The sequence below is a fragment of the Thermobia domestica genome, chromosome 9, assembly GCF_964235325.1.
Source record: "Thermobia domestica chromosome 9, izTheDome1.hap1.1, whole genome shotgun sequence".
Taxonomy (NCBI): domain Eukaryota; kingdom Metazoa; phylum Arthropoda; class Insecta; order Zygentoma; family Lepismatidae; genus Thermobia; species Thermobia domestica.
Window position 1 is genome coordinate 220,425,456 of NC_137462.1, and position 72,089 is coordinate 220,497,544.

General features: G+C 34.7%; 1 protein-coding gene across 1 annotated transcript; it reads right to left on the reverse strand.

Moving 5' to 3' along the window:
* Nucleotides 1–32,126: 32,126 nt before the first annotated feature.
* Nucleotides 32,127–39,345, reverse strand: LOC145660609 (uncharacterized). The gene is made up of 2 exons (XM_081725870.1): nucleotides 36,427–39,345; nucleotides 32,127–33,633 (listed from the first exon to the last, which is right to left on the reverse strand). Exons 1-2 carry the CDS (start codon nucleotides 38,241–38,243, stop codon nucleotides 33,591–33,593), a joined length of 1,860 nt encoding a protein of 619 aa, XP_081581996.1. The 5' UTR covers nucleotides 38,244–39,345; the 3' UTR covers nucleotides 32,127–33,590.
* Nucleotides 39,346–72,089: the final 32,744 nt, after the last annotated feature.

Consider the following 72,089-nt stretch of genomic DNA (forward strand, 5'->3'; position numbering starts at 1 on the left):
TATTTTCTGCTTTTAACAGTTTTGTTATTATTATTATTATCTACTTTTTAGCGCTTTTATAGAAAGTTATTACTTAAGTAATTAAGAATTCACACTTTGCTACAAATTGTTATTTTTTTGCGCAAGATTCATCTACTTATTTCAAATATTTGTTTACGTATTGGCCGTAAGAGAGTTATATACTACATGAAACAGGTGAATGTTTACAGTTAAAGTAGATATGTTTTAACATTAAAAATTTCTACGAATGCCTCATCAATAATAAATCATTTGTTACTCTGACTACAAAGGCAATTTAATGCTCACATGACAATTTGACAATGCTACATGTCCTGTGACCTTACTGTCATCCGGGAAAATAATCACATAGAACCCTTTGGCAGGTGGATGTGAGTGTGTGGGAATTGGGAATAGGAAACAAGGATTTGCCCAAGCGGAAGATATGCAAATCCATCTGCATACGGTCATGTTTATTTTCTGCCGGTTCTCTCATTGCAATTCGTTTGCCAGGCAATTTGTTTTGTGTAAACCAAATCACTTTCTCATAAATATCAATGAATCAGAGAACCGTTAACGCAATCAATGATTCGTTCCAACATTTTTTTCAAGTAAAGATGGATATGTATCGAAACAGAAAATATTTCTATCTACTACTCCATTGCTTATTTATCACTTACAAAATTTGCTATATAAATCTTCTGACATGTTGCTCATACTTATATAATTTTATCCTTTAGTTTTATAAAGAGTTTGATATTTTTTGTTTATTTATATTTTATATTTATACTAAAAGTAATTAAAAACCTAAACAAACTTTTCTCTTAGTGTTCTGAAGGAACATCTAATAAAAAAAATATTAATACCTTTTATATGAAGGCCACACTACATACTTTTGTTATAACACTTTTAATAATTTGTGTATTCTGTAAGTTAAAATCATATGGAGAGGACTTCTACGACTTGTTATAAGAAGCGCCTCTTGATTCGAACTTTTGATCATTATCTTGCTAATGCACTTTCTCAAAATAAAGCGTTAATTACTTTTGTTGTTTCAGTTGTTGTTACTTGTACAAAAGTAAGAAAATAATATCACATTTTCCTCTTTCACCGTATCCTTCACTTTGTTGTTACTTGTTAACTCCTACATGACAGAATAATTGGAACACTCTAATTGAATTTCACAGATTGAAAAACACTGAGAGAAAGATACAATACGATTTTTATGTCAATAAAAGTACATTCTTAGAATGTGAAATAGAATTTTAAAAGTTCATTTTAACATTTAAATCATAGTATTGAAAATTGAATAAACTCCAAATTTTGCGAAAATAATTCGTACCAATTGTTCACTTTCTACACTGTAAGAAATCGTTGTGTTATTTCAACGACATGCCTGTGTGTTAACACAATTATGTTAAAATATAACACCAACAGATGGTTAGAACAACTCACTCTCCATTTGGAGTCGTGTGTCAAATGCCTGTAGTTGAAATGACATACAGCCTGTGTGTTAAATTAACACAAGTCTAGAATCTTCGGTGTTGTTTTCTGCGTGATTGCCAAATATGCTGGCCATCTAGGCTTATGTCTGAAGCTACAGTCAAACACAGTAGAAAGCAATACTTAAACAAATCCATGTACCAAATTTCACAAAATTAAATCCCCACGTTAAGCGGGTTTGCATATCCAGCCTCCTAACTATGAAAACATTTACGCTCACTCCACCTCAATCATTTCACGAATTCAACCTGTTTTACGTATGTTATTAGGACATAATATCGATTGTGATTTATTCTAAAAACACTTTTATACATTGCAGGAGCTGTAAAGTCCAAATATTTACTGAGAACTCATAGTCGTATCGGAATAAACAAAAGCGAGTATGGAACAGTAAACTGCTATAACAAAAGGCAAAAGAAGATGTGCGAAGGCATACAAAACGGTCGAGTGGTTTGGGGCGATACACTATCAATCACATGTTTGTATGTTCAAACCCGGTAGCAAGTTGTTTCATTTTTAAGTGTCTTCCTATTTTCATCAGGAGGCTGAAAATATTTCTTTGAGTAACTCATTGAAAACTTCTTTTGTTTCAAATTCGATTAGAACGGAACATTATATGAATTGCGAATCTTAAATCCATAGCTTAAAAAAAAATGAAGTATACTCACTACTCTATTATCCTCTGATTTGTAACGAAAAACTATTTATAAACAGTGGTGACTTCAGAAAATTATCCTCGGGGGGAATTTCAATATGCGGGTGGAGGGCAAACATTGGTAGTCCACATTGAGCACGATCGGATATATGGTCCTGAAGGCGGAAATTTCTTAGCTCGAGAGGGGTCTCAAATTCTCCCTCAGATCACGTCCTGAAAGCATCATTGCTTAAAAGCTTTTCGTAGCAAATATAATATTACAATTGTTTCTCGTTCTACATTTAGAATTGGTAAAATCATAACTTATAGAGAATTATAATAAAAGCATAAAAATTACAATACCAATCATGTATAAATTATCCTGTAAGTTACCAACTTTGGGTCAGATTAAAACTCAAATATTTGTTTTCGGATTGCACTTAGAAGTAAGTTCTCTCTATATAATCCTGATTGGAAAGCCATGTATAACTCTAATTAATTAATCAATATTTATACAAATAATTTTTTATTTTACTATTTTGACTATTCAATATTATATACACTTCATTTCCAAAATCAAAATCTCGAAAATATATATTGTACGAGTGCAGATTCGCAAATAAATGATTATTTATCATATATATTGGTCTCTATTCGAAATTCTATTTAATCGAATCCGACAAGAACACAGACAGAAACATCGAGAACAGGTGAAAAAAAGAGAGAAAAAGGTGCTTTACCCAGCGGAGACTCGAACTTAGTTTGAGTGGTGCTTTATAAGCCGAACACCTTAGACCACACCACTTTTTTTTTTTTTTTTTTACTTTTTTATTTTACATTTCAAAAGAGGCCTCATAGAATAAGAAAAAAAAACTATGGACCAGTACATCATGGTGTTAATTGTTCATTTAAAACAACAAGAAAATTGCCAAAGTTCTTTTGCCGTACACTGGGAGAAAATTTCCATTTTTCTTTGAAAACATGATATTTGTAACTGTCCACTGTATATTCCTGATTTGTCAAAAGATATTGTATCGTAATTCCACAAAGCCAAATCACTGCATTGTGTTTTTGTGATGGAAAGTATTTAAAATCTGGAAATAACATAAAGTCTGGCGAAAACGTATCAATACTGCAACGACATATAATTCGTAAAATAGTTCCGAGAAGGAGCCAGATGGGACTAATTAGACTGCAAGTTCTTAGTCTATGTTGAAGGTTATCAAGTTGAGAGCAAGACACACAATTTGGGGATTGAGTGAGATTAATCTTGTGTAGTCTGCTTTTTGTTGGTACCAAATCATGCACTACTTTATACCAAAGAGATCGTTGTTTGGCGTTAAGAATTGTATTATTTATATTTTCCCAAATCTGATTCCAATTGTGATGTGGATGAAACTTGAGACTTCTGTATATCACTGTCTGTGTGAGTTGTAAGGATTGATACATATTTTTGACACTAAATCTTACTGGTACACTTGGATCGAGAACATTATAACCACTTTCAAAAATATTGTCCTGAATGTATCTGACACAGGAGGGAATCACCGTGAGGTTAAGAGGTGCTACAGTCCCTGTTTTCTCGATCCAGTATAAACTCCATACTTTCACAAATAACGTTTTGTCTGAATGAAGAATGTAGAACCATTTAAGGAAATACAAAACTTTACACTTAATGTGAACATCAACTAAATTCAATCCTCCATTAGATTTGGATTGTGTTACTACATACATAGGAGTTTTAAAGATGGACCCTTTCCACACAAACCAATAAAGTGCAGTCTGAATTTGCCTACTACAACGTAATGGGAAGGGCAAAAGTTGGCCAACGAACCAAATTTTCGCAGCTATATATGTATTAGAAATCCAAACTCTTTCCTCTAAACAGAAATTACGATCTTTCCAGTTGTGGCACGTAACTTTGATGTTTTGAATAATCACATTCCAGTTGTAAGTAATCATTTCATGTACAGACCTACAAACCCAGATTCCTAAGATCTTGAGATTGTCAACTTGGGAGATCGATATATTATGTTCATTATTCCAGTTTCCAAATTTAAGTAATTTTGTTTTCTCCATATTAAGTTGTGCACCACTATATTTTGCAAAGGCATGAATAGTAGCAATGACACTATCCAACTCAGTTGTATCTTTAACAAGGACAGTTAAATCGTCTGCATAGGAAAAAAGTTTAAATTGTAAATCAGCGAATTGTATACCAGATATGTTTACTTCAAGTGTATAAAGCAAAGGCATCATATATATATTAAAAAGGATCATGGATAATGGACATCCTTGTCTCACTGATCGTTTAACAGCAAAGGATGGAGTAAAATATCCATTAACCTGCACTTTGGATCTCGCCATAGTATATAATGCTTTGACTTGTTGTATGACTTCCATTCGAAACCCAATATTACTCATCACGTGATATAAATAGTCACGATTTACTAAATCAAAAGCACCTTGAAAATCTACTGATAATATTCCATGTGGTTTTCTGCTGTAATCCAAATATGACACTGTGTCTCTTAAATCCATCAGCAAATCAATCATGTTCCGATCATTAAATCCAGCTTGCATTGGATGTAATATAGAGGGTATAACCTTCATTAGCCTATTGGCTAAGCATTTAGCAATGTTTTTGTAATCCACACAAAGCATAGATAATGGACGATAATCTTTAATTTTACGTGAATATCTAGTTTTTGGAATTAGAATAATGACACCTTGGGAGAAATTCGGATGACTAACGTTACCGAAAAGAATTTCATTCACCATATGAGTGAATTCTGCTCCAATGGTGCCAAAAAATTTCTGGTAAAATTCTGCTATTAAACCATCTAACCCTGGCGTCTTGTTTCTTTTAAGATTTTTAATAACTTCCCATATTTCTTTCTCTGTATACAATTCCATTAACATATCATTAGCTGCAGGTGTAACTTGAGTCGCGTCAGAAATGTCTACAAGATGAGTTAGATCTGTTGTAAATTCTTTGTCAAATAAATTTTTGAAATGTTCATATATGCATAAGGAAATTGCAGACTGTGATGATAGTACATTGCCGGAATCAGTTTCCAGTTTTGTAATCAATTGTTTCTGTCTTCTTGCACGGTGTTTAATCAACTGGTATAATGTTAACTTTTCGTCAGGTAAAATATCAGTATTTCGACATGAAGTTCGAAGTTTTTCAATTTTCTTACATTGTAGCTGTAATATTTTACGTTTGAAATATTTCCCATCCCTGTAGGAAATCTCAGTATTACCGTGAGAAAGTTTGGTTGTTTCAGCTAAACATTTCATATAATAATCCATAGTATATTTATCTGTATTTTGTATTTCCCGAGCATATTGTATACAAAACCATTTTATATTTTTCTTAACATACGTTTGCCACCACTGGGTTGTTGTGGAATATCGCTGCTTGTATTGAACCCATAATTGCCATTCTTCAGAAAACAACTCATTGAATTCTTGGCGTTGTAAGAGCTGGGCATTCATTTTCCAATAACATTTCCCATAAGAGACAAAAGGCTTTCCAATGGCAAGCTCTAGTTTAATTGCAGAATGATCTGTGAAGGGCACAGCGTAGACATTATAATCAACTAATTGTGAAATGATAGTACGATTAACATAGCACCTATCTATTCTAGAACCAGCATTATTCCTGAGATATGTAAATAGCTGATCTCGTTTACACTGAATAGCACAATCAACTAAATGGAATTGATCGATGAGGAGTTGTAATGCTGCACTATACGAAGGCACACCCTGACAGTCTTGTGGTCGAAGGTGACAATTAGTATCACCTATTAAAATCATGTTATTGAAAGTGCCTGTAAAGAGATATAAAATGTCGGCAATATAAAACATTTCTCGAGCTTCCCTGTTTTGATGCCCACTCGGAGCATATATATTTACAATAACAGTTTGATCCCAATATAAAGCAATACCACGACCATCAACTAACATTTTAATATCGGAAATATGAATGCCATCTTTAACTAAGATCGCAGTACCAAAGTTCTTCTCCCCAAGATTTACATAACTAGTATAGCCAAAAATATATGAAAAATCATCAGTCGTAACCTCCTGAAGACACAGGAAGTCGACATCATGTTCATACACAAACTGTTTGAATAGGGACTGTTTTATTTCAGATTGTAGTTTGTTAATATTTAGTGAAATGCACCTAGTAACATATGGCATTCAAGTGAACATAAATAACTATTAAACTGCACAAATTGCTTAAAATGTATGTTATGACGTCAAAAACTATGTCTGTACACTTTGCTTGTCTGTTCTTTCAATTTGACTAATTTTTCGTCTTTTCTTCTTGTTTCTACTCTCATTCAAAATCTCAGGTGATGTGCTCTCCGTGTTTAAGTCATCGTTTATTCCTTCTGTCTCTGGTAAGCTCATTCCTTCGTCTGGGTCCGCAATATCATGGTTCTTGTCAGCTAAAACAGTACCATCTTCGTCTGCTGTCACAACAGAAGGTATAGTATCGTCTGATGGTTTGTCAACAGATACAGTCATACATACTTGCATTTGATTGTCATTTGTAAAAACTGGGCCAAGACTAACGTCATCAGGCTGTAAAGCACCTATGGGTTCCGCAATTTGAAGGGTAGCAGCACTCTTTTTAGTCACAGCTTGAACTAATGGAGGGAAACTGTGCTCGGAGAGAGTGAAGTCATCATTCTTGTTAATATGGGGATCGAGAGTCTTGTACCGCGCTGCTGATCTGGCAGTTGAAATATGTTCTCTTTCCTCTATTCGTTCAGCTATCTTTTGTTCTGTAGTTGGTGATTGAGTTTGTCCATCATCCTGTAATAATTCTGTTGGAAGGAAGTTTACTACCTGCCGTTGCAAAACACTTGAAGATGTGGATGGCAAATTTTGTTGCTGTGTCACTGTAGTTCTTCTTCTGTTTAAAGAACACCTATTAGCTACGTGTTCAACGGATCCACAAATAAAACACGTGGGGGGTTGTCCATAATAGATAATCGAGGCACGATAGCCACTTATGACAAGACGAGATGGGATATGTTGTTTTATTTCCATTTGTACTATACGATTGCCATTATTAACTTTATATTCAAATTTGTCTGACCACTGTTCATTTGATACTGTTTTGATTACACCATACTTGCCTAAGATCGCGACAATTTTTTGATTTTCCATCTCCAATGGAAGATTGACTACCTTCACTTTCGTTATTTGTTCAGTAGCATTTGACACTAGAACTTCACTGATCAGACCATCTTCATGTTGAAAATTGACAGACTGAGGCAGTGAGGACATAATCTGTTCAAAAGAACACTTAGAAATTAACTTTAAATATACACAATATTCTTCGCTATTTAATTGTATACCTTGCACCTGATCAGCATTGAGTTTGATCGTATCAGACAGCCATTTATGTATTGCATAAGGGCTAGGCCTATTTCGACTCGTCGACTTATCAAATGCAAATTTGATTGTATTTTCTCTTAAATTCTTTTCCATTTTCACAAAAACTCAGAAGAAAAAAAAAGTTCGTCAAGTATCGTATATAATATATATATATCTATATAAATGTGTAGCAGTCTCAGGAAGAACATGCAAAATAACAGGCCACACTTTACCTACCACTCCGCAGTTCCATTTGATAGGCACTACACAAGTAAACACGTTAACTTCGCAGAGCACGCAGACACGTCCACACACTTCCACGGTCAACGAGAAAATCCCCTCGGCTATGGTAACAACTAGTGATTGTAGCAAAGGCTTCGAGTAGTAGTTCTTATTACAGAATAACATTTTCTATTGCCTAAAATTTAAACCTAATTTACTTTGATATAATATATCTATTAATTTCTTTCATGAACACGTTTTCGTTACTTTGATGAATGATGTATGTTGTTGTATAGATTCTATTACACGTTCTTTCGTAAATATTATAGAAAGTATCAGGGTTATTTATGATCTTTCATGGAAATTGACTGGCGCATGTGCAGTACACAGACAGTTCAATTGGAAGGCGAGGAAGGAAACGTTAACACACTGTTAGAATGTTTCATCGCTGTGAAGTATAAAGAACAGCTAAAATGTATTTTACGCTTGTCATTGCGTAAAGAATCACCAGGTTAATGTTTGTCCAAGTTCTCACTGATCAACTGGACTCATGAAAAATAATTAATATTGTCATTACTGCACAATATGAAGAATAAAGAACGTAAATTACACCACATTGTTCTCGAATTCGAACCTAGCTAAGGAAGGGACAATAAACAAAATGTGATTTATTCATTCGAATTGAGATAATTCAATGAAACTAGAAATTACACAATCAGAAGGAAAAACATCGTTAAAAAGACAATAATACTTTTATCCGAGATGTGAAATAAAGTTAATAATTAACTGAAATGAAAGTAATATTGGGCATGATATAGAGTAAGAAAAAAAGTAAATGTATTCTTAGACAGGTTCAAAGTAAATTCACAAGTACTTTTTGAAGATATACTACTCTTCCTTAACGTTTTAACGAACTAATAAGTAAACAAGCAAAGGAAAAGAATGAAGAACGAAAGTATTGCTCTTGAAAAAATATAATAAATAAATGAAACTTAAATAAATGTTTACACAAAAAATAACACACTAGTACTTCGTGTAATCACCTCCAGAGTCAATAACTTCTTGAAGTCTGGAGGGGATACTAGATACATTTCTCGAGCAATACGACGGTGTGTCACGAAAATGTTGCCACAGTTCCATAACATGATTTTGAAGGAACGTTTGGTCTCTGTCTTCACGTCTCTCTTCCCATTCTTGCACCATGTAGGCCCAGAGATGTTCAATTGGGTTCAAATCTGGGGATAGAGGAGGCCACTCAATACAAATTAACTCTGGATGTTCACTTAGTCACTCTCGTGTTTGCCGGGAAGTGTGAACAACACTGTTGTCATGCATAAATATATATTCTTCCTGTTCGGGGAAGTTTCTTTCTAAGGACGGTAACAACGTATTTTCGAGGATATTAATGTAAACACTGTTGTTCATTCTCTCAGGCACCGCAACCAAATCTCCAGGACCAGCAGCCGTCATGTATCCCCAAAAGTGTGCTGATATTCATTCTGAACAAGAAGTTCTGATAATATTTTGTTCAGCATACCTGGTTCCGCGCGGTCTATACAATATAACTCTGCCTTATTGGTTAGACTTGAAAACCTTCTCGTCGGTCCAGATGACTAAGTCCCAATATGACTGAGGTTGGGTTATGTTATTCTGTGCCCATTCCATTCGTCTGGCCTTGTGAGTTTCAGTCAGGAGAGTCTTCCTAGCGGGTCTTGAACAGTGTAGACCAGCCCCAATAATCTTCTTCTTATTGTTTCGTGAGAACAATTATATTCTCTGGCTTTGTCCAAGAGGATTGACGTGTGGCGTAGAGGTCTGTTGATTACTTCTGTAACTAAAGCTTGATCTTGAGCTGCAGTTGTCACTTTTGGCCTTCAACTTCTTGACCGAGACCTGAACCATTCACCACCTTCTTCATGTCGCTGAACCCATTTCTTGACCGTTTTCTTGTCACATCCCAGATCTCTAGCAATCTGAGGCACAGTTTGTCCCAGTTTTGCTCGGCCTATGATTTCTCCTCTCAGAGCAACAGACAGTTCTTCACAACTTTTAGAGCGAGGCATTTTCAGAACCTGTTAGAAATTTGCGTTCTGGCGTGTATGACAAATGTCGGTAAAGTGCATCTTTCTGTTTCTACTGCGCATGCACCAGTCAGTTTTCATGAAAGATCATAAATAATCCTGACAATTGTTGTAATATTTATGAACGAATACGTAATAGAACCTATATTAACAACATCATTCGTCAAAGTAAAGAATACCGTAATTATAAAACAATTTCAACAGACTATTACATCAGGCCAAAATAGGCTTAAACTTCAGACAATACAAAATAAATTTCATACTGTAACAAAAGATTGAACACGAAACACGCTTACTATATTTTCAACTTGTCACATTAGCCGAGTGGACTAAGGCATTCGGCTAGAGATTCTGAGGCACCATTCAAGAGTAGTTCGAATCCCACCACAGTTCAATTTGGTTTTACCTCTTCTTGACGTTTCTATTTATGATCCTGCCGGATTCTATTAAATATAATTTCGTAATATACGTAATATTTGAAATTCTTAACCTCCCATTTTTACATTTTTCAAGCTCAGTTGAGAAGAAAGAGGGAAAATGAAAGTACAAAGATTTACAATAATTACTTAGCATTTACTGTCATTGTAATTGTGGATATTTTATTTATGAAAATGTATAATGAACTAAAAATATATTTAGTAGGTCACATTTCTCCATTTTTTGATTCTAACTTGAAAGTTACAGTTTAGGCGGTGACATATCAAAGACCCAGGGGGTTGAGGGGGTTGTAACCCCTCCCATTGAAACTTTTATATTCTATTGAAATAAAAAGTGTTCCAGTTTATAATATTGGAAAAGCAACAATCACTGGGTGTGGAGGACGATTTATTTATACTACGATTTATCACTTCCAAATGTGTAGAAGATGTGACTGGATATTGTGCATAATCATTCAAGAAATATAACACAACGAAGGGACTTCGTAAACCTTCACGCCACCCCAGGAGGAGGAAGTGCGTCCCGCCGTCCCTCGGTTGGGAACATCTGCTTGGGAGGGAAACATTCTAACAGTGTGTTAGCGTTTCCTTCCTCGCCTTCCAATGGAACTGTCTGTGTACTGCACATGCGCCAGTCAATTTCCATGAAAGATCATAAATAACCCTGATACTTTCTATAATATTTACGAAAGAACGTGTAATAGAATCTATATAACAACATACATCATTCATGAAAGTAACGAAAACGTGTTCATGAAACAAATTAATAGATATATTATATCAAAGTAAATTAGGTTTAAATTTTGAAATTGAAATTCCCCCCGAGGATAATTTTCTGAAGTCACCACTGTTTATAAATAGTTTTTCGTTACAAATCAGAGGATAATAGAGTAGTGAGTATACTTCATTTTTTTTAAGCTATGGATTTAAGATTCGCAATTCATATAATGTTCCGTTCTAATCGAATTTGAAACAAAAGAAGTTTTCAATGAGTTACTCAAAGAAATATTTTGAGCCTCCTGATGAAAATAGGAAGACACTTAAAAATGAAACAACTTGTTACCGGGTTTGAAGATACAAACATGTGATTGATAGTGTATCGCCCCAAACCACTCGACCGTTTTGTATGCCTTAGCACATCTTCTTTTGCCTTTTGTTATAGCAGTTTACTGTTCCATACTCGCTTTTGTTTATTCCGATACGACTATGAGTTCTCAGTAAATATTTGGACGTTACAGCTCCTGCAATGTATAAAAGTGTTTTTAGAATAAATCACAATCGATATTATGTCCTAATAACATACGTAAAACAGGTTGAATTCGTGAAATGATTGAGGTTGAGTGAGCGTAAATGTTTTCATAGTTAGGAGCCTGGATATGCAAACCCGCTTAACGTGGGGATTTAATTTTGTGAAATTTGGTACCAAATTTCACATAAGTAAATCCCCACGCTAAGCGGGTTTGCATATCCAGGCTCCTAACTATGAAAATATTTACGATCACTCCAACCCCAATCATTTCACAGATTCAACCTGTTGTATATAAGTTATTAGGACATAAAATTGAATGTAATTTATACGAAAAACCCTTTTATGCATTGCAAGACCTGTAACGTCCAAATATTCACCACAAACTTATAGTTGTATCGACATAAACAAACAAACAAAATAAAAAAAAAGTGTGGAGCAGGAAACCACTTTACACAAAAGTCAAAAGAGGTTATTGAAGGCATACGAACTGGTCGAGCGGTTTGGGTGACTAGTCTATCAATCAGAAGTTTATGTGTTCAAACCCTGTAGAAAATATTCGTTTTGTTTTTTTCTTAAAAGTGTGTTCCTATTTTCATCAGAGGACTGAGAACATTTCTTTGAATAAATCTTTGGAAACTACTTTTCTCTCAAATTCGATTAGAAGCGAACATTATATGAATTGCAAATCTAACATCCACAGCTGAGAACAAAATATTAAGTATGTTCAATATGTCATTATTATCCTTTGATTTGTAGTGAAAAACTAATTATAAGCATTGACAATTTCAGAAGATTCTCCCCCGGTAATGGTCAAGATATGAATGAGAAAAAACTGATAAAACATTATTAGTCCATTTGAGCATGATCGAAGATAACTTATGGCCACGAAGGGGAAATTTATGTCGACAGGATCTCAAATTCTCCGACAGGTCATGCCCTGAAATCTTCACTGTTTGAAAGGTATCCTTAACAAATAGAATATTATATTTATTTCTCCTTCTACGTTTTGAAATGGAAAAATCATAATTTTAAATAGAATTATAATACGATAAGCATAAAGATTTATACAACTAATGAAGTAAATATCCTTGTGTAAGTTATCGATTTCTATTCGGATTAAAACTCGAATATTCGTTTGCATCACATTTTAAAGTAAATCCTCTCTATATATAGTTCCTACTGGAAAGCATGTTTAACTCCAATTACTTAATCAATATTTTTAATAATATATTTTTATTGTAATACTCTTACTATTCAATGTTGTATGCACTTAATTTCCCAAAGCAAAACCTCACAAATGTATAATTGACTAGTAAATATTATCAAATAAATTATCATTTAGTTTACGTAAACATTGCATCGCCTGATTTGAAACTTCGTATTTTAAATAATAATAATAATAATAATAATAATAATAATAATAATAATAATAATAATAATAATAATAATAATAATAATAATAATAATAATAGTAGTAGTAGTAGTAGTAGTAAAATCATAGCCATATCTTTATCAGAATTTCAGGCTTAGTCAATAAATGAATTCAACATAGTCTCTATTCGAAGCTCTATTTAATCGAATCAGATAGAAATACGAAGAGGAACTTCGAGAACAGGTAAAAAAAATGTTACTTTGGTGGGTTTGAAAGTAACTTTTACGAGTTTTTTTTTTTTTTTTTTTTTTTTTTTTTTTTTTTTTTTTTTTTTTTTTACAATTACAGACAAATGCCTTGGACACTATTTTCTTTTCTTTAAGTTAACTGATTCACCGAACGTATCTGACATATGAGTAACTTGTCTCTATTTTCTACTCGGTTATACACGTTTTACAATCTTTTCCATTAACCTTGAACGACAAGAACACGAACACAAAAACATCCACGTAGGTATGACAGTTAAAATTCCTAACTTCCCCCACGGGGAATCGAACCCGGAACCACATACACCTGAGGCACACGTGCTAGCCACTAGACCAGCGGGAAGAACAAAAAAAATGTATTTTGTAGTGTCTGAAGTTTATAGCTATTTCACCCTGTTGTAGTATGTCTATTGATTTTTTAATGTTTACCGTATTCGTTACTTTGAGGAATGATATATATTATTGATATAGGTTTTATTACATATTCGGCCATAAATATTATATAAATTATCAGAATTATTCATGATCTTCCATGGAAATTCACTGGTGCATGCGCAGTAGAAACAGAAGAACACAATTTTCTGATGTTGGTCAGAACGCAAATTTCTAACAGGCTGTCTGAATTCCTTGGTGGAAAGCTGTAGTTCCCAACCTAGGGACCTGCAGCTTCCTCCTGAGTAAGCATGAAGAGCGAGTAAGGTGGCGAAAGCTACTGGCATAAAAGAATTGTGCAATAAGTAAATAAAGCACTACTTATTATGACTTTCAAATTCAGCTTGACAATTTTATAATTGCCGTTTTACAAAAACATCATATTGCACTAGGAGGGTATGCAAAAGTTTTGCTGGAAATAAATATAAATTCCTGGGATGATGATGATGATGATGATGATTATTATTATTATTATTATTATTATTATTATTATTATTATTATTATTATTATTATTATTATTATTATTATTATTATTATTATTATTATTATTATTATTATTATTGGTCTCCTACTTCTTGGCCAAGATGTGAAATATTCACTACCTTCTTCATACCGCTAAATCAATTTCTTAACTGTTTTCTCGTCACAGCTCATACCCCTAGCTATCTGAATGGCAATTTGTCTAATTGTTGCTCGACCTATGATTTTCCCTCGCATAGTAACAGATAGTTTTCTACAGCTTTTAGAGCGAGGTATTTTGACAACCTGTAGAAATTTGCATTGTGATTCGTATTAGCAATGACAGTAAAGTGGATATTTCTGTTCCTACTGTGCATCATCAGTATCATTATATCAGAAGTATTCCGCCATTACCAGCGGGTCACTTACCGCAGCTGAGAAGCTGCCATGCTCCACGATCTTCTGTTAACCTCTCCATCTTCACATACGATTTTTCTGTTTTGATATCGCCAATAGCCTAATTCTGTTTCTATATAGTCTAATTCGTCCTCTCCCTCTCTTCCCTGCCACCATACCCCTCAAAATACTATTTCCTCCATCCTAAAGGCTCTTTTCGCCATTTCTATCCTTGCTTTTATTTCACGTTCGCATGTCAAATCATCACTAGTAATAGTACTCAGATATCGAAAACTAATCACTTGTTGTTTTTTCCCGCTCCTACTTCTATATTTCACACCGATCGCTTCGTTTCAATCACCATGGATTTTGTCTTTCTAACATTTATTTTCATCCCATATTCTTCACAAGCCTTTCTCAAGTTTTCTACATCTTATTAATTTTCTTTTTAGATTCTACAACAACAACCATATCAACCCCAAACCGTATACACCTCACCATTCTATCTTCTACGGAAATTCCATCTTCATTATGTAGACTCGTTTTCGTTATCTCTTCTAAATAGTTATTAAATAAAATATAATCGGCGGAATATAGCCCTATAATCTCTGTTGAACTCATCTTCCAATTACACTGTCTGTCTACTGCGCATGCACCAGTGAATTTCCATGGAAGATCATGAATAATTCTGATAATTTATATAATATTTATGGCCGAATATGTAATAAAACCTATATCAATAATATATATCATTCCTCAAAGTAACGAATACGGTAAACATTAAAAAATCAATAAACATACTACAACAGGGTGAAATAGCTATAAACTTCAGACACTACAAAATGCATTTTATTTGCTCTTCCCGCTGGTCTAGTGGCTAGCACGTGTGCCTCAGGTGTATGTGGTCCCGGGTTCGATTCCCCGTGGGGGAGGTTAGGAGTTTTAACTGTCATACCTATGTGGATGTTTTTGTGTTCGTGTTCTTGTCGTTCAAGGTTAATGGAAAAGATTGTAAAACGTGTATAACCGAGTAGAAAATAGAGACAAGTTACTCATATGTCAGATACGTTAGGTGAATCAGTTAACTTAAAGAAAAGAAAAAAGTGTCCAAGGCATTTGTCTGCAATTTGCAAAAAAAAAAAAAAAAAAAAAACTAACTCTTAAAAGTTACATCCAAACCCACCAAAGTAACATTTTTCTTTTATCTGTTCTCGAAGTTCCTCTTCGTATTTCTATCTGATTCGATTAAATAGAGCTTCGAATAGAGACTATGTTGAATTCATTTATTGACTAAGCCTGAAATTCTGATAAAGATATGGCTATGATTTTATTACTACTACTACTACTACTATTATTATTATTATTATTATTATTATTATTATTATTATTATTATTATTATTATTATTATTATTATTATTATTATTATTACTATTATTATTATTATTATTATTATTATTATTATTATTATTATTATTATTATTATTATTATTATTATTATTATTATTATTATTTAAAATACGAAGTTTCAAATCAGGCGATGCAATGTTTACGTAAACTAAATGATAATTTATTTGATAATATTTACTAGTCAATTATACATTTGTGAGGTTTTGCTTTGGGAAATTAAGTGCATACAACATTGAATAGTAAGAGTATTACAATAAAAATATATTATTAAAAATATTGATTAAGTAATTGGAGTTAAACATGCTTTCCAGTAGGAACTATATATAGAGAGGATTTACTTTAAAGTGTGATGCAAACGAATATTCGAGTTTTAATCCGAATAGAAATCGATAACTTACACAAGGATATTTACTTCATTAGTTGTATAAATCTTTATGCTTATCGTATTATAATTCTATTTAAAATTATAATTTTTCCATTTCAAAACGTAGAAGGAGAAATAAATATAATATTCTATTTGTTAAAGAAACCTTTCAAACAATGATAATTTCAGGTCATGACCCGTCGGAGAATTTGAGACCCTGTCGACATAAATTTCCCCTTCGTGGCCATAAGTTATTTTCGATCATGCTCAAAGTAGACTAATAATGTTTTATCAGTTTTTTCTCATTCATATCTTGACCATTACCGGGGAGAATCTTCTGAAATCGTCAATGCTTATAATTACTTTTTAATTACAAATCAAATGATAATAATGACATATTGAACATACTTAATATTTTGTTCTCAGCTGTGGATTTTAGATTAGCAATTCATATAATGTTCGCTTCTAATCGAATTTGAGAGAAAAGTAATTTCCAAAGATTTATTCAAAGAAATGTTCTCAGTCCTCTGATGAAAATAGGAACACACTTTTAAGAAAAAAACAAAACGAATATTTTCTACAGGGTTTGAACACATAAACTTCTGATTGACAGACTAGTCACCCAAACCGCTCGACCAGTTCGTATGTCTTCAGTGACCTCTTTTGACTTTTGTGTTGTAAAGTGGTTTCCTGCTCCACACTTTTTTGTTTTGTTTATGTCGATACAACTATAAGTTTGTGGTGAATATTTGGACGTTACAGATCTTGCAATGCATAAAAGGGTTTTTCGTATAAATTACATTCAATTTTATGTCCTAATAACTTTTATACAACAGGTTGAATCTGTGAAATGATTGGGGTTGGAGTGATCGTAAATATTTTCATAGTTAGGAGCCTGGATATGCAAACCCGCTCAGCGTGGGGATTTACTTCTGTGAAATTTGGTACCTGTATACGCAAAATTTCAACATGCAAACTGCACGATGTGTTCTCAATCGTTTTACATAATTTTTCTGAAGAAATATGTCAACAGCGAGAAACAACACTTACTGTGTCACTTCTACACTGTACTAGAGCTCATCAGTCAACACCAGGGAATCGTTTAAAAATGGCGGAAAACCAGTAGAAACACGATTAAGAGGCAAACATACTATAAGGATATAGGTAAGAGCTTCCTATCATTTTTGAACAAGTTGTTGGTGAAGGTTGTGTTTCAAACCATCAAGAAATACTTCACAAGAAGATTTTCTAAATGAAGTGTTCTGTAGTTTACTATTCTTATTTTAAATGTAGAATCTTCGGTAATCGTATGCATGCACACTACAAGCTTTTCTAACACAGAATAATGGTTCCAACAACACCGCACATGGAGTTATTTCAGTACCGAAATAGGTGTCGTAGTAACACAGAACTGGAGTCGAACTAACACCAAAAACGGTGTTAACGTGGTGGTCTGACCTTGAATTTTAAGACAGAGACTGTTGATTTAACACCAAAACGGTGTTACTTATACGGCTTTGACCTTGAATTATGACACAGATTGTGTGTTGAAATAACAAGAAAAATGACGTTGAAATAACTCAGGGACTGTGTTGTATTAATACCTGACATGGTGTAATATTAACACAAAATATTTAACACACCGTATTACTTTCTTCATGTTGGTGCAACACCGTCACAAGTAACACTCAACACTTTTCCCCTCACTACCGACCCTGACATGGTGTCGAATCAACACAGATCTGAATTTAACACGCTCAACACCGGTTGTGTGTTAAAAACGTAACACACTGCCTGTATTAAGCGTTAACACCGCGGGTCTGTGTTGAATTAACACCGCATAGTGGTAGTCAAGCTGCAACCACTGTTCTGTGTTAAATTTGAGTTGAATTAACACAATCATTTTTTATTGTGTATAAACTCGCCATGTTATGTAAAAAGAAAGAACGTTCGGGCTTTCATGCAGGATGGACAAAGTTTCTGCTGAATAAAAAGGGAATAATTTCCGGAGTTTTTAGAATACATGATTCCCCTCGCTCCTTGTGACAAAGCGGTTATCGCATTTGGCATAGGAGATGCAGGTTTGATTCTCAGCGATAGATGAAATGATTCAGATCCCATGTTAATCTGTAGGTACATGTCTCATTTAGCCTCGCTGCTGGAAGGGATACTAAACTCAAAATCAACTCAACTCAAATCGAATACATGGACGATGAAGATTCTTCCCTTTTCGACTTAGCGATTCATTTGATATTCTGCCGTTTCGAACTCAACTAGCATAGCGACTTCAGAGTTCCTTACCATACGTTGCTTTAATAAAGAACGCTTTCTTACTAAAAGATCCATATTATAAATGGAATTAGTTTTAGACACCAGTTAAGAAACGTATAAGGGTCACTTTCATTTTTGTTTGAAATGGTCTTAACGAAATTCATTGAAGATAGTGTTCACACTGTTTCAGCCATTTCGGAATTACTTGAGTGAAAATGTCATTTTGTGCACCCTGACTATAATTTGCCATTGTCAAAAGCACCGAGTGACTGTAAACATGTGAAAAGTACATTATTTCTTTTCATAAAACTTTTCAAATGGTATACCCCTCGACACCTTTGCAATTTAAAATGTTTCGGTTGTCTTCTGAACACCTCTGTACCGACGCCACTGGTGAAATCTACTTTGTTAAAATATCAACCTCTTAATATAACGCAACACGAGCCTCGTCATTGTTCGCAAATCTCAAGTTTCGTGATTACAAATATGTAACGGATTTTATGAATACTCTATATATATACACAGGGTGTTAATGAACTATACCGACAAACTTTAAGAGGTGATTCCTGACATCAAAATAAGAAAAAAATCCTATAGACCTATGGCGAAAACTGCATAGTTTCAGAGCTATTGATGTCCAAAACCGTGAAAAAGCCAAATTTCAAGAGGCCCTATTTCGAAATCGACAGACTGTGGATGATGGTCCTAATCAGCGCAAAGGAAGTCATGCATACGTAATCCGAAAATGTATATTTCATTAATTTTCAGTGGATGTACAGAATGTTCCATATAGGATGAAATTCCCAGACATGCCATCAACCGAATTTTGGAATATGACTTGACTTTATGATTGGTCCAAAGTAGGCAAACGATAAACCTTGATAGCAGTAAACACAGAATCCTTTGGCGTGATGTCGGAAGTGTTTAAGGATCGTCAGCAGCACGGTTTCTCGTACTCGGGAAAACGCATGCTGTGATATTTTCTTCCACACTTATAAGTGAAGAAAACATGAAATATACCATGACGAAATATATCGCACCACACATTATTCCGAAGACAAAAAAAAAAAAAAAAAAAAAAAAAAAAAGGTAGCTGCCGGTTCCTAACATTTCCGACATCCCTCCGAGTCACTGGATGTCCATTGTTGTCAAGACTTACCTTCTGCCTACTTTGGACCGTCTATTGAGAGCATATCTAAGAAATACACCCTGTATACCTATTGAAAATTGACAAAATACGCACTTCTGAATTGCATATGCGTGGCTTCCTTTACGCTGATAAGGACCACCATCCACAGTTTCTGGGATTCGAAATAGGTCCTGTTGAAATTTGGCTTTTTCGCGATTTTTGGACAGCCTTGGCTCTGAAACTATACACTTTTAACCATAGGTCCATATCAACTTTTTATATAACTCTAGGGCCTATGAAACCCGGAGGTTCAATGCCGCGTTCACAAAAGCTCTCCGCTAACTCCATCCAGTTTCTACTTTGTATTCCAATCTCTGCGAGATCCATCTCAATATTGTCCTCCCATCTGCGCCTAGGTCTTCCTAATGGTCGTTTTACCATATATACGAGGACCATTCATCTCGAAACACACTTGGAACATTTAGAGTAATAGATAAAATGCACTATCATTTTGTGTTTTTTATTGACAATGTTGCAAATCAAACATAAAATTTTGTTTTCAAATGAAAGTGATGATACGTCCTATCATTACATATTGCAAAGGAAAGGAAAACTTAGAAACCACATTTTTATTTAGTGTTTCACACTAAGACAGTACATATACAAACATTCAAATTTTCAAAGCCATCTCAGCAATAAAAGCATAAGTTCCGGACGGGGAATCCAAAGCACCTTATATGGTATGATCTGTCAGGAAAGTAAATGTACACCTATTTTTCGAGTCTGGCATTCCTGCGCTCCATCCGTGGAGAGTATGAGAATTAAATCAATCAAATGTTTTCTGAGGGGCAAAAAGAAAAGCTTAATCTGAATAAGACATTGCAGAGGGGCACAAGCTGTGAATACGAATAGTGCATTGTGTAAATAAAGGACGACACCGAAAGAGAAAGCCAGAAACAGCTGTTAAACTTACAAAAAAAGAGTAAAAATTGTCGAAGTGGGAACATAAAACACAAATACAACAAATACGCCGACAACTAAACGATCACCATGCTATGATCTTGGTGTAGTGGTTAAGGTACTGGCTTACAAATGCAAAGGTCGCCAGTTCGAATCTTAAGCGAGGACATTTTAAAAATTTTTTGTTAATAATACATACAACTCATGAGAGATGGTAAAAGAAGTCGTATTTAGTTTTTCGTAGCAATTATTATTGGTAATGTTTAGTACTGATAATACTTTTTGTCTTTGCGTATTGCTTTTATTCTTTTCTTCATTTCCAAAGAGAAGAATATCCGAACAAATGCCACCAAAATTCCTCATATTTTGAATGTAAACGCCATTTGCAATTAGTGAAGAATAAAAATTGAAGGTTCCAATGTAGCTGCAAAAAGTAAAAAGAAAAACATGGAAGTGGACCATACTCATGGTTATTAAAAATACAATTTCTACATGCCTTACACCTCCCGACCACGTTTCTACGTTAGCAAGTAAGAGGTTTGTGTCTAGGTTAGGCTGGTCAATACGTTTTGCAAAGGGGCCCGGTTTAGCTCTGACGCACCACAGGTGCGAGAAGGGAGAAAAACACTTTTTCTCTCTCCCTCTGTGTGTCTATTTATCTATCTATTTGTATATATATAACGCTATTTGTGAATGCCATAACCACCCTAATTTTCAGCGGATTGAGACGAAACTTGGCACAAACATTAATTGTTGAAATATCTTGATGAGTTCGTTAACCAGAATAATCAGATGAAAATGTTCAAAATGGTGGCCCTTCAAACTCTTAAAAAGTTCCAAGGGAACCAAATTTCGCCCATAAATAGGTATTCAGAAAGTTTGAATAAATTTTCCTCTTTTACTGAAATATTTGTGTGCAGAAACTTATTGAAATATTGGACCCGATTAATCGCCTAAAGAAGGTTCACGCCCTTTCGCTAAGGTCAGTTTTTTTTTCAGGAGGGGGTTATTTTCCTATTGGAACAAGATGATTGTTAGTGATGATATGAAATTACACATTGAAAGTGAAGTAACTTGTGAAACGTGTTATTTGAAAGAATAATATAATAAATGTGCATTCCTCTACACAGAGAACTGTAAGTCATGTATTTCGAGTTCGGGAGCCTGAATGGCGAGCAGTGTTATTTGATTTGCTTTTTAGTAACACATTGCATTGCAAATAAAGGTAGGCAACATTAGTGGTAAGTAAAATAATAATAATAATAATAATAATAATAATAATAATAATAATAATAATAATAATAATAATAATAATAATAATAATAATAATAATAATAATAATAGGTGTTGGTTGTGGCTAATATCTTAATCAATTCTTCTTCAAACGTAATGATTGTAACGCCATATCTCCCTTACAAACAAAATATTAGCAATTTATCTCGAGAGAACGAGAAACTGTAGAGCGATGGGAGCAACGTTGGACAGTATGCACTCATAGTACTCAGAAAAGTAAGCGATTTCAATGCAAAATGAACGAAGAGTCATTGTCATGGGTACTCATGGGGCCACGGCAGAGCCTTCTTTAGGCAAAATGTCGATAGCTTATATCGAGAAAACAGGAGGTGATACTGGGATGGGACCAACGTTGGACACCGTGGACCCATAAGGCGCATCGAAAAAAATAGGGGGGGCGCCAGCCAGCCTTACTTATTTCCACATAATAATATAAAATTATGTTGTCGAAATACACACACGAGTTAGCTACTAATATTTCATATTATTATTATTATTATTATCTACAGCGTCTTTTCATTACGTGTGCGTGTTTGACATGAAGCCAAAGAGAAGATCCATCATTCGTAGAAAGAATAATAGTCAGTTACTTTAACTGTGAACGACAACGAAAAACACGAAAAGAGTGGGCCACCTGTAGCGTAAAGAAGCAATATTTTCTCTCAAATGGATAAAAAATCAAGCCGAGATTGATTCGAACTCGCATGGACAGCGAGAAAAGCCAGTGCTTTGTCCACTTTTTTTTTAACTGACTCACTGAACGTGTTTCAGTAACTTACTTATTGCTAATTTTACTTGCTTCACTCGTTTAACTTGCTTTTTCTAATAACTTATAACTACAGGGACACGAACACAGAAACATCGAGAACAGTTAAAAAATCATAGATGCTCTCCCGCCGGGAATCGAACCCGGAACTCCATACACCAGAGGCGCACGTGCTAGCGACTAGACCAGCGGGAAGGGCACCACTTTCTCCCTGTGTCGTTAGGGATTACGACCACTGTCTTGCCAGCTATCACTTCTGTGGGTTGTATACTATGATCACATGTTTCTTCTCTGCTGGAAGAGTAAAACCTACATTATATGTAATACATGAGGTATTTAGACCTACATGCTCTTCATATAATGTAATAAAAGGGTCATGCTGGGAATAAGAAAAAGAACATTCCTTGGACAATATCATTACATGAACATGTTTGGAACGAACCAATAATCTTATTGTAATGATATTTCCACCAAAGTGCATGCCGTAGTTAATTTATTCGTTGATCTGGAGACAATTTAGTGCCCATTAATAAACTAAATAACATACAATGGAGTAAAATTACAGAAATGATATCGTATTATACAGTAATTTCGCCGTGCAAGTTCAATAGTATAATAATAATAATAATAATAATAATAATAATAATAATAATAATAATAATAATAATAATAAAACATTTTCATCGGTCGTGCGCGGAAAGTGAGAATTAAATCAATCACATGTGAAGTCAATGTAAGAAGAAAAGCCTAAACTGAATAAGACATTGAAGCGGGTCACAAGCTGGGAATAAGAATAGTGCACGGTGTAAATAAAGGACGACACCGAAAGAGAAATCCAGAAACAGCAGGTAAAAGGAGAAAAGAGAGTAGACATTGTTGAAGTGGAAACATAAAATACAAACACGAATAGGGATGAGCACAAGTCGAGCCAAAATTCAATTCGACTCGAGTACAATTTGAGTCGAGTGAAAGGTAATTTTCTTGAATTGAGTTCCGAGCCAAGTCGCTGTTTTCGAGGTCGAGTTTCGAGTTGAGTTGAGTTTGATAATGGCTCTCTCGCTCGTTCAGCTCGTTTTAACTCGTTTTGAAATATTGGCCTGATCAGACTGGAAAGCAAAGCCATGAGAAATGTAAGCAGTAATGTGGAATACTTTTAGTGTTGCTCACGACAGAGGTGCGTCTCATCTCGTAATTTTAGTGCATCTCGTGGGGCAATTTTAGTGTATCTCGTCTCGTCTAGATAACGAGAAGACAAGAGTTTATTATTATTATTACGAGACAGCCTCAAATGTCGTAATCACCAATATAAGTATATACTGTAGTTCTTAAATTCAAGGCTGAGATCTGCACGGTCGAATTCTTGAGCCCAAGCAGAATACCAACTCGGGTAGTGATATCAACCGGCTCGGCTCGTATCAACTGAGCGAACAGCTCGAGTCGGCTCGGTTGGGATGAGCCGATGACCCGAGCCGGCTTAGTTGGAACAAGCCATCGACTCAGCTTAATTGAGCCGATGGCTCGAGCTTTCTCGGTTGGGATGGTTCACCTACTCGGCTTATGTGAACCGGTTCGAGCCAGCTAAGTTGAAACTAGTTCATCAGCACGTTTCGACTCAGCTCAACTAAGCCGATGGCTCTAATCGGCTCGGTGTGGTGAGCTGTTGGCTCGGCTCACTTCTCGATTCAGTTCGATATTGAATGAGCTGTAAGCCGAGCCGCTCGAGCCGTTGAGAAGCCCAAACCCGGTCCCAGCTGTTTTGAATATGTTTGGATGAAGCCTATAACTTTTAACAATTTTTTGCTCGAGCCCGAATACTTGCCCCTTCGGAACTCAAACCCAGAACGTGACCGATGTCCTTGCCTCCTGAAGACTTCCAGACGACCGAGATCGACAGTCAATTAGCTTTTACTATTCAGATACAAACCGTATATCTTTTAAAGATTATACATGGAGTTGATATAATAATAATAATAATAATAATAATAATAATAATAATAATAATAATAATAATAATAATAATAATAATAATAGTTTTAAACTTGCCCTGAAATTTGGCAAAACTTACTTAAAAGTAGAGATTTCGGGGAAAGGGTTCCGTACCTTCAAGACACACCTCTGCAACTACTAACATTTTAAACTAGAACCTTTTATTAAGTTTCATGTAGAAAGTATGTTTTGAGGAAAATAACTGTAATAAATATAACTGAATATCACGCGACAATAAGATATAATATAAACTAATTTTTAGAATATGCAGAGGTAAATATAAAAGCTTTGCTACAAAAATACCTACACAGAGCATAATTCAATGAGCTCTGAAATACAATGTAACGAAATAGCCTATGAGATTCAGTCTACAGAGCAATTGTTACTTAAAGAATGGACATACACTATTTCGAGAATCGAGACAAGACGGGAAATGTTTACGATACTTTTCGTCTCGTCTCGATTCTCATCTCCAAAGAGAGACGAAAATTTTGATTTAGCCCTGACCCGTCTCGAATGTAAAATGTTAATTCTCATGTTATTTTATTTGTTTTAGAAACGAAATGAGAAACTCCTCTTCTCGTGAGCAACATTAAACCAAACCGAAATATTATTTCCAATTGTCACGTTTCTCCTTGTAATGGTATGACCTGAGCGATAATTTAGCTTCTAGCTTTTAATCTTCTACGAGATAATAATAATAATTATTATTACTATTATTATTCCTGAAGATTTGATAGTTCAAGTATTGAAACATCCGAGTATTCAAATATCTGAATATAATAAAACGTATGTTATCGCTGATCAATCGCCATCAAAAATTCTAAAGTAAGAAAAAAAAAATTGCAACGTGCATTCGCAGAAGCACCTTGACCACTGAACCGCGATCGCTACGCGGTAAACGATCCGTCTTTAGTCTGGTTACGTTAGGTTTCTTTGTATCCGCTTGCAAACTTGTATGTTATATTTTTCGATTCAAAATGTCTTTCGTATTTCTTTTATGAAGTCGGCAAAGTTTATATTAATAACTTGAGTTTTTCTTAAACCACTGGTTCACAAGTTCGTTCTTTCTCCACACGAAACTACAAATATGACAGATTGAATTCTCATACTCCCCATTTCTTTCAAAGCAGTCGCCATTACCTGGTCAAAGACTTATTTCCGCCACGATTCATATTAACCAAAATAAATTCATTTTTCGGAAGCGTAACTTTCACTTTCCGGATTTCGCAAAATTATGGAATTCAGTTATACTCCGGAATTCAGAAGAATTTCGGAACTCGGAAAGAATCCGGAATTTAGAAAATTCCGGAATTGAGAAAAACTCCGACTTTCGAAAAAATCCGGATTTTACGAATTCCGGAATGTTAACGAAATCAGAAATTTCTAAATTCCGGATTTTTCCGAATTCCGAAATTATTACAAAATTGGAATTTTCCGAATTCCGGAATTTGTCCGGCTTTACTTTCGGGAGTCCGAAAACTAATAATTCCGGAACGGGCTATCCCTAGTTTATACACAACCTTTCAGAACACTAAGCTAGTAGCTGTCTACAAACAAACAAGTAATGCAAAGCATGTTGTATACTGCAATACGTCATGTATTAAAATCCGACACCATGACCCTTTTATTACATTATATGAAGAGCATGTAGGTCTAAATACCTCATGTATTACATATAATGTAGGTTTTACTCTTCCAGCAAAGAAGAAACATGTGATCATAGTATACAACCCACAGAAGTGATAGCTGGCAAGACAGTGGTCGTAATCTCTAACGACACAGGAAGTGAGCGTTGCCATCGCCGCTGTTCTAGAGGCTAGCACGTGAGCCTTGGGTGTATGGAGTCTCGGGTTCGATTCTCGGCGGGAGAGCATCTATGATTTTTTACTGTTCTCGATGTTTCTGTGTTCGTGTCCCTGTCGTTATAAGTTATTAGAAAAAGCAAGTTAAACGAGTGAAGCAAGTAAAATTAGCAATAAGTAAGTTACTGAAACGCGTTCGGTGAGTCAGTTAAAAAAATAGTGGACAAAGCACTGGCTTTTCGCGCCGTCCATGCGAGTTCGAATCAATCTCGGCTTGATTTTTTATCCATTTGAGAGAAAGTATTGTTTCTTTTCGCTACAGGATGGATTTTCTCTTTGGTTTCATGTCAAACATGCTCACGTAATGAAAAGACGCTGTAGATAATAATAATAATAATAATAATAATAATAATAATAATAATAATAATAATAATAATAATAATAATAATAATAATAATAATAATAATAATAATAATATGAAATATTAGTAGCTAACTCGTGTGTGTATTTCGACAATATAATGTTATATTATTATGTGGAAATAAGTAAGGCTGGCTGGCGCCCGCCTCCCTAATTTTTTCGATGCGCCTTATGGGTCCACGGTGTCCAACGTTGGTCCCATACCAGTATCACCTCCTGTTTTCTCGATATAAGCTATCGACATTTTGCCTAAAGAGGGCTCTGCCGTGGCCCCATGAGTACCCATGACAATGACTCTTCGTTCATTTTGCATTGAAATCGCTTACTTTTCTGAGTACTATGAGTGCATACTGTCCAACGTTGGTCCCATCGCTCTACAGTTTCCCGTTCTCTCGATATAAATTGCTAATATTTTGTTTGTAAGGGAGATATGGCGTTACAATCATTACGTTTGAAGAAGAACTGAGGAAGATATTGTCTTGCCACAAACAACACCTATTATTATTATTATTATTATTATTATTATTATTATTATTATTATTATTATTATTATTATTATTATTATACTTACCACTAATGTTGTCTACCTTTATTTGCAATGCAATGTGTTACTAAAAAGCAAATCAAATAACATTCCTCGCCCCCGAACTCGAAATACATGATTTACAGTTCTCTGTGTTAGGGAAAAGCACATTTATTATATTATTCTTTCGAATAACACGTTTCACAAGTTACTTCACTTTCAATGTGTAATTTCATATCATCACTAACAATCATCTTGTTCCAATAGGAAAATAATTCCCTCCTGAAAAAAAAACTGACCTTAGCGAAAGGGCGTGAACCTTCTTTAGGCGATTAATCGGGTCCAATATTTCAATAAGTTTCTGCACACAAATATTTCAGTAAAAGAGGAAAATTTATTCAAACTTTCTGAATACCTATTTATGGGCGAAATTTGGTTCCCTTGGAACTTTTTAAGAGTTTGAAGGGCCACCATTTTGAACATTTTCATCTGATTATTCTGGTTAACGAACTCATCAAGATATTTCAACAATTAATGTTTGTGCCAAGTTTCGTCTCAATCCGCTGAAAATTAGGGTGGTTATGGCATTCACAAATAGCGTTATATATATACAAATAGATAGATAAATAGACACACAGAGGGAGAGAGAAAAAGTGTTTTTCTCCCTTCTCGCACCTGTGGTGCGTCAGAGCTAAACCGGGCCCCTTTGCAAAACGTATTGACCAGCCTAACCTAGACACAAACCTCTTACTTGCTAACGTAGAAACGTGGTCGGGAGGTGTAAGGCATGTAGAAATTGTATTTTTAATAACCATGAGTATGGTCCACTTCCATGTTATTCTTTTTACTTTTTGCAGCTACATTGGAACCTTCAATTTTTATTCTTCACTAATTGCAAATGGCGTTTACATTCAAAATATGAGGAATTTTGGTGGCATTTGTTCGGATATTCTTCTCTTTGGAAATGAAGAAAAGAATAAAAGCAATACGCAAAGACAAAAAGTATTATCAGTACTAAACATTACCAATAATAATTGCTACGAAAAACTAAATACGACTTCTTTTACCATCTCTCATGAGTTGTATGTATTATTAACAAAAATTTTTAAAATGTCCTCGCTTAAGATTCGAACTGGCGACCTTTGCATTTGTAAGCCAGCACCTTAACCACTACACCAAGATCATGGCATGGTGATCGTTTAGTTGTCGGCGTATTTGTTGTATTTGTGTTTTATGTTCCCACTTCGACAATTTTTACTCTTTTTTTGTAAGTTTAACAGCTGTTTCTGGCTTTCTCTTTCGGTGTCGTCCTTTATTTACACAATGCACTATTCGTATTCACAGCTTGTGCCCCTCTGCAATGTCTTATTCAGATTAAGCTTTTCTTTTTGCCCCTCAGAAAACATTTGATTGATTTAATTCTCATACTCTCCACGGATGGAGCGCAGGAATGCCAGACTCGAAAAATAGGTGTACATTTACTTTCCTGACAGATCATACCTATTATCATAATACAATGCATTTTGACTAAATAGCAACAAAGTCACAGAGATTGAATATTTAACTTTTTCGATAGATCTACTTCTAAAGTTTGATTTTCTATTTCGAAAAAAGTATTTAGATACAGTCATGTAAATGTTTTCAGAAGATACAAAGATCATAATGTTATTTACAGCAATATGATAAGATTGTTTAAAAAGCTCGGGACGGTAGAATATCTGAAAAATACACTTGTAATTCTGCCACGGTATTACTTGATAAATTTGCGCAACGTACGACACATGCGGCGAGTCGAAAACTTTAAGACGCTTTTTTCTGCTATATTAGGCCATTGCGCTCACCCAGTTTGTAATATGAACACTTTAAATGTGAACTATCACCTTGCAAAAAATGGTTCCGAAGTTTATTTACCAAAGTGTGCTTTCTCCTTGTAAGAGCAGAGTAGGGGCAACTTTAAAATTTCAAATGGAAACCCCTTATTTTTGCTGCAGATTCGGATTCTACCACCGAAAGTACACTTTTACTTGAAGAATTTTTTCGTTATCCTCCTAGATGGCACTGTAATAAAAAATAATATCATGCGACACCGGAGATTAATAATGAACTAAAATATGTCGAGAAATACACTTGAGATTAAAAAATAACGAAAGACATGTCCAATACTTTAAAAAGATCTATTCAACTATCATAAAATTACCCATCACCTTCCTAAGGGAGAGGAGGGAGCAAATTTAAAATTTCAAAATTAACGTGGCCTGAGTTTAACTTTACTTTTGATGAACGATAAATTATTTCCAATTACAGCCACTATCTTGTACTGAGTGGTTTCACCTTTAGGGTGACAAGCACAAAACTAGTATAAATTACTCTTATAGTAACTCTCAGAGAGTTCAATTTTTATTTACTTCTAAGTTGTTCTAAAGAAGTAACCCATTTTTGCACACTGCTGGCACGAGCATTTCATTTCCTATCGGGAGCTGGAGCTCATCAGATGTACCCATGAAAAAAGGCAGAGAAAATATGGTTGTAGTGGAGAACAGGAAGTTTTTGGAAGAAGGAAACGTGCTTCATTCACTGAAAATGCATTTAATATGAGAGGAATATAATACAAAAAGGTTGTTAGTTGAAAGACAAAGAGAAAGCATGGAAGAAAAAAATAACCCTAAAATGCAAGTTATGAATAAGTTCAAGAACGAAATGGAGCAAACTTAGGTTCCGGTTCTTCAGGCAATGTACTCGAGAAATTTGTTTTTTGTAAATGAATATGTTCTATACTATAAATCATATTTTATTTGCTTGATATTTTTACAACGGTTAATATGTTCTTGTTTTACACATGGCATAATATTTGTGTTTATTATTTCAACATCATTACATTTAATTTTGGAAATAAAATGAAAATGTTAATAATCTAATTGAAAAAAAAGGAGAAAACATAACTATAAAATTATACATAAATAAAATGGATCATATTTCACTGCAGTAGTGAGCATCCAGTGCCTTATTTATTCATTTAAGAAGAAAAAGTCTTTACTTCTTACTTCTCTTACAAATTAGGCATATTTTCAATTGAAATACTTAAGTATTTATTTATTTATTGAACAAATTCCCAGATACAGCATAGCTTTGCCATTTTACACAGGGAAATAACAAAAGAAAGAAAAAACAAGACAACAATAACAACATAAAACAGTGTCAAAAAGAGTATAAAAGTAATATTATTCCGTCAAGACCCGTTTAATTGCTCTATCAAACACCGGGTAACTCGAAAAAAATGTCCACATCAGTTTTTACTTGATTACAACAGTTTGGCATTCTGTAAAAAAGAGACCTCTGTATAGTTGCCAACCTAGGACGAGGAAGATGGAATAAGTGGGTATTCCGGGTTATGCCAGAAGGGACACGCAAGAATAGTTCCTGAAGTAATATTTCCGATCTTAAGTTTCCATTAACTATTTTATGAAGATATTTCAGGTTGGAGATAATTCTGCGTACTTCCGGAGTCTGGATATTAAGATGTCGCAAGAGTTCCTTCTTAGATAATATCTGTTCGAAGTGCGGGAACACGAAAACGGACTATAGCAATAAAGAAATTGAGAATAGACTCAAGTCTGAAGAGATGTGTAGGTGCTGCCTTGGCCCATACGGGAGAGCAGTATTCAATCTTGGGAACTATTAAGGTTTTATAAAAAGTGCTAGTGATAAAACAGTGCGTAGTTCAGTGAATCGATACAGAGGTCCCAACATGCGCATTGAAAAATGAAATGAAATCTTTGTTTTACGTCCCACGTTTATGCCGGTTAGGCTAAAGGAGACGGTGATGATGAGAAATGAGTGAAATTGTGGAATGAAGAAAGCGGGAGTACCCCGAGAAAACCTATGAGCACTGTGTTTGTCCACCACAAAGTCCACACGGCGCGAGCTGGGATCGAACCACGGACCCTAAGCACCGGAGGCGAACACTCTACCACTGAGCCACCGCGACCCCTACATGCGCATTGAATTCTTAAGTATTGAGGAGATGTGGTCAGAGAATGTAAGTTTTGAATCAAAGATGACATAAAGATCATTATGACTAGCAGAATGTGTGATAGGGGAATCATTGATATGGTATGTGGAGGAAACAGGAAACTTTTTCAAAGTAATAGTAATATCTTTTGTATTTTTTAAAGTATTTTAGACCTTTCAACAGCTTGCCTTGTAGCATCTGCTTCTGGCTGAAATGCGTATTGGGTGATGTCATTCACATCCACAGCATCAGGGTGAAACAAATATCCAATTTCTACTCCAAAGTTGTGCAGAATTGCAGCAGTCACAACAACATTCCCACACTTGTTTGTTTTATTGAGAAAAAAAATCCCATTATTTTAATGAGAATTTGGAAACGTTTCTTCGGAACACCGAATGTACGTTCTATTACTGGTACTCGTAGCAATATGGGCTCTATTGTAGCGTCCTTCAATTCCTGTGTGGGGTCGAAACTAGGGATGGGTAAAACAGTTTCTGATAAAAACCGGAAATCTCCAAAAAATGGTTCGTTTTTTACCGAAACCGGATTCGGTTTTCACCGAAACTGATTTTGGTGAAAAGTTTTGGAAAAAACACATTAAACTATTTCTGTGGAAACAGAATCGGTTTCCGGAGAACAACGAAACACTATTCTGGTCTGAAATATGTAACGTATATCCTGTTTCTAAATATAAATTTATATTAGTACTACAATTATTTTGGAAGGATATTAACACGTTACACGCGCACCTGCCTCCGCAAAGACAACTTAAACGTGCACGCTGGAAGGAAGGAGAATTTAATTCCCCCACTAAAAAATAAATTATGATTATGTCGGTATAGTTCAAGTAACTGAACAAAAGTGGGAACTTATTAAATCCAATAGCTACTAGTAAAAATACTCTCATAGCACGCCAGGTAAACTAAGCTCTACATTAGTCAAATAATAGAGTTAAATCGGATATTATCAACTTTATATCTGTAAACTCGAACAATATAATTAATTGCCAAATTTTGAGAATACAAAAAATAACACAAAATGAATTTAATTTAGATCACAAAATTGAGAACTCAACTATAAAACTCATTATCATTCAAATATCGACCAGCGATAGCAGCATAGAAACAACCACAATGTTAAATGGCGTACTAACTTGCCAAGAGAAATTCTAGAAAATAATTTACTTACAGTAGGTATTCCAGTTATAAACCAAAGCTTTTTCAGCAATAAACTCACATATTCACAATTTATCAAATACACTATCAACACTTAATTTAATTTAGAAGCCGATTAGGTTGAAACATATTCAATTTTGACACCAAATATAATCGTTTTCCTTCCTATTTGATAGCTGCCTGTGATCTGATGATCCCAGGTAGCGCTGCACTTGAACAAAATTATCATTCCAAAAAGTACCACCAGAGGTCATTGAGAACCATAGCTTTTCTTGAAATGATTTAAATCTCAGTTAGGATACTATGATTATTACAAATCGGTGGAAAACTTGCTAACTTCGTTTTAATAACAGAAAAATCGAGGATAATTACAATTTACAATTATTATTTTAGAAAATTCAAAACCTTGACTATAAATGACATATTACACACATCCTGCCCTCCCGAATTAAAAAGTTAACCTTTTTAATATAAATGTTCCTAAATTATAATCCATTTAATAAGCAACTGCCATAAGGTAACTACTCATAATATCTCCGTTAGTTGATTTGAATCATCCACTCCATCATTCATACCTAACCCCCAAAAAGAAAAAGAAAAAAAAGAAAAAGAAACGAACTAAACAAAATCAAATACTAATAATAACGAGAATCATCCATCGCCATACAAAATACATTCACTCATGGACCTCTACTTCTAATCCATCACCCGTTAATAATTATGGCAATTAACTCATTAATAAATTATAATAATACAGCCTAAATTATTTTTATTCTTGTCTAATAAGTAATAGATTGATTTTAAATTTTATTCCACATAAGCTTTATCAACCTAATTATCAATACTCAAATTAACAAAATTTAGCTGACTCGGAAATGCAGAATTGATTTTTTTTTTTTTTTTTACAGATATTGGCTCTCCAAAACATCCATTTAGGCAATAAACAATAAAAACATACTACTTACATACAGCTGACAAATTCTGCAATAATTGACAATATCCGAAACCAAACTTATTCATGGACACATACATACATCAATGGTAGTCGCGACAATACACAAAACACGGCATTGCAGGCCTGCAATAGAAATAACAATTACTATTTGATCAAAACAAATAATACACAAACAAATACATAACCAAAATAAAACTGTGGTAAGCAGTAACACTCTGACTGAGATACTCTAAATTAGCCGGATTTTTTTTTTATGTTGCAGTTACATCTCTTCTCTCTCGATACTTTTTTGTAAGGGCTACATGTGACCTACGAACATCATTAGGGTTAGCATCAGATCTAATTTGAACACTGTTCTGACCCAGGAATTTGACCAATGTGTACGGGCCCTCCCAACGATAAGCCAAGCTCTTATTAAACTTGTCCACCAATGACGACTTAACTTGCGATTTTATTAATAATTTATCCCCCACCTTATAATCAACAGGAATTCTCTTTTTATCATATAACGCCTTCCTTCTCTTCCACGCTAACTCCATATTACGCATCGCCGATGCCCAAATTTCACCTTTATTCTTATCCACAAATATTTTATCCACATTCCACTTAGTGTCAAGAGGGTCACAGACATTATACCCGTATACTATATCCACTGGACTACACTTTAGTTCTGTGTGGATCGAATTATTGAGTGAAAATTCAATTTCGTGTATGCCCTTATCCCACTGTTGTTGTTTATCATGGAAAAATATCTTTAACCCATTTTTCACAGAACGTATGTATCTTTCACTCAAATTCGAAAACTCTGCGTAAGGGGAAATCCTGATATCTTTGATTCCTTGACTATATAAAAAGTCCGTGAACAATTTAGATACAAAAATTGAGTGACAATCATGGGCGAAAGCATGTATAAACCCATGCCTACACATTAACCTATACATCTTATTTATAATACTTTGGCTGGACAAAACTTTAATAGGTTCCAGATAAACGAAACGTGAACAGCCATCTACTATAATTAAACAATAACGTCCTGATTTTGATCTTGTTATTGGCCCAATTACATCTCCATACCAAAGACCGTTTACAGTCTTTTCATATTCTGATACTAGCAACCCCATCTTTTTCCTATTTTCGGCTTTTGCTAATTGACATTCTTTACAAGTGGTTACGTATTCCTTAATATCTTTCAAGATACCAGGCCATGTATAGCGTGAGGCTAATTTCCCAATCGTACGGCTCACCCCTCCGTGACCACCGGGCAAAATTTGTCCATGATAGAATTCCAACAATACTCTCCATAAATTTTTGGGAACACAAACCTTATAGGGATTCTTATATGCTTTTGTTTTCTTACAAAGTATTCCGTTTACCAATTTATAACCTTCTACCTGTTGTTTGCTTTCCAATTTTTTAATTATTTCTGACAAAAAAGGATCTTTATACTGATGCTCCTTAATAGATAAAGATGCATAGGGCATATCCCACATATTTACCATACATAGGTTTTGCATTTCCTCATCACTAGATTGTACATTCTCAATCAATTCGAAATCATGGGTGTTATATACTCTAGAAATAAAATCAGATGTTACATTTAAATTTGACGATATGTGCTTAACATCAAAATGAAAGGCAAACAACCTATGCAATAAGCTACCATATTTTTTTACACGTTTAATATTCTTGAGGGCATAAGACAAACTTTGATTATCTACTAATAATTCAAATTTATTATGTAAATAGATTTTAAATCGTTCTAGAGTCTCCACTACTGACATCAATTCAAGCAAATAAATGGGCTTACTATAATCATAAGGACGTAATTTTCGACTGAAATACGCTACAGGTCTCAAGTAGCCTTCTGAATCGTACTGTTGGATCACCCCTCCAAGACTTTTTAATGATGAATCGCAACACACTATAAACTTTTGGTTTAAATCGGGTAATTTAAGCACTATGTGGGATTCGAACATTGCCTTGATATCATCTAAGGCTTTTTCCTGGGCGGGTCCCCAATGAAATGCCACCTTAGGAGATCTCAATTCATTTATTGGATGCATTATTTCATGAAAACCAGGCACGAACCTTGAATAATATTGCAAGAATGAACATAAACGCAACACCCCCCGACGATTTTTTGGTGCTGGTAAGTTGCGTATAATATCTAGGCGAGCAGGATCCATTTCAAATTTATTATATTCAATAATATGACCTAAATAAGAAATTCTGGTTTGAAACATAACACTTTTATCAAGTGACAGCGTAATACCATTTTCACGAAAAATATTCAACACTTTTGTCAACAATTTCTTATGCGAAACAATATCTTTAGAAACCAGTACGACATCATCAAAAAACCACTCCAATCCTTCCTCTTTTAAGGGATACAACAAGTCTGTCATAAGTTTTGACAACAAGTAAGACCCCACAGATAATCCAAAAGGTAAATAACGAAATTGAAAAAGGCCTCTGTGCGTCAAAAACGCAGTATACTGGCGCGAATTCTCAGATATCTTCAGTTGTAGATAAGCTTTACGTAGATCGATCACACTAAAGATACGCCCTTGAGATAATTGTGCAATAACATCCTCAATAAGCGGAGTATATTGAGAATTAACCAACAGTCTGTCATTCAAACCTTTGTAATTGACTACTAATCTTCTTCCCCCACTCTTATTTTTAACTAAAAATGCAGGAAAAGCCCAACAACTATTACTTTTTTCAATAATGTTCTGTTCTAACCAATCATCAATAATTTTATCCATCTCCTTCTGTTCACTACGTGAAATCGGATATGCTTTATTTCGAATAGGGGTTTCATCAGTCACTTTTAATTCATACTCAAAGTTTTTAACTGTTCCAATACGATCACTGAAAACGTCAGAATAATTAGCAACCAATTCACTTACATACCTTGGTAAATCAGGATCTTCATTCACCAACTTGGGATCGACCAAAACCTTGGTAGCCGGCCTATTAGGAGTTCTCGTATCCTCTCGTACATTGGATCCATCCCCCTGTGTACCAGACTGTTGAAAATTATGTATCACCGCCCTGGATGTAGCTCTGCTGTTTGAACCTGTTTCTGCTTGCACACCATCGCGAGACGCCTGATGTTCCACAAACCATTTAGAAGTCGGAACCTTATGGGACCTGGAATGATTAGTTTCTGCGGCAGAATCATTTTTCAAAAGAGTAGGGGTATTATTTAACCTTATTGGAACTTTAACTTTTCCACCATCTATTATAAATTGTTTCTTGTTAATGTCTATTGCTCCTTTAAGAAAACTAATTCCGTCTATTCCTATAATAAACTTAGGTGACAAGTTTTTATGCAAAAAGAATTTAAGTTTGTAAGTTAAACCACCAATTTTTATCGGTAGAACAACACATTGATCTAAATAAAGCACTTCCTTTCCAATCCCCACTCCACGAAAAGTATCTTTAATATATTGCACTCTCCAGTTAGTGTTTTGTTCCCATTCTTTAAAAGAGTCTATATCACAAAGATTCACTGTACTGCAAGTATCTAAGGCTCCTTCTAACTTTCGTCCCAAAAAATACGCATCGATAAATGTAGCTATAGGTTTCCTAATATCCTCGGTTGACGTTCTATTCATCAAGGCCGCCTGTTGTTTTTGTTGTTGCTTTTTATACATACAATTTATAACCTTATGATCCCCGCCACAAAAATAACATTTTATTCTCTTTTTACACTCAATAGAAAAATTTGACCCGCACATTTCATCATAGACTAATTTTGATCTTTCATAATTCACATATTTAACAACTTCCTCATATAGTTCTTGATAAGTTGATGGAATATTATATTTAAAGATTGCGTATCTAATATCTGGTTTCATACCCTGTAAAACATTCACTTTAATACCCTCTTCATTTAGAGTGCCTTGAAACACCACATAAGCATCATAAATATTGCTGATATATTCTAATATATTTTCATTCTTGCTCTGAATACGTTCAACAAACAATCTATTTATTTCTCGTAAGCCTAATGGTGTCAACAGAGAAGTTCGTAAGGCACGACATACCTCCAACCAGTCATTAACATTGCCCAACAACTTAAGTAATTCTGTATTTAATAACCCAGTAGTTTTTCCAATAGCCAACATCATAATACATTCTAAGGGAAACAACCTCAGTTTATTAATTTTATAAACAGAAAGCAAAAACTGAAAGAGTTCTATATCTTTGCTTCCATCACAAAAGGGTATATTACGAGCAAAATCGTTTAAAGATTTTTGTGCTGAATGAGTTACAAGTTTACTTAAATCTGTTCTCAAAACAGAAGCATTAGTATTGCATGTGAAATTATTTACAACTGATTCTGAAGGAAATATCTGAGTTCCAGCCAAGTGCGAACGAATTGCTCGTATTTGTGCTGATAAGCTACCACCAGCTGTTGGAGGTGAACGGCCTTGACCGCCGACTGCTGTTTGCTCGTGGCCACCTGACACCCCCGGGCGACTAGGCGAAGTCTTAATACAAACGTTATCACTCTGATTTTTATTGCCACTTGCAATAACAAATGAATCATTTTCTACCGTATTATTCTTTCCAGCGTCACTCAAAACACCAGGATCACTAGCGTGATTTTCCACACTAGGATTTGTCAATTGAGTTGGGTTAATTACTAAAACTCCAGTATCACCATTTTCGAAATGATCAAGTTCAAGACGTAGGTCATGATTAACAGGTCCGGTCGCCATCTTACGAACCACTCGGTGACGCTCAATACAATTTTAATAACTTACTATTTAACTATAATGCAACCCTTTTACAGAATAATCCGGCTCTATCTATCACATAACAAAAAATAATAACATATTTTACATTCCCACTCACCAACTGAGATCACAGGCAGCTATTTAGATTTGTAACGTATATCCTGTTTCTAAATATAAATTTATATTAGTACTACAATTATTTTGGAAGGATATTAACACGTTACACGCGCACCTGCCTCCGCAAAGACAACTTAAACGTGCACGCTGGAAGGAAGGAGAATTTAATTCCCCCACTAAAAAATAAATTATGATTATGTCGGTATAGTTCAAGTAACTGAACAAAAGTGGGAACTTATTAAATCCAATAGCTACTAGTAAAAATACTCTCATAGCACGCCAGGTAAACTAAGCTCTACATTAGTCAAATAATAGAGTTAAATCGGATATTATCAACTTTATATCTGTAAACTCGAACAATATAATTAATTGCCAAATTTTGAGAATACAAAAAATAACACAAAATGAATTTAATTTAGATCACAAAATTGAGAACTCAACTATAAAACTCATTATCATTCAAATATCGACCAGCGATAGCAGCATAGAAACAACCACAATGTTAAATGGCGTACTAACTTGCCAAGAGAAATTCTAGAAAATAATTTACTTACAGTAGGTATTCCAGTTATAAACCAAAGCTTTTTCAGCAATAAACTCACATATTCACAATTTATCAAATACACTATCAACACTTAATTTAATTTAGAAGCCGATTAGGTTGAAACATATTCAATTTTGACACCAAATATAATCGTTTTCCTTCCTATTTGATAGCTGCCTGTGATCTGATGATCCCAGGTAGCGCTGCACTTGAACAAAATTATCATTCCAAAAAGTACCACCAGAGGTCATTGAGAACCATAGCTTTTCTTGAAATGATTTAAATCTCAGTTAGGATACTATGATTATTACAAATCGGTGGAAAACTTGCTAACTTCGTTTTAATAACAGAAAAATCGAGGATAATTACAATTTACAATTATTATTTTAGAAAATTCAAAACCTTGACTATAAATGACATATTACAAATAGAACAAATTTTGAAAAAACCGGAAGCGGTTTTGAAGAAAACCGAAACTGGATCCGGTGAAAACAACCGGTTTTGGAGAAAACCGATATCCGATTTTGGTGAAAAACCGAACCGATTTTTGGAGAAAACCGAATCGATTTTGGGACAAAGCCGAAACCGGTTTCGGTGAAAAAAACAGAACCGGGTTTGGAGAAAACCGAAATTGGTTTCGGTGAAGAAACGTTTTTTTGAAATTTTTCAAAAACCGGTATTGGTTATCCTAAAAACCGAAAAGCCGGGTTTTCGAGCCTACCACTAGTCGAAACACAGAAGTCATAAGATGTTTGGAGAGATTATATCCACCATCTCCAACAAGCAACCCATCATATTGTCCATTTTCAGATTGTGCAGAAACTCTACTATTATTCCAAATGCGTGCATCATTCGTGGAACCCGGCCAACGGCTTACCACGGTCAAAATCTGCATATTGGCATCACAAATGATTTGTGAATTGATAGAAAAGAAATTCTTGTGATTTCTGTATAGTTCTGCTTGTGCCCCAGAATGACAAAGTATGAGTGTATGTACACAATCTATGGCCTCTATGACATTTGGGAATCCACCAGTTCGATAGAATTCCCTTTTGTTCCTTGATGTATTTTCTTGGTTCTGTGGCATGAACACACACAGTGACTTTAAGGCAATTGAACTCTCTATCACACTGTTAGAATCTCTTCCAGCAGTAGTGCGATAGATGTTGAGGTCCCTTGCTACGATTTGATAAGTACCAGTGCAAAAGATACGCAATTCACAAAGAAGTTGAAGCCTAGGAGACAAAACACGCTTCCTATCATAATTATTCTGCAGTTACAGCTCCAGAATACAAAGTAGCGACCGAAAATATTCTTCTACGAATACGAATTCTAAACCGCTCTTTGAAATCATTATCACTATACATCGGAAATAGATCTTTCTGTACATTAAAGCCTTCATTCTTGGGATGTCTACCTCTTCCTCCATCTCTGTATATTTTTCGTAAGTGCAGCAAAGATTTGAACTCGGACCACGAAGGGTGAGCTTGATGACCCAAAGGTTGTCTTCATAAACCGGAGGATAAAAAAAATCTTTTAATAATGAGAAGGAACTTCCCTCCCATTAATCCTTGAATGATTGATTAATTGTTAGACCAGTGCGCAACGGAAATACCAACTACACAAGAAACTCATAGTTAAAGAAAAAAAAAATCCAAAACGATATGCATTTCCAAGTTCTTGTCAACAACATTATCGAACAATTAGTAAATTTAATTAAATAACCAATCGACGATATTAAGAACATCTATCTAATTCAATAATATAGGAATACTATAACCTTGAAATAAAATAGTTACTATTTATAATGATTTATTAATACAATCTTCAAAAATATATATAGATACTGATAATTACTTTAGACGGAATTTTACTTGAGTAAGACGGTTGACTAAAACAAACTGTCCATAAGTGACAATATTTTTTTTATTACGTCCTAGTTCTAACAAAGTTGAAAGCTATCACAGTCCTTCGTATATGGAAGATAGAAGGTAACTCAAAAAGACTTATATTGAAGTAGACGTTATCGCTCCCAAGTGTAGTTAGATTCTGTCTAAATTTCCTTCACACAGCTGGATGTATCATAACACTTTCAAATATAACCAGCTAAATTTTAGGCACACGTTACTATAGAATAATACTGTTCAACAACGAAAATGTAAATTGAACAAGATCAGCTAATTCTTATTGATTTTGTGGTGCTGATCACGAATTTGAATGTTATTTAAGAATATTAGCTCTACTTTTCGTTTTACAGGCATGTCTATTAATAACGCTTTAAAAATAAATATATTCGCTTCGTTTGGGGTAAAATGTTACACTGATCCGGCAACACTGGAGAAACTATATGAACGCTTGGTTTCATTGTGTTCTTTATCTCAGTAGTGTTCTGCTATTGTTAGAAAAGACAGGTTTAGTGCAGTTATCAGCGTTTTGGGTGTGACGTTTGTGTAGTGCAGGACATAAAAAATACAACTACAAGTACTCAAAAATACTGGTATTTCGAATGTATATTTTTAAATGGTTGTCGGAACTATTTCAAGTGACATTTTGAGGATTTCAATAAACAAAAATGCCGCGAAATTGTGTAAACAGTGCGGATAGCTTCTGCTACGTGTGAGGGGAAGTGACATTTTCCTTACAAAAGCAGACTATAACACCACTAATAAGAAAAGCCTATCAATATTACTTTGGTTGTAAAATTGGAGACCAAGATAAATCTTGGGCACCCCACATTGTGTGTAACACTTGTGCCAGCAACCTAAGAAATTGGATTAATGGAAAGGGGCGCTCAATGCCTTTTGCAGTGCCCATGATTTGGAGAGAGCCAAGCGACCACATCAGAGACTGTTATTTTTGTATGGTTCCTTCGTTCCTTCCGTCAAGAAGGGAATTTCCACGAAGAAGAAGCGGGCCTTGATCTATCCTAACATTCCTTCTGCAATGCGCCCTGTTCCACATGGAGAAGGACTCCCTGTTCCTGACCCACCTAAAGAATACGATCTTTTTTCTGATGATGATCAAGTAGTTGAAGCTCCTGAATCAAGTACACTCTGTAAAGAAAAAATAGCGACACCTCAATTTTCAAAGTAACTTACACAGAAAACCATAGTTGCAGCCCGTTAGAAGAGGAATAGAAGGAAATGAAGAGTGGGATAGTTCATTTGCGTTATCTGTGACACCTGTGGTGTACGACATCGCTTGTCAATTGTTTGTGTATCAGTAGTATTTTCGATACATGGCACTGAGTGCGTCTCGTAAATTATTGTAGTGAGAAATTCTGCATTGCATTTGTGATGTGTGGGCTGAGGTAAATAGCATTTTATGATTGTTCTTTGCTTTCTCATTGTTTGAACAGTGTCAACTGGCAAAATTGTTGTTGTGCAGCGTTGTTTGTGTGTGATATTGTTGCTACATGTGGACCGTAAACAAATAAGATCGGTAAGAAATGTGAGTTGTTGCCATGTGAACAAGACATAATTCTTGCTTTGCGCAGCTAAGGCAAATCTCTAAGGGAATAGATGGAATATTGAAAATCCATCATTCTACAGCAGGAAGAGTAATTTATAAGCGAAAACAGCATAACAAATCGTCCCTTCGTCAACAGTGTGAAAGAAAAAAGAAAGCATCACCCAGAGCAGATTGCTAAATGAAATCAATAGCACAGCAGATTTAAGAAGTGATTTCCCCAAAAATCGCTTCTGTAGTTTGACATGATCTTGGAACTGCAGTTACTCGTACAACTGTATTGTCTTGACTGTATGAAGAGGATATTACAAAGAAGAAACCGTGTAGAAAGTCGAAACTGACAAAACACAGAGGACTTCAACATGTAGTTTTGTGAGTCGATATGCAACTTGGACTTTTGACAACTGCCAGCATGTCGTTTTCTTCGTTGAAAAGAAGTTTAGAATAGTGGGAAACGATGGTGGTGTGAAGTTGTGGATACGAACAAGCAAGGAACTTGACAAGGATTTAGTTTAAGAGATGCAAATATTCATTTACTGAGTGATGGTATGGGCTTGGTTCACCGTTAAAGGCATCAGACCAACGGATATATGTGAAGGATCGTTTGATGCACGAAAATATCTTCAAATTCTGGTAGTTAAAGTTCTTAAAATAGCTAAAGACGACTTTTCTGAAGAAAATTTGGACTACTTCCTTTTCCAGAACGATAATACTTCATGTTACCGAGCGAAAATCGTTAATACGTGGTTCAAGAATATGACTATTTAGAGACTCCTGTGGCCTACAAACTCACCTGACGTGAATCCAGTTTACAATTTGTGGATCAATATGAGCAGAAGATTCAATAGACAACTATCTCAAACAGAATGGAATTCAAGGAACAGATAATCCGGGTGTTATTCCGTGAAATCGAGGTTGCATTTGCAATAGCCTTGTTACCAAAGGGCTCCGATGATTCGCTGCACTGCAGAAAACCCATGGTGCACATACAAAATACTAGTTTGGTGTATCGTACTTCCCGATGTTTGCACACAATATGTCTTACCCTAAAGAAATTCCATTTCTTGTTTTCTGCTATTGTTGTTGATCTTTTTCAGTTTTATGTATTACTCTTCCTACAAACGATTTTGCTCAAAACACACATAGCTACTTATATATGCATATAAATTCACTAAATTCATGTCAAAAGCCTGACTCTCTGGCGCAAGTATTAAGAATGAACTGCTCATTAAGAATATGTATTGTAATATTATCAGGAATTCATGTAAAAAATCATATTGATTAGAGTATGTTGAGAAAACCATATCCGAGCAAGTGTCGCTATTTTTTCTTTACAGAGTGTACTTCGAAGGACCCTACGTTTGTTGTAGAAGAACCTCCATGTGAACCACATAGACTTACTCAAGAGGAACTAAGTGATCTAATCAGAGACTTGGACCTCTCGAAAAGCAAAGCCGAAATTTTAGCGTCACGCTTAAAGCAATGGAATTTATTGCAGGAAAAAATAAATATTTCAGTGTATCGGAATAGGGAGGAGATGTTCACTTCATTTTTTACTATGGAAGACACACTTGTGGCATGTACAGATGTAAATGGTCTCATGAGGGCACTTAAAATTAATTACGAACCTACGGAGTGGAAGCTCTTTATAGATTCGTCCAAGGTGAGTTTAAAGGCAGTGCTTTTACATATTGGAAATGAACTTCCTTCAATTCCTGTAGGTTACGCAGTTCATATGAAGGAATCTTATGAAAACTTGAAACGTTTACTTCAAGCCATTAAATATTACGATTTTCAGTGGCTCATTTGTGGTGACCTTAAAGTAATAGCACTGTTGCTAGGTATGCAGTTAGGGAATACAAAGTATTGTTGCTTCATATGTGAATGGTACAGTAGAGATCGTGGATCTCATTACCGCAAAATTGATTGGAGTACCAGAGACTCTTCAGCCGGGAGTGAAAAATGTGCAGCATGAACCACTGGTAGATCGTAACCGAATTTTGCTTCCCCCTCAACATATTAAATTAGGTCTTATGAAAAGTTTTGTTAAGAGCATGAACCAAGAGGATGAGGCCTATAAGTACCTAAGAGGACAATTCCCTCGATTAAGTGATGCCAAAGTTAAAGAGGGTGTTTTCATAGGGCCACAGATTAGGCAACTATTCAAAGATCACAAATTCGACGAAATTCTCCAAGGCGAGGAGAAAGCTGCGTGGGAAAGCTTGAAGAGTGTTTGTTCACAGTTCTTGGGAAGACACCGAGCAACAAATTACAAACAACTGGTAGCAAAGTTGTTATTGTGCTACAAAAATCTTGGTTGCAATATGTCTCTGAAACTCCACTTTCTTCATTGACATCTAGACTTCTTTCCCGAAGATTGTGGAGCAGTAAGTGACGAGCGTTTCCATCAAGATATTGCAGCCATGGAGAAGAGATATGAGGCAAAGTGGAGTTCTAACAGATTGGCTGACTACTGTTGGACTATTGCAAGGGATGCTCCAGATGTAACCTACAAAAGGCAAGCCAAGCGAAGACGCTCAAAATAAAATAAACATAATCCTTTACAAGGGATCACTTGAAACTTTTGTCTACATTGCAGTGTAGTTCTTGCACAAAAAGGTATTTGTACATATTTTTCATGTTTTGATGTTAATACTGATTTTTATTATGGAATTGTTAATGTTTAACTTGACCACGGTTACTTTATTTTCTGTATCGCTGTGAAACTGGTATTTGCGCAATTTTGAAAAAGGAAGTACAAGGGTATAGAAAGCTATAGGTTAGGGTACTTCTTAACTACTCAGCTTATCACATCACAGGGAAATAGATAAAAAAAATGAAATGTAGGTTTTTACAAGGATTTTGCTTAAATGTTCTATAAATATTAATACATTTATATATATACAGCTACTGTTGTACAAGGGCGTTTTTTTCACAACCTGAGCTAAGAAAATTCTTCTATTATCATTTCCTTTCATATTATGCTTAAATGAATGTAACAATCGCAATTTCAAAGAATTTACATACTTTCGATCAAAATTTGTTGAACAGTGTAATTAAGTTGAATGAACACTATGAATGGAAAGATTCACACTGATACTGATGAAATCACTAATATTTCGCTTTATATTTTATCTTCGCTTTCCTCCCATAACTATTAACTTATACACTTCAGGCCTTATTAGTCAATGGAAATAGAAACTATACAAATTGCGTTTAGTAGAAGTATAAATATTCACAAGACTTCAATAGTGGCATGTGCAATAACGGAGGGGTCAGTTTACAAACTAGGAATAATCCAGTACTGGTCGAATTATAATAGGAAGCGATTCTCTTTACACTTTCATTCTCAACATTCCTATCTTTATTTCAATCAATACATATACTTCGATTAATACATTTACTTACATAATAACGCTACGGAAAAATCTAACTATATAATAAATTCAAATCGTAGTCGTCAAGTTAGACCAGCATATCTAAACAACCTATGATAGATAGTCCTACATTAAACTACTTTCACCTTTACCTTCACCCTCATAACAGTTTATAGTGCCACAACAAGAAATACGTTACAGATTATTGTGAATAACGAGATTGCCAACACTGACCTGGCTATGGAGGAAGCGGTACATAGATACTTTAACGTAAGAAACAAGTAAAACTACTATCTTCCGAAACCAGTGTCTAAGGAAGACCATTTATCTAGGGATAATTCAGCCTCGTGAGACGGCGACATAAGAATCTTTCGACTCATTCGTTGAGGTCTAATATATATATATATATATATATATATATATATATATATATATATATATATATATATATATATATATATATATATATATATATATATATATATATAGAGAGAGAGAGAGAGAGAGAGAGAGAGAGAGAACAACTTAAGAAAAAGGACATCGAAACGTATGTAACTTATAACTTTCATACATATAGCTATGTATGTATCCATGTGACCAAAGCTTTTACAGGGAAAGCTTTTACCACGACCTTCGAAGTTCTTGTATTTGATTATACTGAAGGGGACGATAAGATAGAAGTAACCATAATATAACATAAGCTTTCATCTTGAATATGTAAATATATGATTTAGTAGTGACGACAAACGTGGGGACAATAACCTTGAAACATAACTATTATCATGTCATAAAGGGGTGTAAAGAAAAAGATTATAATACGTCAACCCCTTTAATTGTCATACAAGACGAGACAACATTGTATTAACGTCGGAACGGCGAAGAACGAAGATGATCAAGCGAGCAGACTGCCGCTGCGCCTGTGTGGAAACCCGAAGCTTTACTGAATACGCATCTTTAATTTTTCATACTGCCCCTGCACAGAGCGAACGAAAAAATACAAGAGACACATGCTTACTATTATCAAAGCTAACTATCAGGCCTGTATATCATTACGTCGACGGAAGTTCCATTTTATCAAATTTGTACTGTAATGAGTGCGCCACACTATTCTCTATCTGCACCACAGGAAGTTCCTGCTTAACTATAGTACTCGCGCCGAGTCGTGAAGCTTGACCTAGATCTACCAATTTCACCACTCAATAGAACGCGAGGGTGTGTTCCGGTCGTCAACCCCCACCCATCAAATTTTGTCAATATCTACTTTCGCGCTACACGGAAAACATCTCTTCAGAGTACAGTGTTGTCGGATTGGCGTCAAGTTCCGTTTTGTTATTTTTTTTTGTTGCGTTATGTTTTCGTTGTTACTATTTGTGCTATTGTCACCATTTAAGACTAGTTGTTACAGTAGTTATTGTTGTGCAGTGTTATTATTGGTAATTTTTAAATGCTTTTTCATATACTCGTTTACTATGTCTTCAAAGTTTGGCAACATAGTTGGTGAATTTCAGCTGTTTGACATTTCCCCAAGTGTGCACTCGGGAAGCGGCTCCACGAATTATACCGAAGTTTACCGATGTGTTAGAGCTCAAGTAAAATATTTCTATGGTTGGTTCAGAGCCCAAGCTTCACGACTCGGCGCGAATACTATATCACTAAACCAGAAATCCAATATGTATCATGCAATTTATAACAGTCTTACTATATCTTCACATTTTGGTTTTTAACTGCACATCTGAAACGTGGACTAAATCCAAGGCTAGATCCTACTTTACAATAGCTGACGAATCCAAGCTGTCCAACTGAGACAATCCACTTCGGATTAGACGTTCACATGATCCAAGTTGACTTATATTATCCATATTTCTCCCTGGGTCGTCGATCAACATTAGAACAGTAATTAAATTTTAGGCTGAAACAACTACTAAAGTATTTTTACTATCTTCTTTTGGACATACTCTCAATTCAAATTAACTTATACAAGGAAGTAATATGTAAAACGAAAAAAAATCAATAACAACCTTACAGAAAACTTGTAATAACCAACTGAAGACACAAGGAAAATAAATCTAATATATTACTTCCAAGCAGGGCCGCCCACAGGGGGGATGTATGGCGCAAGCTGCGCCATTGAGAAAAATTTTGGGGGGGATTTTACTCTACTTTCGAACTAGCAATTTTACTGTCGGAATAGCATTAAAACACGATTTTGAGAAGCTAATTTTCAAAAATTTTCCGGGGTGAACCCCCGTACCCAGTGCTTCGATACTCGATGAATGAAGTACCGCGCAAGTAGCCGTATGAAAGGAAAGGTTGGTTCGTTTTAAGAGAGAAGGGCCGCCCACAGGAGGCAAGTTGTACCATCGAGAAAAAAATTGGGGGGAATAAAAAAATTGGGGAAGAATTTTACTCTAATGTCGAATAAGTAATTTTGCTGTCGTCAGAATAACATTGGGACACGATGCGATTTTTTTTTTTTTTAGCTCGAGAATGAATCCCCCGACCCCCTGCTTAGAAACTCTGGCCGTGTCCAAAAGATACAAGTGCACATTTGAAGTACGCTTATTTCCGGAAGTGACGTCACCTAGTGTGCGTCAAAAGGTCCAAGTTCACAAGTGTGCGAGTGCATAGTGCGTAGTGTGCGAGGATGTACACTACGTTAGTATACTTGTGTGCTTAATATGGCGATTTCTCGTAGAATGACCTAATAAAATTTTAATAGGCATATTCTTAATATTTTTGTTTAAGTAAATATATTTGTGGACTGATTTTATAATAATTTACTTGATAAACATACAAGTTAGTGATTTTACAAGTCGAATATAAAAATATTACGCAAATAACAAATGTATTTACGTTATGTTCTTTGAGTATGCAATAGAATTTAAAATAGTATAGGGAAAACAAACAAATAGTTTCTTTAATAATGCTATAAAGACATTTGTGCTTAAATATTACATGGTTTATGTAGCTTAATAGTTGCACTATCGGTAATGCGGCTATTTGCACGTAAATGACAAATTTTAATGGTGTATGAATATATTAAGTTCTAGCATAGTATACATAGATTATTCATTTCTCTATAGCTACAGCTACAGCCGCAGCCGCAAATGTTAATTCATAGACACATAAGCCTAATTTTATAGTTTTGATTCTAAACGAATTCCTTTCAACGATACCATATTTCCTTGCACTTGAGAGAGACTGTAATATACCAATTACCGTACATTGTGTATTTTTGACAGGTACCGAAAAGTGAAATACAGATCAAAAATTCCTTTCTCCACATTTATCAAAGATTTCACAAATTACTCCTGGTAAGTCTTTACTATGGCCATTTCATTTTTTTTATTCTTCGATTTAGCGATTTGATCTCTTGGTTCCGGTTTTAACAACTTACCTCTTCACCCATATACTGTATATAAGGTAGTAGGTAGGTTGGTTCCTTTTTGTACCAAAGTATAATATTTAATTCACATAATATTGACGAGCGAGTGAAGGCTGGTTGGAACCCCGCAGAGCACTTTCTTTTCCGTCTTCGTTACGAATCGGTTCATTGAACGATTCATTGAAAGAAATGTCCAAAGTAAAGACTTGCCTTCCTCTTAATTCATATAATTCCATTACTGTACCCAGTATTAAAAGATTATGAACAATAATTTCTTCCGTATAGTTGAACAATGAGAGCCATTACATTACATACTGTATTTTTTTCATAAAACCGTCTCTTAATTTTCATAAAATTCTTATTATATTTTTAGTAGTTTATTTTACGTTTATATTTGGACGAGGGGATTTGTTTCGTTACTGAATAACCATTTTCGCAGTGGGAAGCATGTAGGAGAGTATATTTCAAGAGAGATGTAGGGCGCCGAAAGCGTAGTAAAATGCACGTAAATGTTGAAGTGTATACAATATACAGAACTCCATTCAAGCAGGCTTATAAGATAGTAATCTCACTTTTTTTTTTTGTTATTTTTACCATACTACTTTCATTAGGGTTATTCGCCTTGAGTATGTATTATCCTTATAAATTGGTATTTCATAGCGACATAATAGCTTTTTTCTGTAATTTTGGTCCTCATGTTGTTCAACTTTACCATTTCTTTCCTTGTCATCCTTCTATGTGTTAACTTTTGCTGTAGATTAAGAATACGGAGACACTATTTCGATGATTTCCAGGTAAAATCAATAAATTCACAGTGAAAGAATAACATCTAAGGAACTTCAATATTAGCGCAATATGGTAGAAAGAGTTCAATCAGTATGCCTGAACTCAAAGAATACAGTAGAACTACAACAATTATACTGTCATTGTTGTGAAATCTACCGTACAGGAAGCAATTATACTCAGTATCAACCCTCTCCCAAAGTAGTTTTGTGCCACATTATTGTAAATACCGCTACCCTCGGTGTTCTAACGCTCTTGCACGTTGCCTACTTTCAGTTGCAATAAAATTCCTAAACTAATTCGCAAAAGTGTCTTCAGCGCCCTAATCACCAGTGCTACTCTTCTTTCGGGAGATTATTAAATATTCCCTCCGCAAGCATGCCTAATAAAGTAGAATATCGCCAATAGTTTAGTGTTTTTTATGCTGTTACGAGTTTATTGTGCACATAAGACAACGTACACATATATTATATATGTATTGCATTTATGCTCCGCTCTTGTTAATCTGCGCGTGAAATACCCAAAATGACAAATATTTGCAGGCACGGCAAAGCTGAAGCTGTTGGCATACATGAAAAAAACTCTTAAATCATTTTATGGTTACCCCATATAGTCAATCTGTACGGTTTATTTATCTTTAATATAACTGGAAAGTCATTCATCTAAAGAAAAAAAAGCATGCTAATTTTTTCTAGTACGCGAAATTCTCCCTTCTTTTGTCATCAATGTTCCATATTCCACCACAACGAGGCGCTGTAAGCAAGTGCTGATCAAAAGCTAATTTTACGAAGTGTACACTATTTAGTGTGCACTCCATTTGTAGACTTCGAGTGTGCATCCTCGAAGTGTGCACTATGCACTTTTGGACACGGCCTCTATGAATGAAGTACCGCGCAAGTTACTATATGGAAGGATGGGCTGGTCGGTTTATCGCTTTGTGTAGGTAATTTACCCATTTTCTGCTGGGAGCATTTATTTATTTCTTATTTATACCATGTACGACACTTAATAAGTAATGCTGTTCAATTGCTACATGATGTATAATAAATGAATTAATGATAATATTTTGTATAGTTTTCTGTTTGTGCGATTACATTTTCCACTTAATTAAAAAGAAGTGAAATCACAAAAATGAGCGCTAAGTTCTGGTGAACAACAGTTACAAACTCTCAAGGAATCACTTTCAAATTTAGATTTGAAACTTGCCTATGTTGTCTGTTGAAAATTATAAAGTAGTTTGACATAATTGTGAGCTAGTGGTAACCATACAGACAACAGCCAAGTTTCAAATCTAAATGTGAAGTGAGCCAGTGAGTGTTTGTAACTGTTGTCCACCAGAACTTGGCGCCTATTTTTGTGATTTCAATTCTTTTTAAGGCCACTCGTACTTGGCTCTTTTACAGGAATGTTTTTTGTTGGATATCACTTCTTTTTGTAGGCTAATTTCGAGGATAACATTTTCTTTTGGTATCAAACTCAATAACTTGTAACTTGCGTCTTACTTTTCATGTACAAGGGAATTATATCAATATTTTGCAAAGAAAAAAATAATACTACTAATTGTAAAAAAAGAATACCTGTGGCATACACAGTGTGTAGAAGTTTTTATACCCTTCAATATCCTTATAGAACATATTTAGTATTGTACACTACCAAGACTACTAATAAAAGTAATTTTTATAATTACTACTGCCCCTACTACTAACGTACTACAAGCATTCTATAATACTACTACAGGAAATTAAAACAACAACAAAAAAAAACAATTACTAGTACTATAAAAACTACTGCTACACTGGGCAATTGTTTTTAGAGGACTTGAGTTTTGAGGAGGGAAGATATTATTAGTTTTGGGGGGAGTGCGCCATCAGCTTTGGGGGGGATGGGCACCCCTGCTTCCAAGGAAAACTCAAATACTCAGAAGTAAAATATATTTTAAAAAATCTTCTGTTATCAACATTTGTTGCACATCAATAGGAGGTTGCATAAGAAATGAAACATTTTTACATGGTGAAGAAGAAAGAAAGAAAGAAAGCCTTATCGGATTATATCTTCTTGGTTCAACATCGCTTCTTCTTCTTCTTCTTCTTCTTCTTCTTCTACCTACTCTCTTTCAGTGTTGCCAACAACCTTTGAAGAAAATACGCTAGATGGCTTTCAGAAATCAGCTTTTTACGCAAAAAATGCCTAGATTTTTAACTGCTAACCTATAACCCACATTGTAGATTTTAAACCCCTTTTTTGTGTGTATGATTATAAGTGAGTTATAGTAAAATTTGAAATGTTGAATTTTATTCGGTGAAGACTAACAAGCAACATACATTACTTTAAATTAGAATAAAATCCATCAACAACTCATCTGATTTGTGAAAGTCAACACTCATATTAGGTCTATCAGTTGAATTGAAATAAATCGTAATCGATGACGTTGCAGCTAGCCAAGACGCTGGAACTGGATGCACCATCGTTGGATTGTGTACTAGTTGTGTTTGTGCAGACTGCTATTGTCCCAATTTTCAGTAGTACTTCTTTCGGCAGGTCATAGTCCTTACAAAAACTTCTTATTTCTCGGTACACCCAGTTGAATATTCACGATTGCTTTGAGAGTTTTCAAGCTAATTAGATGTCCCATTTGTTTCCCTTAAATATATAATTAATTTCTGTCACTTGAAGAACCGATCAGTTTACTAAATTTGTATCAGAAAACTTTTATTCTTGCAATGAAATGCGCAAATTAAAATAATTCAAGAGTAGCAATCGGGGCCGGTACAAGAGCGATATTAACATTCTTTCTGAGTCGATAAGTATTGCTAAGTAGTTGTAAATCTGTTGGTGTGGAGAGAGAAGAAGAATGAAAAAGAAGTGTTTGTTGTGTAATAAAACACCCTCTGTCTAAAGAAATCAATTAATACGATAATATATATGACAAAGAGGCTAATTTTTAAAAAATATATTTTATTTTCAAAGAAAAAATATTTTTAGGATTAATTTAACGACTCATAAAAAGCCAAAAATGGCAAAAGAGTGTCACAAAATAAGCTATATCTAAGGCTATAAGCATTTCGTGGATTTGTATGGCTAAATGCCTCTCCAAATAGGGTAGATTTAGCGAAAAATAGGCTAAATTGGCATCTCTTTCGCGCGTCGTCCTCCGTCCTTCCGGAACGACAACTAAATTCTTTTTCGCTCAATTACTAGAACGTTTATATTGTTCCAACAAAATATCAATATATATATATTGATTGATTGTGCAATTAATATTTATTATAGCAACAATTCCATTAACTAAATGTTGTTAATGAAGGAGGTCTTAATAGAAAAAACTTAAACGACTAGGAAGTATGAACATCTAGAATGTTCTAGAACTTTCTTCTACCGGAACTACAGTACTCTCTGTACCCCGTTCGTTTAATTTCTACACCTTCACAGACTATTTTAATTAAACTTTACAACCTTTATATTTAAGGAAGAAGAAAAATTATTTTGCGATAACGAAACAAAAAAAAAAAAAAAAAAAACATTTATACAAAATCGCATAGACTACTAAAATTTTAGACAAAATGGCAAATATACCAGAAGAATTATAAAGAAGAACAACTAGGTAATGAAAGTTAATTGAGAAGAGCTAAACAATTTTAGGAACAACTAAGCTCGTCTCACATGACTTTAACATATCCATTACTCTTTCATTCTATATTTGTTACTTATAATCAATATACATTAATACTTCAGTTCGTGCCAATCTTTATTAAATACAAATGGCAGTGGCTCCTATTTTATGTCCAATAATATGATTAATCAATTTTACATAAAACAATTGTAGTTCATAATCGTTTTGATATTTGGGCTATTTTTACATTAATTATCCGTCGCCATATATCTGATTTTCAATACATTTTTTCTACATCAAAATATTATAATTTATACACTTGTAACTCACTGGAATATCATATTTGGTGCACCTATTGATAATAGTGTTAATAGTGATGGTGAATGAGATGATTTGATTTGAATATAAAGTGCGTGATTTTATCTGAGAGGTAAAAGTGAAACTGAAGATTGATAAATGAATCTATTAGTTCATAGAAAAGAGAAAATTAGTGCAATATATACAGTTAATAAAAAAAAGACATACATATGTGCCACTGCTATGTCATGTTCTTTAAATATTTACGGTTGACCGTACGCTAAGGTGCAACAACGTAGAAGGGATTACATAATAATCACTATTACAGGAAACATAGCTCTTGTTTTCTCTCATAGGGATTGAAAGCGATGTAGAGTGTAGTTTGTGATCTCATCACGGAAAAATGGCTGAAAATTATGAAATAAAATTTGAAATATACTTGACATCTACACAAATTAGCTTTTGATCACCACTTTGTCTAAAAGGTGTATTGTAAGGGAGTATGAGGTTCAAATTTAATGTTAAAAAAAAAAGAGTATCTCATGAGCCTTTTCAGTTAAGAAGATGATAATCTGTCAATAAACTCTTCATTACAAATAAGTGTACATATGACCCAGTTTCCAGAATTCCAGTTTTAACGGGGAAAGGTGCAATTTCTATATTTCTTCCCCACATTGGAATAGATATTTTCCTGTTTTTGTGATTGCATCATGTAAAGTGGCTACCCGTTGAAACGAATCTTGGGACGTATTTAGTTCCTGCCTCTAGGCTTTTACAATATTATATTGATTAACGGGCTTATTCTAAGAAGGTAGAAGAGTTCAAAAATGTGTATTAGAAAATGGAGTAAATTATGGTTCCTTATAATTACACTTTCATTGAAATGCGTGGGGGTTTAAGGAGGTTCAAATATTTTCCATAAAAATATTGTGTGAGAAGAACGGGTAATTTGGCTAGCCGAATATATATCTGTAACATCGGATGTTGTAGCTCAACGGGTAAAATGAATCGTGAACATAAAGAACAAGAGATTTCCAATACTATTAAGTAAAGTTGCCTCCAGCTGTAACCATTTTAAGTTTCGTATAAATGTTATAGCGTTCTCCCTATATATATTTTAAGAAAGTGTGATTTCCTAGTATAAACTGCGGTCAGTTGGGTCATCCAATTTGTATTTTAGAGCATTGCAAGGGTTTTACACTTGAAGTTTTGAATTCGAATCTTGTCCTTTGCCGCGGAAAGATAAATCCGTTACTATAACAGGGTCTCTTTTTATCTTCCCTTTATAAAAGAAAACGCTATAAAAATAAAGAAGAAAATAGAACGAAACAAAAAGAAAAAAAGAAAAAGATCATCTGACTGACCTTTTTACGAGGATTCGGTCGTTATCAAGGTTGACTGAGAAACCGATTTTTATTTTCAGTGAAGAAGCCGCTAGTAATAGCTCCAAGAAACTAGTTTTGTTCTTTCTCTCTGTGTTACCCAGTTGCTCGTTGGAAAATGCTTCTAGGTTATATCAAGTTATCGAAATTTTCTTTCTTTGTCTTTCCCTTTTGTACATTTCTCCATCTTTCTTATTCCTTTTATTTCTTTGGATAACTTTCTTCTATTCCAAAGATTTTTGTTTTCAAGTGAATAAAAATAAATAGGACAACTTACTTAAAAGAATAATAGACCTTGCAAAGGATTAAAGGAAGAAAACGAGCTTAGAAAACTCATAAACAAATAACGAGATTATCTTAGTTAACGAACAAAATGGAATTGTCCAATTCTGAAATTGCCAATTATTGTATGCATATTTAAAGTGTTATAAGCTTTCCAATGAGCAAAATATTTTCAACTGAACTTTTCTGAGTAAATTGATAAATATTCAAGTATATTTTTAACATTTAACATGCAGTATTTTAATAAATAATAGTTTCTAAAATCAGATGGTATAGCTACTATATTAGTGATTATGGTAGCAGCTTAAAACTCTTGTTAAGTATATCGTTATTAAGAAGGTCTAAAAAGTAAACAAATTAAGTTATTTGCTGAGGTAGCATTTTCTTCTATTAAGGGGCGTTATTTGGAACTTCAGAGGGGGTAGGCAGCCTTAAGTCTCCCAAGTACTATTTCACGAAAGCTTCGTGAATGCATGAGCAACATCGTAAACGATGATATAAAAAAAGTATATAATGCCCCTAACTGATATCGAACCTAGGCCGTACGGTTGATAAATAAACGCTTTAGCGGCTATGTTACTTCATTTTTATCAACAAAACGATGCTGATAATTTACCAAGTTTACTTTTTCTTTATAAATATTTTCTGGATAAAAATATATATCAATACGTGTTTTGTTCATCACTGTTACGTTCCAAATAAGTAAATATAATTATTAAAGAACCTAGGGAAATCATATTAGGGACCGTAAACTAAATTGATGGATTGATTTCTTTTTAAGGTATTCAAAGGAGGGTAATTTACTAATTAACTTTTCCGTCAAAACTAAATTTCGGAACTTCAGTTGAAGACAATTCAGACATCATGTCGAAAAGCATTAAACTTCGATTAAAGATATAATACGTTAAAATAGTACTTTATTTATCTTCGCCGCATGCAAAAGTTCTTGGGTAGGTGCTAGCGGTTCATCCTGATCTATTCTTCTGCTTTCAAGTCAGAATTTACAGACAGTAGATAGCCTATACGTGTTATTAGAGACACGATTAACTTATCGAAGAAAGTGAGAGGGCCTCGGTGACTCAGTTGAGCGTTCGCTTCTGGTGCATGGAGTCCTTGGTTTAATTCCAGCTCGCGCCAAGTGAGCTTTGTGGTGGACAAACACCGTGTGCGTGGGTTTTGTCAAGGCTCTCCCGTTTCCCTCCACTTTCTTCATTCTACCATTTCATTCATTTCTCACCATTACTGTCTCCTTTAGCCTAGCAGGCATATACGTTGGACGTAAAACGTTCATTTCATTTCGAAAAAATTGAGTAAGTGGGATCAGAGGAGAAAGTAAGCCATCGGCAGTGCAGATTGTTGCCACTTCTATAGCACAATCCCACTTACAAACTCCTCTTTTTAGGTGATAATAATAATAATAATAATAATAATAATAATAATAATAATAATAATAATAATAATAATAATAATAATAATAATAATAATAATAATAATAACATTCTAAAATCGGTATTAAAATATATATTTGCTCATTGACCGAGGAACAGATTTCTACAACTTTCTACTGTTTTGCATTTATTTCCAATACCGTTTTGGACATACTCTTATAATTAGAAGGAAACTTATGAATTACTACTAGGAAGTTGAAGTAAATGTTTGAAGAAAAGTCATTTTAAGATCATATTCTTCATATAACGAAGTGCAGAAATATATAGTTAAAACTCAATGCGTTAAATGCATGGTACATAATTTCCTGAGTTTGATTGTGTTTCGTATACAATTGTAACCGTCTTTGTGCATTACTTCGATAAGAAAGTAGATTATTTTTCAGGGCTGTCACTAGGGTGTTTGTGAGAGAAATTAGACACTCTTTGGTCTGGCTAATGAGGCATAAAGTTTTATATTTTGAAAGACCCATTTTTTTAACCAAGTTTAAATTATTACAATATAATTCTTCCTTGATACTATAATTAACGAAGTAAAGTATATGAAAAAGATATTAAGATAATTATAATATTCCTCACTCAAAACTGACGAGCTTTAACCATGAAAGAGTAAATAAGGATATTTCAATTGTTCTACGATAAACTATGGAATTATTTGAACGTTTTAATCTGATGTAAAAGAATTGTACCATATAATGAAGCATCATAGAAATTGTGGTAATAGTGAGAACTATCTCAACTCCGTATTAAAATTAAAGTGAAAATTTTATCAGAAGATTAACTATGTATAGTTTACAATTTTATTGGTATCATAAACTAGTAACATGAATATTCGAGCATTTCGTATACTATAATGTAATTTACAGAAAACAAGATTACAAGGTGGCCCACATAAAAGTAGCCTGGCATGATGATACCGGATACTGGCCGTAAATGTAGGAAAATGTAGTTTACGTATCGTCATCCGCAAAAAAAAGTTCGCATATACTGTAACTTCCACATTTTCATTAATAACTCAGTTTTCTTAATATATTATCGCTTCTTTGTGCTTTCCTTATCAAAGCAGTGTAGTAATGAATAATTATTTATGATTTTTGAGAAAAAGCAAAATAAGAAAATTATAAGCAAAAAACTGTGATTGTTATGAAACTTTAGTCTGTCAGATAATTACGCGAAGAATATCCCGAGGGAAATTCACTCCATACAGTGCACAGGTATTAGGAGCACTCACAAATACGTAAAATTGAAGGAACAGAAAATAATATATTTTTGAGATGAACATACAATTCACACTTCACGTGAAGTTCCAATATGGGAAATCAAGCAATATCTTCAGTTGAAATTACTGAAAAAAAACAGAAAATGGATATTTAAAACTCCAAGTGTAAACCTGCGCTTGGAGCGAGTCTATTTCTAATATCAGAACGCGTTATTTCGTAACATGCCTGCGTGGCCAAGCGGGTTTAGCAATGCTGTTGAAATTCTAAAACCGAAGGGTGGCGGTTCGAGCCTGAGTGCGGAACGCTTTTTTTTTTCAATATAGTGAAATATTTTTTTAAAATATAAATGTCTAGTTTGAAGTGCTTAAAAACCCAAGACCAGATGAACAATCACTTTTCAAAGCTCAGTCACATTTATTCACTATGTTCATCAATTAGGCTATATACGAAGACACTAAAATGTGGAACGTTAACGATCCTTATTAACGTTAATACCACATCCGTTATAATGAGAACAGATTTGTGATCTGAATACCAACCTTAAACCATACGTCCAAAATGAAAATTATTCATGTTCTTGATACCTATTGCAACACTCAGTTGTAATATAGAGAGTAAGAGTGCGAAAGAGAGAGATAAAATACTGTATACAGGGTGCGGAAAAATTCCCGGAACGGTCCAATATCTCGCGAAGTATAAATATCACCAAAACAAAAATAACACATGTTAAATAGTTTTAAAGAAGCTATCCAATGATAGAAAACACAATCACCTATCCCTACCTCCTTGGGGACTACGGGGGATAACTTTAAAATTTTAAATGGGAACCCCTATTTCTTATTTTATATGTGGATTCTCCAGAAAAAGTGATAGTGATTTGATCAAAAATTGAAAATAGTGTGTGCGAAGATGAAGTTACATGGAATACAATATCGATAATTGTTTTGCAAAGTAGCTTTATGAAGTAGTTCTTAGTAGTAGGGTTATTTACAACAAAAATAAGCCATTTTTGTCACCATTTGTATTTTCTTGCAAATTAATAAATATGGACAAATGCATTATTTTATGGAAGTTAAAATGTATGAATTCGTTATGTGGGTAAAAAAAATCACATAAAAATTTTACTCTGCGTGGGAATCGAACTCACGACCTTTCATGCCGCAGTCCCGTACGCTAACCGCATGGCCCAAAGCTCGAAACTGAGAGGCCACATTTTCATAAAGATTTGCCGCCTCCATTTTTTATGTGTCGATTCAAGTGCTATCCGTGAAGGCACTGTTTTCAATTTTTGGTCAAATCACTGTTACTTATTCTGAAGAATCCAAATGTGCAACAAAATATGGGGATTTCCATTTAAAATTTTAAAGTTACCCCCCGTGTGGGAATGGAGGGTTGCGTTTGGTATCATCGGATAGATTTGTCAAAACTGTTTAACAGTTGTTATTTTTGTTTTGCTTATCTGTATATTTCGCGAGATATTGGACGGTTCCGGGACTTTCTCCGCACCCTGTATAAGCTTGTATTTTTAATTAAAACAGTTAGTGTAAATCATAATTTGGATTTTTATAAAGTAAATGAAACAATCACATAGAAAATGTATACAGTTTAAAATTGAATTAAATTGCAATTCCAGAATCTGTAACATTATACATTTCTTATTTATTTACATCGAATGTTAACTTATTGTATAGTTTATAGCATGAGTATCAGCTGATATGTAACACAAAATTATCTATAAATTGAATTTAAATAGGAAATGATATAGTTGCTATAAGAACAAGTTTATGAAAATGAACTGTATAATAATGGTTGTATTTGAAACAGAGTTTGCGTAATGGAGTAAATATTTACACCGCCAGCTTTGCAATACTTTGCGGTTTAAATTGTCAATCTCATCAATTTTACTTATTTCGCTTGAATGTTTATGGAATTTAGTATAGCATTATGAAACATTCAACAACTGATCTAGTAGTGAAACATATTTAATAAGATTACCGCACATTACGATAGATTCCGAGATCGCTCCCAGCTTTGCGAGCACTTGATAATATTTTATTATTATATCAGATAAAATATTATGTGAAAGAGCTAAATTAAATTAGAAAATGAAATGAAATATTTAACATCCCACTATTACGCCCTTTAGGCGGGAAGGTTCTAGATTGCTGGTCCTCACATAGAGGAGAATTTGTATTAGTAACCAGTTTGGTTCTTTTCTTTATCAAATCTCAATACACAATTCATATAGTAATGTCGAGCAAGCGATAGCGAGTGAAGGCAGGTTAACCAGGTTGATTGCTTTCTTCATCACCACTCAATTGGTATACGGACCAGTGTTCTAGAATCCTGCTATTTTAGGCTAAGGGAGAAGATAATTAAAGTAAGAAAAATGATATAAGAATTGGTGGAATGAGAAAGTGGAAGGAAAAGGAAATGCTTTGAGAAAAGTCACAGACATAATGTTGTCCACCACAAGCTTATTTGGACGGAATAAAACCAGAGACCGCATGCACCAAAGGTAAGCGCTCTACCAGTGAACCATCGCGCCCCATAAATTAAATAAGAAAGATCAGTAGTAGGCATTTTATAATTGAATATTGTATGTAAGAAACTTATTGTCCATAAAGATTCTTTCTCTTCAAGCTTTTGTAATTGATGTTGCAAATTGTCCGATGCTTTGCAATGCGGGTCAAAGGAATAAATGCATTTTTTCGGGATAGTATCGTCTGCCCCTTGCTGCTATTGGTGGTATAAAAGTAGTGTTGAGTTGATTTTTAGTTTCTTGTTCCTTTTGTTATGTGAATATAGACTAGACCAAAATTTTTTACTGGTGTTCATTTCAGGATCACTCGGTAGCATGTTTTTAGTGGAGGAATGTTACGTGAATATAGATTACACCAAGTCACAAATATTTTGACAATGATATACATTTTTATTACACAAATAGTTTCTGCTTTTCCTTTTACTGCAAATGTTTGTTTCTAATAGTGATTTTTATTCTTATTGTATCCGTGAATACACATTCAAGACTTTTTTTAAAAAAAATAAGTTGTTTAATAAGGCACTGAAAAGTGTTGGAGTTTGTAACACTCTAACACTTAAAAACATAATACTGAGTGATCCTGAAATGGACACCAATAATTAATTTTGGTCTAGTCTATATTCACGTAACACTTTCAACAGCGAGGCTATATGAAACGTGGGCTTACTAATTAACGTGGAATAAAAATTAAAAAGTCTAGTGGCTAGCGCGAGTGTTTTTGGTTCTTGTAGTCTCGGGTTCGATTCCCGGTAAGGGTCGATTCAGGTTAAATTTTCAGGGGAGTTTATGGGAAAAAGGTTAAAAAATATAATTGCAAAAGTCTGATGCCAGCGTTTTGTAAGCTATTGACAAAATAATAGAAAGACAGGAAAGAAATTCTCTTGAGAACTGAAAGTGAACAATGTTTTCGCATTTATGCTTAATTTGCTACTAGCGTGACACATTAAATTGAATATAATATAAATATTAGACACAAAATTCGCTACTTCACGGTTGATAACATGGTAAATGTTAAACATTAAACGTAACACCTCAATTTTATATCAATAAATAACTTAAATAAATAAATAACAAGACAGAACAATACTATTAACCTATATTTGCATAGTATATAAATTAAAAACACGTTGTTTATCATAACGAAAAATGGCTGAACCGTTTGAAATGAATTTTATTAACATAGTTAACACCTACCTCGGACTGGGTTGTTGTCACGACATTTTTATTGAAATGCGTATCCAAACAGAAGAGAGGGGGTTAAAATGTATGCCAAAAATAGAATCTCTCACGTTTGTGAGATGAAATATGATACATAAATTCCTTATTTAAAACGAGTGTGCACGTGTCCGACCGTGTTTGGAAATTTCGGTACTAAATGGAGAAGAGGGACAATTTGTATCGTTTTTGCTCAATATTTAAGAATGATGACATCGAGATTGAGTCTTGTCTTCACAGCAAAACGGATGAAGCACTTGAAATTATCTTTTAAATATACGGTATTTAGCATTTGGTCCAGTCGGATTCATTAACACATATGTCGTAGGAGGAACAGATGGATATAAACACCTTATTTTAAAATATGTGAGCCCATCTTCCATTGTCCTTAAAAATCCACTTTTGAGGGGGAAATGGGGCAAGTTCCAAATAAGGCGGTCAATATGTAAAAGTGACGTCGTGTTTGTCTGTCCGATCATCACGGGAAATCAAATCAGCCGTTTGAAATAAATATTTGAATACATTTAGTACTTGGAAGAAAATGGTTAGCTGACGTTCACTAGAAACTTGACAAAACTTCGATACAAATTAGAGGATAGTCAGCTATGCCTAAATCTAATATTGTAGGTGGAAGTGAAAACGACGAAAGAAGTAACAGCGGATTAAAATTTAGCATTAGAAGTCATTGAAAAACAGAATGTGATGCGCGAAAACGAGAAAAAAAAAGAAAAGAAAAAACGTAACGTTGCCGACGACAACACACTGGATGGTGCTTATTGAAAGACCCATAAACGCTATTCATTAGCTCATTCTTCACGGTTTGGATTGCAAGAAATAAAACTATTTCTTCGTGCTAATACGCCTCTCAAAACAAAATGTTATATTTCTGCAAAATTTGTTTTTCTCACATGACTGGATAGTTTTTTAAAAAAATCTATTGTGCTGAAGAAAACAAAACCATATGACAATCATATATCTTTACTACATGTTGTTATTCACTACATCAGGGAGACGTTGTTTGCAATGACACTGATACATTGAGTGGTTTGTTCGAGAAAGTTGCTTGTCTCGATTTTGTTTACTCTTTAGGTTTTTCGTAGAATACATGAAAAAGAAATACATTTTTCGCTTAGATATCCAGGAATCCTGTTTTAACTGATCAGAAAACAGCAATCTACTGGTGAAATGATATGGGGTAATGTGTAGCATTTTGTTTTCACGCCATCGATAGCAGCAAGGGGCACATGAATTACATAAAAAGGGAGTGTGTTGTTATGAACTACTAATATCTTTTTAAAAATTTCTACGTGTTACTTCGTAGCTCAGGGGATAAGTGAGAGATTACAATACACAAGTTCGCACGATCGAGTCTTGTCCACTGCTATCGAGTTTTTTCTATTCTCAGCCATTTCTGACTTCTACCCTTTTCACGAGTTGCACGTTGAATGAGCAGCCCTTTTAGTTGAAGCTATTAAACGACATGTGCAGTTGGTTACTCCAAGAGCTAGTAAGATCGTAGTTTTTATTTGCTAAGAGGCAGAAAACACGTTATTTCGATATATGTTGTTTGACTACAAGGGAGCACTTCACAACTGATTACTGAGTGATAAGATCTGTGGTATTCTGTTCAACTTTCCTTTAGGCAATTTTAAACGTAATAGACAATATTTGTCTGACCTTGTCAGTGCCTGAGGCAGAAGAAAAAATCAAGGAAAATGTTTTCAACATAACATTTTCGATTTATGTTTATCTCTTATCCGTTTTTGTTACGATTGCCTCCTTTAGAAATATCAGCTCTCTTTTCTTTTTCTTTTTTTTTGCCCGTATAAGGAAATGCTATTGCGGTTTTCCAACGTTCAATATTTTTGGCAAAATTAACACTTTCAAATAAAGCTAAACAAGCATATGTTTCACAGACAAAACAATATATAAAGTTCTACTTTCCAGTTAGGCAACATTCCTTCAAAAAATTGCAACTATAGTTTGCATCTCAAGTAATAGGGTAAATGTGCCAGTAGTCGACCATTTAAGGAGATTTTCAACTTTGTTAAAGTATAAAAAAAATCATTTTTTACTAATAACTTTTACTGCATATGTCATTAGAAAGAACAGTGTTTAAATTTTACGTTTGTGTAGCTCGCATAGGAAATCTTTTATAAATAATTACACAGGAAAAAGAAAATACCAGAAACCCTGAAAAAAACAGTAGTTGGCCTATGAAAACCAAAGGTCAGCCATTACTTTAACCAGTACTCAGCCACACTATAGAATTGACTTTTTTAATGGAATTTTAGAGATCAATTCCTCAGTAGCAAATTAAGGGACAAATATATTGCAAAAAAAAAACTACGTGGAAAACAGGCCCGCAACTAGAGGGAGCTAGGGGGCCTGGCCCTCCTAAACTTTTCGTGGCCCCTCCAGACCTCAACACAAAAAACACAATTTAGATATGTGTAAGAGATTTTTAATGACTTGCCCCCCCTAACATATCTATGCCCCCCCAAACCTCTATGGCTAGAAGCAGGCCTGGTGGAAAATATATTGCGATACAGGAAAAAAAGACTTCTTGTATGATATTTACCATAAACTAAGAAAAATGTGCCTCGGCCTAGACTAGCCTATTTAAAACTAATACATAGGCCTATTTATATTTACATTGATATTTATATTTAGCTATGACATTAACCCTTTAATATGAAGTTCATTAAGCACATTCAGGACACATAAACACTTGTTTAGCAAGTTCCTCGTACGATAATTCACTGAGGCACGTGCATTTTAAGTGATACCAGTGATCACAAAGTGACACCCAATATATTTAAGTGTATCGTTCTTAATATCACTTATGAATTCTTCTTCAGGCCTTAGACGGCATTTCAACAACTTCTTGCGTCTCGTCTTTTTAACTACTAGTGCTACTTGGCTTGACAGTCCTTTTCTTTTTGTTTGACTTAAAATTTTTCCTTTCTTTTGTATTCTCTCCCTTTTTCATTTTAGACATTCCTCTTCTAGTTTTCTTTTCTTTTCATTCTTTACCATCTGATAATTTCTCCATGCTTGGGAGGATACTGCACTTTGAACTTTTTCTCTGGGCACATGTTTGGTAGTTTTGTTTTTGATTGGAGCTAGCCAGAAAAGATGCTAATCAAAGCCAGATGATATGGAAGTATTTTACGAAGGTTTCCTTTGAATTTCTTCTGAGATCATATGGAGTTATTTCTGGCTCTACTGACTGTAGAAACAGAAGCAGACCTTTCACCTTGCGTCGCTTCAGTACAAGATGCCATAACAGATATGTTGTTTTCCTGGTTTGAGTCAGACGTAACGTCTATTTCTGATATCGAAGATATATTTGTAGGCTCTACACGGCCAATTGCTAAAATTTGGTATGTTCCAGGACTAAGATATCGAGCATTTCACTAGCAAGTATCTACTGACAGCAGATCGATCCTCTTCGGACAGAACAATAGCCTTATATGTGTTCATTAGTGTAGAATAAGAAGACTCTTTGGATAGAGTATCCTCAACGCACCTGATTGCAAAAACATCTGACACTGAGTCTATTCCAGTAGATGTCTTTGGACTGGTTGAAAGAAACGCTAAATCACGCGTTCTTAAACTGTTAGACATATTTTCCTCACGCTCACAGTGAGTTAGAATGTAAATATTTATGATTATTCTGTGTTGTTTCGGCAATCAGGCAACTCTAGGAACAGAGCAGATAAGAACAGATAATAATAATAATAATAATAATAATAATAATAATAATAATAATAATAATAATAATAATAATAATAATAATAATAATAATAATAATAATAATAATAGTTGAAGAGCAATTGCAGCCTTGGAATTAAAAACGTGCAGAAACGTGACATTGTGCGGAGTAATTTAAAAAAAATAAATCAATTAGATATGGATAACCCTTACTTCCTCATAGCTACCTTAGATTAAAAGACTAAGCTATGATCAGGGTCAAGGGCGTCGATCCTGCTAGGGCCGGGGGGCCCGGGCCCCCAAAGCTTATGTAGGGCGTATGCTTAGGGTAAAATAAATACTCATTACCTGTCCTTTTTAAATTTTAGAGAAATAATTCAGACCAGCCATAAATCCTTAACCTTTTTTCCCTCAGTTCTAGAAAAATACAAGAATTGAAATGGTTACAATACCAGACTGATATTAAAGTACGGGACAAAAATAAACGACCAACATCGTCATAAGTTTTAATGGCATTTTCGATCGTTTAATTTTGTCCCGTACTTTATAACTGTATTATACTTGTATGATGCAATTAGTGACATCATAACAGTTACTTTTTCATTAAATCGTTAGAAAAGTCTTCTACGTATTAGTTAAGTGTTTTAGTTGTATGTCATGTGTCATTTAAATTGAATGAATGATAAGTGGATGACTACTGGAGTATATGTATCCAGTAGTCGTCCGTTGAAAGTAATGGGGGGCTGACCATTGGAAATTGAAGTGAAGAGTCATTTCCTAATGGCTGACTACCGGAAAACGTTATCAAAAATGCAACTTGTAGTCAGCCCCCCTTATTTCTACGCAATATCTTGTTTTGTATCATAAACCACGAATTTTTAATAAGCTACGATACATTCATGCATAGAAGAAAGCAATAACTCGTACTATTTTACAATAATATAATTTTAACTTAACTTTGAAGTAAAGCTTCTTCCTTATTTTTTATTAACAAAATGCGCACTTTGCTCACTTGCATCAGCAGACCTCAAATGATAATTTTTCTTTTCTGCCACGAGGAGTCACACCAGGCCAGAACAAATGAGGTTGAATACTGGAGCTCTGATTTAAGTTGTAGTTGATTATTTGTTTGATAACAAGCTACTGTATGTTTATTTAATATGCTTTTTACTGAAAAATGGCTGACTACTGGAGACGGCTGACTTTAGGCACACTTACCCTCCTAACTAATTAACTAATTCTATGGCCTATGGAACCCGGAGGTTCAATGTCGCATTCACAAAAGCTCTCCACTGACTTCTATCCTTAGCTAACTGGATCCAGTTTCTACTTTGTATTCCTATTTCTGCGAGATCCATCTTAATATTGTCCTCCCATCTGCGCCTAGGTCTTCCTAATTATAACCTCAAGTAATATGTAAGATAATAATAATAATAATAATAATAATAATAATAATAATAATAATAATAATAATAATAATAATAATAATAATATCTTAGTATCAAACTTTAAGCGATTTTTATATGATGCATATATTCATGAAAATAGTCACTACTTGTTATGTACTCATTTGGTGTTCCCCTAGGGTTACTAGGAATTGAAATCAGGATCTCTGACTGTGCAGTCCAGTATGCTAACTGTATGACCACAGAGCACGGATCTGACAAAAAACATTTTCATAACGTTTTGCTACCCCTCCTTTTCCCGTATCGATTAAAGTGCCATCCGTGAAGGAATTGTTTTCAATTCTGGGTGAAATCAGTCACTTTTTTCTGGAGAATCGAAATGTCCAATAAGAAATGGGGGTCCCACTTTAAAATTTTAAAGTTGCCCCTACCGCCAAAGGGAATGGGGATAGAGGATTTTGTTTGGTATAATTGAACTATACATATAAAGCAGAAACATATATTCTCATTTTGGGCGTGTGTTTTCAATTTGATATTAACTTAGAAATCTATTTGAACTTTGGTAGTGCTAGCATTTCCATAGCGTCATCTTCGTATACAAGATGGTGAATAAAAGTGACAGAGGTTTGAAAGCTGACAGTTTATCTGATTTTGTTTTTATAACCAATTCAAATGTTAAAAATGTAACGTTGCATTTAGAAAAAATAAAATATCCTTATATTGAAAGAAAACCGGACTGGGAACCGAACCGTCAATCATTACTGTAATTTCAAGCGCCTCGCTAAACCCACTTATTTTCTTCTTAATTTACGTCGCGAAAGGCGGCCCCGAAGTTCACTTACCAAAGTCTATTTTCCCCTTATCAGTACTTTCTGTATATTTCCTACTCGGTTATACACGTTTTACAGTAACCTTGAATGATAGGGACACAAACACAGACACGTCGAGAACATTTAAAATTCCAAAAGTTCTCCCACCGGGAATCAAACCCGGTACCCTGTACACCACAGACACACATGCTAGCCACTAGACCACACAGCCAAGTTATAAAGCCAGCGCGTTTTAATAATTCTACTGGAAATGCACGAGATATGCACTTGTAATACATTGAGTGATTTATTCGAGAGAGGCAAAGCACTTTACTTTGAATTCATTTCTTGGTTTCGTTTCTACTGTGTTTATTCTTTGTATTTTTCGTACACTACTTGAAAAAGCAAATACATTTTTCGCTACGGTGTCCAGAAATACTATTTTAACTGATCATAAAACAGAAATCTTTCGGTGAAATAATATGGGGTAATGTGTGCTATTCTAGTTTCATACCGAGTTCCTTCGTAGCTAAGCGGTTAGCATACGCACCTTTGACGTAAGAGACCCGGTTCGATTCCCGGCGTGAGCTCATGTGGTTCGGATTTCACGCTAATCAGTAGGTAAACGTCTCATATAGCCTCGATGCTGAAAGGGATGTTAAAATCAACTCAACATTATTTTATACCATCAATTGAAGCGAAAGGTAGACGATACTATCCTGTTTAAAACATGCATTTATTTCTTTGGCACATATTACAAAGCATCGGATTATTTGCGACACTTCAAGAAAAAGATGCTTTATGAATATTAAGTCGCTTCAAGCGTTCAAATCGCTTTGTAAAAATCCAGATTATGAATTGCAATAACTTTTTACGTTGTAATTAAAATTACAGCATAACGTTATATTGTTTTCTATCTCTCTCACATACTTTCTCTCTCTCTCTTTCTCTATATATACACACCTGTATATTACAATAGGTATCAGAACATGAATAATTTTCATTTTGGACGTGTGATTTAAGGTTAGTATTCAAATCAGAAAGTTGTTCCCATTATAACAATGTTAACGTTCCTCATTTTAAGCGTCTTCGTATATAAATGATGACAGGGTGAACAAATGTAACAGGCTTTGAAACGTGATAGTTCATCTGATTTTTTTTTCAAGCACTTCAAAGCAGAACTTTATATTTAAAGAAATGTTTCCATATGTTGAAAAAAATCAAAACTGCCGGGAGGCAGATTCGAACTGCCGCCCTCCGATGCTAGACTTTCAAGAACACTACTAAACACGCTTGACCACCGAGACAATTCATGAAAGAATCTGTTGTAATAATGCTCACATATCGCTCCAAGCGCACGTTCACAGCTGAAGTTTTAAATAGTCATTTTCTCCCTATATCAGTAATTTCAACTGAAGATATTAACTGATTTTGCATATTGGAACTGTGCATGAAGTGTGAATTGCATATTAAACGCAGAAATACGTAGTTGACTCTTCAGTTCATGTTTCTGTTCAATAGCTTCACATGTTAGTGAGTGTTTCCTAATACCTGTGTCATTTTCCCTCTTTTTTCCCACGGGATATTCTTCGTGTAATTATTTGACACACTAAGGTTTCATAAGATTAAAGGTTTTTTGCTTATAATTTTCTTATTTTGCTTTATTTTTTCTCTAAAATAATAAATAATTATGCGTTATTACACTGCTTTGTTAAGGAAAGCACCAAGAAGCGATAATATAGTCAGAAAAGCGAGTTATTAATGAAAATGTGGAAGTTACAGTATATGCGAACTTTTTTTTGCGGATGAGGATACATGCTCCAAGAGATGCTGAAAGCGGCTCCCATTAGCGTCGATACTCTTCTGTACACTTTCCAACATATTAGCTGACACAGCTCTTAAAGGGTAATGCTTTTAATGCTATTCGTAATGTTTTGCTTCAGTTCAACTAGGATACGAGAGTTACTTGGAAACGTCTTGTGCTTTAAGCCTCCTCAGATATATATAAATCACAGTGCAAATGGTTACTGTGGTTCATTACTGTGCGCTCTTCTGTAAACAGATCATGGACCAACGCCTCGGATTCTTTCAAAGTGTGTCTTGTAACTCCACCTTGTTGGAAGTATGAGTATAGCATTTCTTGCGGTGTCTTCTGAAATTGAGCAAGAAGCCCCGATAAACTTCACTATTCACTGTTGATTCAAATAACACTAGACCCGCTACATATACTGCACACCAAACACAAATCTTAAGACCATGGAAGGATGTTTCGTGAATGATACGTGGATTCTTTGCAGATTAGTGCCTTGTATTCCGCGCGCATTAACGTAACCCAATTAAAGAAATCACGATGTTGGACGTAAGTTCTGCAGAGGACCCAAAGGTCCTTCCAGAATTATTGTCAATAATCAGTTATAGTGTTTGGCTCCTACGGTGCGAGGACCATGTTCCTCGTCATGATTTCATTATCAAAAATTGCACCATACCCTGATACGGTGGACTTTTGCGGGCCTCATGTTATTCTCAGTTGAATGTCATGGATGACATTGGGTATTTGGACAACAATTACTTCCACTTACTCACATTGGCCACAGGCCCGGTTTCACGCTGCTTTTGCACCAGTTTTGAATACAGTGTTTTTCGCATGTTCCTACGTATTTGGTAGTGAAGGACTCTTCCGCATTCTTAAATGACCCCGTCCCCAAGTATTCCTCCACTATTCTGAATATAGGCAGAAAATTCCAGGTAACAAGTGCTCATCGGGCGGCACACCGACACCATAACGCGACGCAGACTGAAACAGACCCCACAAGATTCTAAATAATTGCGCAACGGGCTGCACAAAATGTCAGCCAGAATTACTCAGAGAATTACATACATTTCTTTGCCTCTGGTACCATCCACCGGTCTACTTTTTGTGGACCAGCCTGTATTATATAAATACATTTTAGATGTATGTATGTTCCAGTTTATTTCACATATGAGTAGTGTCGGACTTGCGACATTAGTTGTGATTGGTAAGCATAATCACATCTATTCACTTGTATAAACATATGTAAGTAATTGAGTGTTTCTTTGATTAATTAGTAATTGAAGTATTTAATATGGTCGTCAGCACCGAGGCTATTTGTCCGTGACATTAAGGGCTGTGACCGACAAATGCTTCACATAAAACAAGTCGTTCAATGCAATAATAAAATCATAAGACTTCAGAACATTGTAAATTAAATATAGTGCCAGTGATATAAATAAACAAAATTACAAGTTGCACCAGGAATACGTCTCCTAAGCAAACAGGATGCTTGTCTTCTGGGTTCTGCTCTCACAAAGGAAGCATTTACAACTGTGCTATCAACCAAAATATCCAAATTAGAATATTTTCTGTCTCGTCTTGACTCGATTTCAGCGCACGGAGCTTTTTTCCTTCTACGTGCTTCATTGTCAATCCTTCGCCTAAACTACTTTCTACGGTGCTTTCCATCTTGGAATGAGGCTCCACTGCTGAAGAAATATGATCATATCCTCAAAATGGGTCTGGAGTCAATTTTGAACTGCTCCTTGAGTGACGAATCTTGGATGCAATCATCCTTACCTGTTGGATTAGGAGGCCTTGGTATTCGACGAACCGTTGATATGGCGATTCCTACCTTTTTAGCGTCCTACCACGGATCCCTTCGTTTAATCGAGGCTCTCCTTCCTCAAGGCTACCACCTGGACCCAGATGGAATAGTTGAAGAAGGCTCTACCAAATGGATAAATATAACAGATACGGACCTTCCAGAAATCAGCAAAAGAGGTTCTCAGGCATCTTGGTACACACCAATAGCAGTACATTTCCATAAACTTCTTTTACAATCCGTTGCTGTTCCAGAGGATAAAGCTAGACTTCTTGCTGCGTCATCTCCCCATGCTGGTGCATGGTTAAATGCGTTACCTTCTCCCCAATTAGGTCTTCACATGTCTAATGAAACCTTTCGAATCGCAGTAGCCCTAAGACTAGGTTCAGCTGTTTGTGAACCACATCGCTGTCCAGCTTGCGGGGATCAAGTTACCCAACGCGGCCTGCATGGCCTCTCATGCATGAAGAGCATAGGCAGAAACACCAGACATTCATCTGTTAATGACATCATTTTGCGAGCCCTCACGACGGCAGGAATTCCTTCGATTCGTGAACCGTCAGGCTGTTGTCGTTCCGATGGTAAACGACCTGATGGCATGACATTAATACC

Coding starts and splice junctions, on each gene's coding strand:
- LOC145660609 (XM_081725870.1), bottom strand. CDS start 38,243: ATGGCGACCGGACCTGTTAATCATGACCTACGTCTTGAACTTGATCAT. Junction 33,634..36,426: donor GAAGATCCTGATTTACCAAG/GTATGTAAGTGA, acceptor TTTCTATTGCAG/GCCTGCAATGCCGTGTTTTG.